General features: G+C 43.6%; 1 protein-coding gene across 1 annotated transcript; it reads left to right on the forward strand.

Annotated features, from left to right (window-relative positions):
- Positions 1-15,593: 15,593 nt before the first annotated feature.
- On the forward strand, positions 15,594-53,925 carry LOC123485609 (C-type lectin domain family 4 member M-like; the record flags this gene model as incomplete). The annotated part of the gene is made up of 9 exons (XM_045216640.1): positions 15,594-15,651; positions 28,724-28,912; positions 29,313-29,455; positions 29,701-29,776; positions 52,396-52,512; positions 52,889-53,284; positions 53,338-53,406; positions 53,519-53,661; positions 53,866-53,925. Coding segments are annotated over exons 1-9 (1,251 nt in total), but the record flags the coding sequence as incomplete, so codon positions are not given.
- Between the last annotated feature and the right edge of the window lie 18,164 nt (positions 53,926-72,089).

Genomic DNA, 72,089 nt, shown 5'->3' on the forward strand with positions numbered 1-72,089 from the left:
AGTATTGCTTTGCAACGCTTTGCAGTTAGCCACTGATTCCTTCCAAACCACTCATTGTTGAATTTCCAACTTGTTGTGTAATGTTTATGTCCAATGGCCGATGAGCACCGATACGTTTTATCTGTAATTTCTCTTCATATGACAAGGTTTGAAAAGGATTTGCCAGTAGATTGTCGACTTGATTGATGATGACTGCTTGTCTAGCTTGCTAGCTAAGATTTTGAAAGTATGATGTTGACATGATCAGTCCAATCAATGCTATGGTAGATTTAACGTGATTTGACTTTATTTTATCTGTGGCCAATGACCTTGAGCCTTCTTGGATGGGCACTTCTAATGTAAATCTATGGCAGCACCCAAGGGGCTTTAATTTTTTAGCTCCCCTTGTAGATTTTGCAGGGACGTAGTGTCCCCATGAGTGACAGAACACTGAGCCAATCACAGCGCAACTAGAGAACATTACCAACCCCTATGCGCTGTGTGTTTTCCTCTGGCTGCCCCACCACCACACAAAGCACTAAGCTAGGCTGAAACACCTGCATGTTGGAGCTGCCTTAGTCAATAAAGCAAAAAAGAGACCATGTTTGTATGCGGCTTTATTAAGTCAAAGAGTATTTTTTTTTACATTGTTTGCAAACTGATATGTGACACATATTAATGCCAAAATAACATACTAAACATGTGGGGCTTTAAACAGGTGGGGCTTTACCCAACCTGCCCTGAATGATGGGTCGCCACTGAACACAGGTAGTCTAGACTCTAGCTAACCACCATATAGCCTACTAAAATATCCACACAAGCCACTAGCCAGCCAGCCATATATCAAGAGTTAGAAGATTATAAATATGGTCCTGCTTTAAATGACGTGCAGCTTATAAAGCCTTTATAAAGCCTTCATAAACACTACATAAATGTGTGACAAATCATCTAGAACCATACATCCTGCTCTATAAAGGGTTCATAAATGTGGCATTACCATGTGACATAACCACCAATGTCAAAAGTGACCTGACCCTAAAATATGACACAAACCTGTGCTTTATAAAGTGTGTTATAAGCATTGTTTAATAAAGGCTTTATAAATCATATTAAATTGAGGCTTCACAAAGCATGTACATTTTATATATTGTTTTACTCTAAAACATTTATTGGATGGCCCAACTTCTTTCCCTCTTGGGTGCATAGTCAATATTGGACCTGACCTCAACTTCCCCAAAAATGCTCTGCTGCAGGATGGCACACGCTCTAAAGTGCAGTCATGCACCCAAAATTCAGTTTCCTCTGTTTTGTTTTTCCAGGTTTCAGATTTCCCCCATTTTTTTTCTGGTTTTCCTCCAGTTTTCACACTTATTTAATAGAAAAACAACAACATTTGATTTTCTGTGTTAACAATTATGCTTAAACAACATCAGGGGACGACTTTAGAGTTCTGGGAAAAATCTAAGAAACTTCGATTTTTGTCTGTTGTTTTCCATTAATTCAGTGCACATGCCCTGCACTGTTGTTTGATTAGCAGTGATTCTGTAGTGCTGTAAGCGCACATGTGATGAGTTTGCAAATCAAACGCCCACTTGTGGTGCCACTGGAGAGCGAGAAAAGTAGTAAGTTAACCTTAAATTAATTTGTAGTAGTTTAGTGTGAAGTTAGATTACATAGCTACCTCAATCGTTATTTCAAATAATTTTGGTGACTTCACAGCAATTGCTAGCAAGCAGACTCAGCTATATAAAAATCCCCCTAGATACAGCCTCGTCTTATAGTCACGTCATGAGATTTGTAATTGAAAGAGGAATATAATAATACGGATCTAATGGAGTTCCCCATCTCCCCATTTAGAGTATTTCTGGCGCAGCACTTAATGTATTGATAATGTTAAAAAAAATTACAAATAAAAGAAAATGTATGGTTTAATCATGTCTTTAATGTTTATTTGTTTTAGCTGGTAGTGATAATTCTTTAAGTATGAATACATTTGTGTTCACATCATTATGCCTTTATGTATGTGTTATGAATGACCAAAGGGGTCTGACTTTAATTAAGTACAGCATCATGTGATATAGAGTTTTATGGATGTGTTATGAATGACCGAAGGTGTCTCACTTCAAACTAAGTGTTACAGGACACTACATGAAGTGTCAATAAATAGGTTATTAATGTTCTGCTGATTTATGAAGGTTCTCTCAGGTTTCTGTAGGGCAGGACTGCCCAACCCTGTTCCTGGAGAGCTATTCTCCTGTAGGTTTTCGCTCCAACCCCAGGTGTTACTAACCTGATTCATCTTATCAACCTGCTAATTATTAGAATCAGGTGTGCTAGATTAGGGTTGGAGTAAAAACCTACAGGACGGTAGCTTTCCAGGAACAGGGTTGGGCAGTCCTGCCCTGCAGAAACCTGAGAGAACCTTCATAAATCAGCAGAACGTTAATAACCTATTTATTGACACTTCATGTAGTGTCCTGTAACACTTAGTTTGAAGTGAGACACCTTCGGTCATTCATAACACATCCATAAAACTCTATATCACATGATGCTGTACTTAATTAAAGTCAGACCCCTTTGGTCATTCATAACACATACATAAAGGCATAATGATGTGAACACAAATGTATTCATACTTAAAGAATTATCACTACCAGCTAAAACAAATAAACATTAAAGACATTATTAAAGAGGTATTTAAATGGCTTGATGGACCTGCAAAGCTTGCATTTGTGTGTGTGTGTGTGTGTGTGTGTGTGTGTGTGTGTGTGTGTGTGTGTGTGTGTGTGTGTGTGTGTGTGAGAACCAAAATGATTTGGAGTAGGGCTTGATTACAACCTGTTACAATAGTAACATTTTGTGGCTGATCTTTCAGCAGGGGAGTGGGTGAATGTGTCAAAGACCTGAATGGGCCCAGCACTGCGTGGTATGGCTTGTTGTATTGCTGTGTGTGTGTTTGTGTACTGAGGAACATGTAACTTGGTTCCAGAAGAAAGCCACTTTCAATTTCCTTATGTTGGGGGGCTTTCATCAAGTTAAGTGTTGCCTTGTGTATCGAGCGTCCCCAGGCTATTGCACAGACAGCACATATAATCCTGGGACATCAACCTGTCACGCCCTGACTCAGGGGACGCTTATAAGTTGAGTCAGGGTGAGTATATTCTTTGTTGTGCGTTTTCTATGTTGTATTCTAGTATGTGTGGATCTATGTTGGCCGGTGTGGTTCCCAATCAGAGGCAGCTGTCGCTCGTTGTCTCTGATTGGGGACCATACTTTGGCAGCCTATTGGCACTGTCTAGTTGTGGGATCTTGTTCCATGTAAGGTATGTTGTGTGTTCTACCTTGGACTTCACGTTTCCTTTCGTTTATTGTTTTGTCGTGTGTTTATTTCATTTAATAAACATGTACGTATATCACGCTGCGCCTTGGTCTGACCCGTCATTAAACGAACGTATCACAACCATTCAAAGTTGGCCTTAGTGGGAGTGACCATAGATTTATATGGGTGTGACCTGAAATAGCTTTTTGTTGACACACTGAGTAAAATATTCCTTTGCTAGCAAAAACATTTCCCCTGGTTGTCACTAGTTAACACAGCCACAAAGTCAGAATTATGGCTAATCCTTGCCCATTTCCACAATTGCTCTTCTTAAAATGTGATTTTAAAACAAACACTAACTAATGAAGCCAAGTTTCATGCGTTGGTCCACCAAAACTTTCAAGCATTTGGGCAGAAGTGTCTGGGAATGAGATTAGATGTCATGTGAAAACATATCACCCTTTATAAAGCACATATTTATATCATATTTGACATAGTGGGTTATGTCACATTTGACTTGGGTGATTATGTCACACAGTTATGCCACATTTATGAACCCTTTATAAAGCACGACATATGCTTATAGATGCTTTATAACACTTATGTAGTGCTTATGAAGGCATTATGAAGGCTTTATGAAGCCTTTATAAGCTGAACGTCATTGAAAGCAAGGTCAGGCTATATTATGAAGTTATTATTTAAGAGCGTTGAAGATTAATCACAATCAGTGAAAACAATATTGATTTAGCTGACTAGCATATTTACTTCATCAACACTAATGATCAGCTGATATTCCATCCTCTTTTGCCGACGTCAATCATGTATTTTGGAGGCACTGTAACCAGTGGTGTAGTGATATTTGTTTAGGCAAGGGAGCACAACATTTTTCTTTAATGGACGTCATCATTTCTCAATCAAAGTTTGTACCGGCAGATGTCGCCTATTGAATATCATTATAGAATATGCACAAAATGCATCCTCCGATTGCAACGTCTGCCTCTATCCATATTGTCTCAAGAAAATGTTCCATTTTTAATACCTTCCTACACCAAGTTAGGCATACCTAATTTAAAAATAGGCAAACATCAATCTCAATCTTGAATGATAATTCTTCACGCTTTACTGTTGAAATGTCCAAACATCATGCCAATCATCTCAATCATTTTCATGGGAATATGCATTTAGATCTTGAATTACTGTTTCGTGAGCGAATTAACCAGTAGCTATATGTATCAATCCTTTCCAGATAACAGAGGCATGGAATATAAAACCAATCTGACTGCAGAGAAAGACCAGCTACAGACCAGTTACAACACCCTGACTAAAGAGAAAGACCAGCTACAGACCAGTTACAACACCCTGACTAAAGAGAAAGACCAGCTACAGACCAGTTACAACAACCTGACTAAAGAGAGAGACCAAGTACAGACCAGTTACAACACCCTGACTGAAGAGAGAGACCAGCTACAGACCATTTACAACACCCTGACTAAAGAGAAAGACCAGCTACAGACCAGTTACAACACCCTGACTAAAGAGAGAGACCAGCTACAGAAAAGTTACAACACCCTGACTAAAGAGAGAGACCAAGTACAGACCAGTAACAACACCCTGACTGAAGAGAGAGACCAGATACAGACCAGTTACAACACCCTGACTGAAGAGAGAGACCAGCTACAGACCAGTTACAAAACCCTGACTAAAGAGAGAGACCAGCTAGAGACCAGTTACAACACCCTGACTAAAGAGAAAGAGCAGCTACAGACCAGTTACAACACCCTGACTAAAGAGAAAGACCAGCTACAGAAAAGTTACAACACCCTGACTAAAGAGAGAGACCAGCTACAGACCAGATATAACACCCTGACTACAGAGAGAGGCCAGCTACAGAAGGAGAGAGATGATCTCAAGAGAAAGGTCTCTAATCTGAGTGAGTTCACCTAATAAATGATCATAACATCACATGCCTCACTTGTGTTTGTATTCTTCAATAATAGGTGCAGAATAATAAGATGGAAATGCATGTGTTTGTCTTGTAGAACAAACCTATCCTGAAGGCTGGCAGAAGTTTGGATCCAGTTGGTACTTCATCTCTACTGAGACTAAAACCTGGAGGGAGAGCAGACAGGACTGTCTGAAGAGAGGAGCAGACCTGGTGATCATAAACAACAGAGAGGAATGGGTGAGAGAGAGAGAGAGAGAGAGAAGAGAGAGAGAGAGAGAGAGAGAGAGAGAGAGAGAGAGAGAGAGAGAGAGAGAGAGAGAGAGAGAGAGAGACTAATAATAATGTTGTTTTCTGTCACAACAACAGACATTCATCAATAGGCTTCAAACAGTCAGTCATACCTGGATTGGTCTGACTGACTCTGTTACTGAGGGGACCTGGAGATGGGTTGACGGCACACCACTGACCACCCCAAGGTAATATACTACTGCTCTAATAACACTGACCACCCCAAGGTAAGAGACTACTGCTCTAATAACACTGACCACCCCAAGGTAAGAGACTACTGCTCTATAATAACACTGACCACCCCAAGGTAAGAGACTACTGCTCTATAATAACACTGACCACCCCAAGGTAAGAGACTACTGCTCTAATAACACTGACCACCCCAAGGTAAGAGACTACTGCTCTAATTACACTGACCACAGTGTAAGGAGTAGGACTGATTCTCTGTGTTGTTCATACTCTAGGTTCTGAGAGAGTGGCCAGTCTAACTCTGTTGTTTCTACTGCAGCTATTGGGGGGAGTGGAAATCCTAGTGGTGGTGGAGTGGAGAACTGTGTGGTGGTACCTCACAGGTCATCAGGCCAAGGAGAATGGTGGGACTATGGGTGTTCATCTAACAGTTACTGGATCTGTGAGAAATAGTTCTCTCTCGCTCTCTCGTAGTTATCATGTTGATGGTCGTGCTGAACGTCATGATGTCACCTACAGTGCCTTCAGAAAGTATTCATACCCCTTGACTTTTTCCACATTTTGTTGTTTTACAGCATGAATTTAAAATGGATTAAATTGAGATTTTATTGTCACTGGCCTACACACAATAACCCATAATGTCAAAGTGGAAATATGTTTAAAAAAATTTTTTAAACAAATTAATAAAAGATTTCAAGCTGAAATGTCTTGAGTCAGTAAGTATTCAACCCCGTTGTTATGGCAAGACTAAATAATGTCACGATCGTTCAAGGAAGTGACGGACCAAGGCGCAGCGTTGCAGACGAACATACTTTTATTAGAGTGAAACACGATCAAAACAACAAAACGATAACGTGACAGTTCACGGTCTAACACAACCAACTAGAAACAAGATCCCACAAAACACAAAGGGAAAACAGACAAATATGGCTCCCAATCAGAGACAACCAACGACACCTGACACTCGTTGCCTCTGATTGGGAGTCACTCATGCCAACATAGAAATAAACAAACCAGAACTCCCAACATAGAAATACACCACAAAGAATGACCACACCCTGGCTCAACATATAGAGTCCCAGAGCCCGGGTGTGACAGTACCCCCTAAAGGCGCGGACTGCGACCGCGCCTCAACTATAACCAAACAGGGGAGGGCTGGGTGGGCATTCCTCCTCGGCGGCGGTTCTGGTTCCGGGCTTGCCCACCACCCTCCAATAATCCCCCCATAGCGACCCTGGTCCGATCTGGCCCCGCTGGCTGGAACTGAACTGGACATAGTAGGAATGGATAGCTTCAGCTCCGGTGTGCAGCAGCCGACCGGTACCCGATCAGGCACCGGTGACCTAGGCACGGGTTGTGCCGGACTGACGACACGCACCCCTGGCTTGGTGCGTGGAGCAGGAACGGACCGGACCGGCTGATGATGCGCACCCCTGGCTTGGTGCATGGAGTAGCAACTGGCCGGACCGGGCTGACGATACGCACCCCTGGCTTGGTGCGTGGGAGCAGGAATGGACCGGACCGGGCTGACGATGCGCACCCCTGGCTTGGTGTGTGGAGCAGCAACGGGCCTTACCAGGCTGACGATACGCACCCCTGGCTTGGTGCGTGGAGGAGGAACGGGCCTTACCAGGCTGACGACTCGCACCCCTGGCTTGGTGCGTGGAGGAGGAACGGGCCTTACCAGGCTGACGTCTCGCACCCCTGTCTTGGTGCGAGTAGCAGGAACAGGCCGGACCGGGCTGGCGACGCGCACCGTAGGCTTGGTGCGAGTGGCAGGAACAGGCCGGGCCGGGCTGGCGATGCGCACCGTAGGCTTGGTGCGAGGGGCAGGAACAGGCCGGGCCGGGCTGGCGATGCGCACCGTAGGCTTGGTGCGAGGGGCAGAACAGGCCGGGCCGGGCTGGCGTGCGCACCGTAGGCTTGGTGCGAGGGGCAGGAACAGGCCGGGCCGGGCTGGCGACGCGCACCGTAGGCTTGGTGCGAGTGGCAGGAACAAGCCGGGCCGGGCTGGCGACGCGCACCGTAGGCTTGGTGCGAGGGGCAGGAACAGGCCGGACCGGGCTGTGGAGACGGATAGGAGACCTGGAGTGAAGAGCGGCCACAACCCATCCCGGCTGAATGCCTACCTTCACACACTCTGTGTGAGGCATCCGCACAGGACGTACCGGACTATGCCGGACCACTCGTGGCACCGTAAGCCGCTCCGCATACCGCGGCACCTGCCCAGTCCCATGCTGCCATGCCTGAGTACGGGAAGTTGGTTCCGCTCTCCATCCAGGCTCCGCCAACCTGCCTTCTGGCCCCCCAAACCCGGTGGCCTCCTCTCCTACTCTCCCATTACGCCCTGTGGCAGCCTCTGCTGCCCAGTCGCCCATGGCGTGTGCCCCCCTAAAAAATTTCTGGGGTTGCCTCTTGCCTGTCCGACCACGGCCCGGTTGACGCCGCTTCTCCTCTCCTGTCGGGGTCTCCCCCTTCATAGCCTTCCGGTACCGGACGGCCTCCTCCTCTGTAATCTGCCCCCAACCGAGGAGGACATCCACAAGAGTTACTTCCTGCGTGTGTTCCTGGGCACGCTGCTTGGTCCTGGTATGGTGGGATCTTCTGTCACGATCGTTCAAGGAAGTGACGGACCAAGGCGCAGCGTTGCAGACGAACATACTTTTATTAGAGTGAAACACGATCAAAACAACAAAACGATAACGTGACAGTTCACGGTCTAACACAACCAACTAGAAACAAGATCCCACAAAACACAAAGGGAAAACAGACAGTTTAAATATGGCTCCCAATCAGAGACAACCAACGACACCTGACACTCGTTGCCTCTGATTGGGAGTCACTCATGCCAACATAGAAATAAACAAACCAGAACTCCCAACATAGAAATACACCACATAGAATGACCACACCCTGGCTCAACATATAGAGTCCCAGAGCCCGGGTGTGACAAATAAGTTCAGGAGTAAAAATGTGCTTAACCTTGACACATAATAAGTTGCATAGACTCACTCTGTGTGAAATACTAGTGTTTAATTATCATGAACATTTTTGAATGACTACCTCACCTCTGTATCCCACACATACAATTATCTGTAAAGTCCCTCTGTCGAGCAGTGAATTTCAAACACAGATTCAACCACAAAGACCAGGGAGGTTTTCCAATGCCTCACAAAGAAGGAGAGAGTGGTGAGCAGAGTGGAAACAACTTAAGGTGGTAACCCAGTGGAGTGAGAGGGCTCATGACAGAACCCCCCAAGGGACGGCCCCAGAAGTCCCAAGAGCAACACCACGCCGGGCGGGAGGAGGGGGAGCCGGAGGAGGGCTAGAACTCCTCCGAACGGTCCGAGCGAACGTCCTCATCCTCGGAGGAAGCCGGAGGGCCGTGGTCGGGAGATGGGACAGGTCCCGAGAGACAGGATCAGGCACAGGACAGGAAGCCGAGCCGGGCAGGACGGTTAGAGACCCCTCTGGGGCGGCCCCTACGGATTGCAGGTTGATCAGGATGCCGTTGGTGGGAAAGCGGTGATGAGAGTCCTATCCACAATCCGACTAGCTGGCACCCAGGTCCTTTCCTCAGGTCCATAGCCCTCCCAGTCAATGAGGTACTGGAGACCCCTACCCCCTCCGTCTGGACCGAAGCAGGCGGCGGACGGTGTAAACCAGACCACCATCGACGAGCCGGGAGGAGGAGGACAAGGCGCAGCAGGGACCAGCGGACTCCTGGGCACAGGCAGGGGCTGCAGCAATCCGGCTGGGGGGCTGGCAGGACGACTTGTGTTGGTTGCAGATGGGGCAGGCTTGGACGAATTCCCGTACATCCTTCCTCAGAGAGGGCCACCAGAACCTCTGGGCGAGCAGGTTGTAAGTGCGGGTGGAGCCAGGGTGACAAGCTAGGCGGGAGTCATGTCCCCACTGAACGACCTGGGACCTCAGGTCTTCGGGGGACAAAAGGCGGTCAGCTGGGCAAGTGCTGGGACCTGGCTGGTTACGGAGAGCCTCCAGCACCTGTTCCTCAACAGCCCAGGTCAGAGCTGCAACGATGCAGGGACTTGGCAGAATCGACACAGGGTCCTTGGAGGGGTCAGGAGCGGAGTTAGTAGGTACTGGCCGAGGGGGTAGTGTGCGGCGGGAAGGGATGTAGGGAGTGAGTGAAGGCTCCAGGGGTTATCCCGTCCGATGTGCTGGGTCTGTGCCTCCCCCAGTGGCAGCGATGCGTCCGATGACGCCGGTGGTTGGTGGTCCAGAAGTCCTGGGGGGGAGGAAACACAGACACAACGGGGCGGATGAAAACAGGCAGAAGTACAGTTCAAGGGAAATCCAAATACGTTGTAGCAAGGCAGAAGGCTGGTCAGAGTTACCGGGGTCGAAGAGTAGTCAGGAGTCGTAATGGCAGAAAGCAGGTCTGGATCTCCTGAGGCAGAAGAGTATCCAAAAACCAGGCAGGTCCGGGGTCACAAAACCAGGGTGAGCCAGAAGCGCGAGCAAACAGGTTCCGGGTGTGAGCTTTGCAGACGATCTGACACAGGAGAGCTGAAAGACAGGGCTATAAATACTGGGAGAGGTTAGTGGGTAATGCAGCGCAGCTGGCAGAGTAATTAGAGCCGAGCAGAGCAGGGACAGGTGGAGCTAGTTAGGCTGAGTAGAGAGAGAGTGGTGAGCAGAGTGGAAACAACTTAAGGTGGTAACCCAGTGGAGTGAGAGGGCTCATGACAGACAATGATTGGTAGATGCGTAAAAATAAAACTAAAAGCAGGTATTACATATTCCTTTGAGCATGTTGAAGTTATTAATTACACTGTGGATGGTGTATCAATACACACTGTCACTACAAAGATACAGGCGTCCTTCCTAACTCAGTTGCCGGAGAGGAAGAAAACCATGAGGCCAATGGTGACTTTAAAACAGTTACAGAGTTGAATGGCTGTGAAAGGAGAAAACTGAGGATGGATCAACAACATTGTAGTTACTAAACTGATTGACAGAGTGAAAAGAAGGAAGCCTGTACATAATAACAAATATTTCAAAACATGCATCCTGTTTGTAACAAGGCACTAAAGTAATACTGCAAAAACTGTGGCAAAGCAATTAACTTTTGGTCCTGAATACAAAGTGTTATGTTTGTTATGTTTGGGGCAAATCCAATACAACACATCACAAAGTACCAAACTCCATATTTTCAAGCATAGTGGTGGCTGCATCATGTTATGGGTATGCTTGTAATCTTTAAGGAGTGGGGAGTTTTTCAGGATAGAAAAGAAACGGAATAGAGCTAAGCACAGGAGAAATCCTAGAGGAAAATCTGGTTCAGTCTGCGTTGCACCAGACACTGGGAGATGAATTCACCTATCAGCAAGACAATAACCTAAAACACAAAGCCAAATCTACACTGGAGTTGCTTACCAAGAAGACAGTAATTGTCCCTGAGTGGCCGAGTTACAGTTTTGACTTAAATCTACTTGAACATCTATGGCAAGACCTGAAAATGGTTGTCTAGCAATGATCAACCACTGATTTGACAGAGCTTGAAGAATTTGGAAAAGAATAATGGACAAATGTTGCACAATCCAGGTGTGGAAAGACTAACAGCTGTAATCACTGCCAAAAGTCCTTCTACAAAGTATTAACTCAGGGGTGTGAATACTTATGTAAATTAGATATTGTCGTAGAAATATTTGACTCAAAAATAGTCAACTCAAAAATATCTCTCAAGACATCGGAGCTTGTGAATCTAAGAATTAGACTTTATTATTTGCATAACAAAGCCAATGCAAAACTGATATCCATCTCTAAGTTAAACTGATGGATTTTGATGGGGATTTTTGTATTACGTTACTTAGATTGACGCACGGGTGCATCAGACTCTCAGGCTTTCTTTCTGTCACCCAGCATAATTGGAGGTACATGGAATATCTATGGGCCAGACAGCTCTCCCTCAGACACTTGCCTGGAAGCCACCAGCTCCTTCACACTTCAATAGCTTCTCTGTATGTTTGACATGGAGTTTGGAGGAAACATTCAAGAGTGTACTAAGCCAACATTAGAACTGAATATAGCAGGTCTGTTAGTGACCTCTACTGGTCCGGTCCTAACTTCCCAATAATGCTGGGATCAACAGGCTTTCTGTCGGTCACCCACAGTGGTATAAAGTACTTAAGTAAAAAATACTTTAAAATGCTACTTAAGTAGTTTTGGGGGGTATCTGTACTTTACTATTTATATTTTTGACAACTTTTACTTCACTACATTCCTAAAGAAAATCATGTAATTTTTACTCCATACATTTTCCCTGCCACCCAAAAGTACTCGTTTGGTTTAGTTCCATACTTCAACATAATGCTTCCATTAACAGGCTTTCTGTCTGTCACCCAGCATAAGTTGGAGGTAGCTGGCGTTGGATACATGGCATTTCTACAGCAGAATCACATCATTATGCAAATACACCGAAACTCTGGATAGATTGGCTAGACCAATGAGGCCACACCTCTGAACTCACCTTAACACAGCTCACCTTAGCTACCATGTCAACTGTGCAGACGGACATGTCCTAAAAGAATGATAAAATCATCATGAAAATTAATATTTATTTTCCATGATGTGATTGATCACATCCATTCCAGCAATAACTTGAACCGGATTGTTCTGGATTCACTAGTAATGACTTCAGTTGAAGAGATATCTGACACCAAACATGTCGCTCATGGTACATTTGTAGAAAAACACAATCTACAAAATATGATTACATTATTTTTATCAAAATCATTTATACAAGGAAAGTAAAACAAATGTACCATTGCAAAACATTTTGATACGGTGTGCACTAATGAATCCACCCCAGATTTACTAAGCGTTAGTTAAACATTGATGACAGAATGAAAATGTAAACGTAGGTTAAGAGAAAGAAAACATTAAGTTCATATTTAAATGAGTGAACAGTTTCATGTTTTAGCTTTGCTTTAGGACTTTTATCCCCTATACTAAAAAACGTGCAAACCCTACACTTGGTGCAAACGCTTATTAACTTTTACTAACAATATTTCTGGAATGATTATCATTCACACTGACCACATTAATTAAGTACAGCCTTATGGGCCCTGGTCAAAAGTAGTGCACTGAATAGGGTGCTATTTGTGACAGAAAAATAGGGAATAGGTTGCTATTTGTGACAGACTTTGGCCTCTCCCCAATCCTGACATAAAAAAAGAAACAAAAAGAATCCTCAATTCCTCACCCATTCAATACAAAACATTGTTACCTGTTGAGGTAACTTGGTTGTGTGAATAATTCCTTAACCATATACTGGTCTAAAGACACAGTTCATGAAGCAGGAGGACGATGCAGCTGATCTGGATACAGAACAAGTTGGTAGAGGCACAGCCAAAAATATTACAGACCAAAGGCATTACATGTTTCCAGATTGATGGTGATTACCACAGATATGCAGATTGATGGTGATTTTCAGAGATATGCAGATTGATGGTGATTAGCAGAGATATGCAGATTGATAGTGATTACCAGAGATATGCAGATGTATGGCCACAGTCTGGCTCCTGGCCATGCGACTTGTGTCTGAACGGTCAAATCTGATTTGTTTGCCCTCAAGTGGTTTTTAGACTGTTATTTGACATATCTTGTTGCTTGCTAGCTACTCTGTTAACAGTTTGACAATAACATGTGGTAGCCAACTAGCTTGTTAAAGATGCACTGTGCAGAATTCACTTTGCCATTTCCTGGTAGCCTAATATCAGTTTATGTAACAAAACAAGGACGAATAGTGTAGAGAATTATTGTACCATCTAAACCGCCGTGAAATATCTTTTCCATAACCCAAAATATTGTATTTTCAGCTGTTTGAAGCTGGTGTAGAAAACCGATAGTAAAAGACGCAAAAACAAAACTTAACAGGAAGCATAGAAATAGTGCCCATAGACCAGATCTATTGCTTCTTAGACTTGCTTTTAATAAGAATGACAGGTCTATAACTCACATTTCTATGTGAATTTGGTCGGGTCGCCCAACAGCTTACATATTGCAGCTTTAATTGTTTAAAACAAATGAGTGAATGTACTAGAAAGCTAAACAGCTACCTAGCTAGCTACTTGACTGATGTGGCTAGCCAAAATTGACTTGTTTGGAAAGTTGGATCATCTTATACTTTGAGGCTTTAAAAGTATGCTTACACTTTGATTTGGAACATTCAATGCAAATGGAAAACATCCATGGAAGGCATTTTTGTCACCTTAGCTTGCTAAATAACTTCTGAGTGAGAGCAAACCTAAGCACCACCACCAATCAGACTACACCACTGCCCACACACCCGTCATTACTATGACAACTAGCGTAGCCTTGTCAGCAAATGACTACCGTCTGAACACACATAAATCTGATTTGGTCACTTGTGACTTGCTGTTTGGACAGTCAAAATTCCAAAACCGATTTGAAACACAAAACTGATTTGAGCATTAAGGCCTGCAGTGTGAACAAGACTTAACATGAGGGACTTTTCTGACTAGCATCCCATTGACAGCTAAACCTGACCCTTACCTTAACCAAACCCTTAACCCTAACCATCTATTGTTAACAAATTCCGAAATTAAACATGAGAAACCTTGCGTTTGTATGATGAAATAACATTATATTCTTCAAGTTTCAAAATAAGCATTTCTCTTTATAAATGTCCTCTTGTACTTGTGATAACCTTATATCCATGGATGGAAAATGGCCTGTGTTTTTAATACAGGTAGAGTGCATAAGGCCTACATAGAATGAAAATTATTGACATTAAGCGTACGTCTCAAATGGCACCCTATTCCCTACATAGTGTACACTACCTTTGACCGATCACTTTAGGGTGCCATCTGGAACACAGTACGTTTAGGGAAGTTCTTGCTGGAACACCTATTGAATTGTAATTTCAGTTGATTTCCGCATGCGTTGCTGTGCCAACACATATTTAGCCATAACACTGACTTCCTTTAATAACAGCTTTCTGTCCGTCTGTCCGTCTGTCCGTCTGTCCGCCTGTCCGCCTGTCCGCCTGTCCGCCTGTCTCGCCTGTCCGCCCGTCCGTCCGTCCGTCCGTCCGTCCGTCCGTCCGTCCGTCCGTCCGTCTGTCCGTCTGTCTGTCTGTCCGTCCGTCTGTCAGTGGTTGCTGGTTATTAGCAGACCTGGGCCATGTATTCATTAGGGCACCCCATAGCAAAATGTTTTACAACAAAATGAAAACACGTTATTCTTATTGGACAGGTATAGTTAGTCCCTCCCTGTTTCACTTTAGTTTCTTCCGTTTGGTGCCTAATGAATACGACCAAAATACTTTAGCTATGCTTGATTGAGCTTACCTGGCTTAATAAAATTAACAGAATAGTCCCAAATGCTCAAAGCATGACATATTTCAAAAAGTGTTTAAACCACAGTCTGCTAATTAGTAAAAACAATCATCAAATAACAAGGCATTGTTAAGATAACCAGAAGGTAAATAAATTCCCATGTACAGTATACATCCAATATGTTAATCAGTGATATAGAGCAGTAAAAGACCGTATAAGAGGGTGTATGTGGGTGGAACGTACCCCAGTAGACCAGGAAGTTACTTAGGAATCAGATAAAAAGGTGAAAAGAAGAAGAAGAAAGTGTCCCAACTACAACCAGCCAGGACATGTTTCTGTTCCACAAATCCATGTAAATGTTGTTGTTATCTTCCTCTTTTGATATTTGATACGTCCTGTGTGCTGGGGATAACCCCCACCTACAACAGGGTCAAAAGCAGTCAGCTTCGGACAAAGACACAGGGCAGAGATACTCTACTGAACCAGTGGATTTGTCTTGCGTACATTAAAGCACCGTAGCTATAGTCAGAAAACATTGTTGAAGATGTCTGAGGCCATCTATGCTGTGCCAGATATGACCAAGAAGGTCAAGTTTGACAGAGGTGAGATGGAGTTCCATGATCTCGCCATCACGGTTGACAACTCCGTTGTGTCCTCCTCCCAGAGTGCGAAGAGCCTTGGCGTGACCCTGGACAACACCCTGTTGTTCTCCGCTAACATCAAGGCGGTGACCCGATCCTGTAGGTTCATGCTCTACAATAATTTGGCTATTTGACTTTGAATTTTCAGACCCCTAGAAGTATAAAAAAAATATGTAAAAATTTTTTCATAAAAAATGTGTTTTGGCCTTACTGCTATTAGCCTATACATTGAATAACAGATTCACTACATGGAACAACACATAGACCCCAAATGTAAAGTTTGTTCTGAAGTGTCTGAGAGATATCAGAAAGATCAGGAGAAATAGTGTTGATTCATTTTTTGTACAGTCTAAGACCTGTCTAAGCCGGTGGGAGGAGCTATAGGAGGACAGGCTCATTGTAATGGCTGGAATGCCATTAAAGGAACGGAGTCAAACATGTGGTTTCCATATGTTTGATGCATTTGGTACTATTCCATTCATTCCATTGCAGCCATTACAATGAGCCCAACCTCCTATCACTCTTCCCACCAGCCTCCACTGGTGATGTTGTACTAAAAGACAGGGTGGAAATATGAACTTGTTGTCATAAAACATGTGAAGGGTTTTAATTCTTCTTTCTATTCTCTTAAATCTGTCAAACTGAAACTATGGAGATATTGTCACAACTTCTGCTTTTGGTGAAATGCCCCTCTAAACCAAGTTGACCACCAGAGTTTCATTCTGAATAACTCTTCAGAGACATCATAAATACAAAAAAAATAACTATGTGGTCATCGGTGGCCGGTCACACTGTGTGGTGACGTTTCCCCTAGGTACAGATCTAGGATCAGCTTTCCCTCCCCCAATCTTAACCTTAACTATTTGTGGTGGAAAATGCAAAACTGACCCAAGACAAAGAAAAATAGTGTCACTACAGTAAGTCACATAGACTCAAGACAGTGCAGGGAGAAGACACAGGTACAGAAGTACATTAGAGCTGAGGTTAGAAGTAGAAGTTACTGTATTTGACCACAAGTGTGTTAAGATGTCAGAAGGAGTGTATGAAAACTCAGATGGATTTGAAGACGACGAACCTAATGCAATGAAGAACACGGACATTGATGGCCAATTATATGGCAACGTAAGAGCCTTCAAGCCCAGTCCAAGAGATGGAGTTGTTGCTCAACATTCAGATAAGATTGCACACTCACACACACACACTGTGTGAGTGCCAACCCAACTTTGCTGTTTTGTGATTCTTTATTTTCACTAAATGTATCCACTTTAGTTTCTTATGATAGACAATAACATTTGAACATCAGATCGGGAGTTAGTACCCTCAATTTCGGCTTCAACTTTGACTCATCTGCCCTGGGCTCTTTATGTAATTCCGACCCAACTTTCAGGGTATCCAAGAGGAAACGCCGGCGAAACAGAGGCAAGAGAGGGGGAGTCCTGGAGGGATTAAGGGGAAGGGAAAACCGGCCAACTCTTCCCTCCATTCAGTCACTTGATAATAAGATGGATGACGGGACTCAGGTAACTGCAATATTCTCTGCTTTTTCTGAAACATGGCTTTCAGACAAGATACCCCTCATAAGGAGTTTTCAGCCGTTATCGTAACTGTTGTATACATTCAAGATAGACAGAGGTGAAGCTGAGGAGAGGATTGTGGATATCTACATAAGTGCAGACACCCTGAGAGACGGTGAGACCATCACCAAGACACACACACACAAGCACATAGACTCACGTAAACGTATATTTATGTGTCCACAGAGCCTGATAGCTCAGGGAAGAGATGTTCTTTAGTGAAGAGATCCTCCAGAGTTGCTGCAGTGTGTCTGGTGCTGCTGTGTGTTCTCCTACTGGCTGGGATCATAGGCCTGTCTGTCTACTGTGAGTTTCTGTCCAGGTTCATGGCTTATCACCTAGTTGTAAGAAGTGCTGGTTACTAGGCCTATTTACCTGGTGTTTTAGCTAGTAACTATGTGTAGAGAATCAGCTATTAAAGACTACCAGAACCCACTGGATTATCAAATTACATTGAATGAACTACAGGACAAAATACAAACCCTCCAACCCAAAAAGGCATGTGGTCTTGATGGTATCCTAAATAAAATGATAAAATATACAGACAACAAATTCCAATTGGCTATACTTAAACTCTTTAACATAATTCTCAGCTCTGGCATCTTTCCCAATATTTGGAGCCAAGAACTGATCACCCCAATCCACAAAAGTGGAGACAAATTTGACCCCAATAACTACCGTGGGATGTGTGACAACAGCAACCTTGGGAAAATCCTCTCCACGTACATTTCCTCAGTGAAAACAATGTACTGAGTAAATGTCAAATTGGCTTTTACCAAATTGCCGTAACGACAGACCACAACACAGAGAATCAGTCCTACTCCTTACACTGTGGTCAGTGTTATTAGAGCAGTAGTATATTACCTTGGGGTGGTCAGTGGGGTGCCGTCCACCCATTTCCTGGTCCCCTCAGTAACAGAGTCAATCAGATCAATCCAGACATAACTGACTGATTCAATCCCATTGATAAATGTCTGTTGTGACAGAAAACAACATTGTTAATATAGTCTCCACTTCTATTCTCTCTCTCTCTAACCACTAGGTGACAACATCACTTAACAACTCAGCAGAGAGAGAGAGAGAGAGAGAGAGAGAGAGAGAGAGAGAGAGAGAGAGAGAGAGAGAGAGATAATATTTATTGTTCATTTCACTTGTGTTTACTATCTGCTTCACTTGCTTTGGCAATGTTAACATACGTTTCCCATGAGAGATGAAATGCTACATGATGAATTATAAATCTTAACATTGAAAAATAAAAAATAACGTTATAAAGAGGAAAAAATAAACCACAGAACAGAATGAACAAGGGGGATGAACAGGGTGTTACAAAAAACTGTCTGGTCTAAAATCTGTGTCCCAAACGGTACCCTATGTAGTGCACTGTATAGAGATTAGGGTGCCATTTGAGACACATCTCAAGAGTCTCTTTCTTATTGGTGGATAGAGCCTTGAAACATCCAGCTGTTGGACACAGACAGAGAACAGAGAAGTACAGGGTTTAGACACATCAGACTAACTACTGCTTGTCACGATCGTCGAAGGAGGAGGACCAAGGCGCAGCGTTGAAAGTGAACATGCTTTTTATTAATTGATATACACGAACAAAACAACAAAATCGATACGTGACGTCCAACGGTGCAAACACAAACCTACACGGAACAAGATCCCACAACCACTGTGGGAAAACAGCCTGTCTAAATATGGTTCCCAATCAGAGACAACCAGCAACAGCTGACACTCGTTGCCTCTGATTGAGAACCACTCTGGCCAACATAGAAATACAACAACTAGAAACAAAGGAAACTCACACCCTGGCTCAACATACAAGTGTCCCCAGAGCCAGGGCGTGACAGTACCCCCCCCTAAAGGCGCGGACTCCGACCGCGCCAACTAAATACCACAGGAGGGACCGGGTGGGCACTCCGCCTTAGCGGCGGATCCGGCTCCGGGCCTGATCCCCACTCCCTCTCCAACCCCCCAAAGTACCCCTGGTCCGGTCTGGCCCCGCTGGCCGGAGCTGGACTGCACACTGGTGGAGCGGATTGCTCTAGCTCCGGCGTGAAGCAGTTGACCGGTGCCGGACCAGGCACCGGTGGAACAGGCACGGGCCGTGCCGGACTGACGCACGCACACCACTGGCTTGGTGTGGGGAGCAGGAACGGACCGGGCTGGCGACGCTCACCATAGGCTTGGTGCGGGGAGCAGGAGCGGGCCGGACCGGGCTGGCGACGCGCACCATTGGCCTGGTGCGGGGAGCAGGAACAGGCCGGGCCGGGCTGGCGACGCGCACCATAGGCTTGGTGCGGGGAGCAGGAACAGGCCGGGCCGGGCCGGCGACGCGCACCATTGGCTTGGTGCGGGGAGCAGGAACAGGCCGGGCCGGGCTGGCGACGCGCACCATAGGCTTGGTGCGGGGAGCAGGAGCGGGCCGGACCGGGCTGACAAAGCGCACCACTGACTTGGTGGGGAGAGCAGGAATGGACCGGACTGGGCTGGCGACGCGCACCACAGGCTTGGTGCAAGGGACAGGAACAGACGGCACCGTACTGGGGACACACACCACTGGCCCTACGCAGGGATCAGGAACGGGCCGGACCGGACTGGTAACACACCCCAGTACCTCTCGCCGTGCCTCTACACCTTCCTTCCACTCTTTGACTAGTGGCCCCGTAACCTGGCGGCCTCCTCTGCCAACCCGCTGGGCCGCTCTATCGCGGTCTCCTGCTGCCACGTCGTGAGCCCCCCCCCTAAAACATTTCTGGGCTTCTCTCCTACCCGTGGACCAGGTCTCCATATCTCTCGCCAGCCTTTCACCCTTCTGCTTCCAAGTCAAGCCCCTCTCTTCCTCACACGGCTTGACCCAGTCAAGGAGGCGAAGGAGATCCGCTAGAGATCTCCCTGGCGATGGCTCCTGGACACGCTGCTTGGTCCAGTCTTGGTGGGATCTTCTGTCACGATCGTCGAAGGAGGAGGACCAAGGCGCAGCGTTGAAAGTGAACATGCTTTTTATTAATTGATATACACGAACAAAATCGATACGTGACGTCCAACGGTGCAAACACAAACCTACACGGAACAAGATCCCACAACCACTGTGGGAAAACAGCCTGTCTAAATATGGTCCCCAATCAGAGACAACCAGCAACAGCTGACACTCGTTGCCTCTGATTGAGAACCACTCTGGCCAACATAGAAATACAACAACTAGAAACAAAGGAAACTCACACCCTGGCTCAACATACAAGTGTCCCCAGAGCCAGGGCGTGACACTGCTCAGTCAGTTAGAAAGGTAATCATACAGTAAGTTAATACTATATGTAAAAGTGAAGTTAGAATCATAGATATTACAATAAGAGGTCAGACATACTGAACTAGTTGATTACTTGATTGATTGGGGTAATCATTGATATATTCGGTACAGTTAGTTAAGATGGCCAACTGTGTCAACAAACAAGTTATTGAATTAAACAAGAGGAATGAAGAAAACCGGAACAGAGCAATGAGGAGCTTGAAGACTGAGACCCTTCGCTCAGGTAAGAACTAAGAATGATCTATCGCGTAAGCACTCAATTCATAGACAGAGCTATGTATGCTCAGTGTAAGTTTGTTTTACTCTGGAATTGTAAATTATGGAATTCTACAAACTTTGTTTTGCCTTAAAGCTATAGTACATTTTTGGGCGACCCGACCAAATTCACATAAATGTTATAGATCTTTCACCCCCATCGAAAGCAAGTCTAAGATGTGGTAGATCTGTTCTATGTGTGCTATTTCTATGCTTCCCTTTCTGAAGTTTCATTTTTGCGTCTTTTACTTTAGGTTTTGTACAGCAACTTCAAACAGCTGAATATACAATATTTATTTTACACAATGACTGCTTGTTTTTTCACATAACATATTTGAATTTTAGCAACCAGGAAATGGCGGAGCAATTTCTGCATAGAGCATCTTTAAATGGTTAAAACAATAATTTTGAGCTCATGGATGGGCAGTCTGTCACACCCTGGCTCTGGGACTCATTATGTTGAGCCAGGGTGTGTTCATTCTATGTGTTTATTTCTATGTTGGTAGTTCTGTTGTGGTTATTTCTAGGTTGGTCTGAATGACTCCCAATCAGAGGCAACGAGTGTCAGCTGTTTGCTGGTTGTCTCTGATTGGGAGCCATATTTAAGCTGTATGTTTTCCCTTGGGTGTTGTGGGTTTTTGTTCCGTGTCGGTATTGTTAACCGTGGACTTCACGAGTCGTGTTCTTGTTTTACATTTAGATACTTTAATTAAATAAAGTCATGTTTGTTTCGCACGCTGCGCCTTGGTCTACTCACTCATTAGACGATCGTGACAGAAAAACCCACCATGCAACGACCAAGCAGCGTGTCCAGGGGCAGCCCTTGGGCTGGACATGGGAGGAAGCGCCGGGAGAAGAGACGGTGGAGGCGCGCCGTAGAGAGGAGCTACGGCGTGATCAGGGTCGTCGTCGGACGGTCGTGAGGCAACCCCAAGAAATTTTTAGGGGGGCACACGGCATGGACGACGGGGCTGACGGAGGCAAAGATGGGGCAGATCCAGGAGGCCTCCAGGCCAGGGGTACACCGCCCTGTACGTCCTGTGCGGATGCCTCACACAGAGTGTGTGAGGGGAAGCATTCAGCCAGGACGGGTGGTGGCCGCTCTTCACTCCAGGCCCCCTATCCGTCTCCACAGCCCGGTTCGGCCTGTCCCTGCTCCACGCACCAAGCCTACGGTGTGCGTCGACAGCCCAGCCCGTCCCTGTTCCTGCTCCACGCACCAAGCCTACGGTGTGCGTCGACAGCCCAGCCCAACCTGTCCCTGCTCCACGCACCAAGCCTACGGTGTGCGTCGCCAGCCCAGCCCGGCCTGTCCCTATTCCACGCACCAAGCCTACGGTGTGCGTCGACAGCCCAGCCCGGCCTGTCCCTGCTCCACGCACCAAGCCTACGGTGTGCGTCGCCAGCCCGGCCCGGCTTGTTCCTGCCACTCGCACCAAGTATACGGTGCGCGTCGCCAGCCCGGCCTGTTCCTGCCACTCGCACCAGGGATACGGTGCGCGTCGCCAGCCCGGCCCGGCCTGTTCCTGCCACTCGCACCAGGGATACGGTGCGCGTCTCCAGCCCGACCCGGCCTGTTCATGCCACTCGCACCAAACCTACGGTGCGCGTCGCCAGCCTGGTAAGGCCCATTCCTCCTCCACGCACCAAGCCAGGGGTGCGAGTCGACAGCCTGGTAGGGACCGCTCCCGTTAAGTCCAGTCCTGCTCCAGCCGGCGGGGCCAGACTGGACCAGGGGCGCATTGGGGGGTGTATGGAAGGGTGGTGGTCAAGGCCGGAGCCAGAACCGCCGCCGAGGAGGTATGCCCGCCCAGCCCTCCCCTGTTTTGTTTAGTTTAGGCGCGGTCGCAGTCCGCGCCTTTAGGGGGGGGTACTGTCACACCCTGGCTCTGGGACTCATTATGTTGAGCCAGGGTGTGTTCATTCTATGTGTTTATTTCTATGTTGGTAGTTCTGTTGTGGTTATTTCTAGGTTGGTCTGAATGACTCCCAATCAGAGGCAACGAGTGTCATCTGTTTGCTGGTTGTCTCTGATTGGGAGCCATATTTAAGCTGTATGTTTTCCCTTGGGTGTTGTGGGTTTTTGTTCCGTGTCGGTATTGTTAACCGTGGACTTCACGAGTCGTGTTCTTGTTTTACATTTAGATACTTTAATTAAATAAAGTCATGTTTGTTTCTGCACGCTGCGCCTTGGTCTACTCACTCATTAGACGATCGTGACACAGTCCTTGCATACATAGCTCTGTCTATGAATTTGAGAGTGATTACTTTTCTCCACTCAGTGTGTATTTTGGGTCCTGATGGGGTTATTTATAAGTTACATTCTTCAAGAATGAATGGTAATATCATACATTTCAAAATCCTGAAAATGTATGCAGCGATCGCAGATAGCCTCTTTAAATCATGAGACAGCTATATTGTGTAATTTTGTTAATTTCTTCATACAGTAGCTTCCTGTTCATCAGATTTTAGATGACCACACTCTTGAGCAAACTGTTGCTCCCAACCAATGACACATTGGTAATGTTAGGTTCTCAGAATTAGTTAAGGTTTTGTAGGATGATGTGTGTTCTGTTTTAATCTAAATCATTATTGATGATGGTGTGTGTGTGTGTGTGTGTGTTCCTCTGCAGATGGAAGAACAAGACTCTACAGCCTGGCTGCCGTGTGTTTTGGAGTGCTGTGTGTTTTACAAGTCACTCTCAACATCTCCCTGAGGCTGGCTTTCTGTGAGTCAGTCTGAGTCCCAAATGAGACCCTATTAGCGCAGTACTTTTGACAGTGCACTATGCAGGGAATAGGGTGCCATTTGGGACCCTATTCCATTTGGGTCCTTATTACATTTGGGACCCTCTTACGTGTGACGTATTTTTCTTTCTCCCCATTTTTCCTTTGTAGTGTGTTTGTGTGTTCTGGGCATTACAGGTGTGCTGAGTTGCGGCTGACGATGGTGGTGGGCATGGCTTCGGTCCGGAGTCCTGGCAGCTGTAGCTGATTGACGAGAGTATACCTGTTTGCCATGTGAGCTCGAAGATGGGGGGTAGAGGACACTTGTTGTTTGGCTGTTTGGGTTTTGGTTGTGTTAATTTATCTTCGTTTGTGTTCCAGCCTGTCCTCCTGATGTACTCCACCCTACCTGGGTCCTGGAGAAGGGAAAGGTAGATCTGCCCATGGGTGTACATTCCCACGTAGATAACCCATTGTTTTATACATTAGGTTAGCCGGACGGGTGTCACCCTTGTATTTTTTTGGTAAACAGGCAGTTTAGTGGGTTAGGGTTAGAGTGTGATAGGAAGGTTTAGGTGTGTAGAAGAGGAGGGACCTTTTGTTTATTTTCATTACTTGGACCCCGTTCCCAAATATTCCCTTCTCTTACCTTCCCTGGTTTGTTTGTTTGATTGATTTGTTGTTTCCTTACTGTTTCTTTATGGGTGTTGTATATTTTGTTTAAGTACCTTACTAAACGTCCCCCGAGGGCTAACCTTGAGATCTGGTTGTTGTCTGGTTATTTTAGTTCATTACACACCACATTTCTTCCCCATCCATCTAGTTTACCTTGTGTGCACAGGCATTTACGTCTCCTCCTCAGACGAACTACACCTGAGGGGAGAACGTAACAGACCCTATTCCATTTGGGACCCTATTCCATTTGGGACCCTATTCCATTTGGGACCCTATTCCATTTGGGATCCTATTCCATTTGGGACCCTATTCCATTTGGGACCCTATTCCATTTGGGACCCTATTCCATTTGGGACCCTATTCCATTTGGGACCCTATTCCATTTGGGACCCTATACCATTTGGGACCCTATTCCATTTGGGACCCTATTCCATTTGGGACCCTATTCCATTTGGGACCCTATTCCATTTGGGACCGTATTCCATTTGGGACCCTATTCCATTTGGGATCCTATTCCATTTGGGACCGTATTCCATTTGGGACCGTATTCCATTTGGGACCCTATTCCATTTGGGACCCTATTCCATTTGGAACCCTATTCCATGTTTAGTGCACTACTTTTGACCAGGGCCCATAGGGCAGATATGTATTATATTATCACACTATAGTTCTGTTCTCACAAAGCAAGGATCACAATTTCTCTAGTTTGTCAATATTGTTGACACACAAAAAAATAAACAGTTTTAATTATGCAGTACAAAGAAATGTGCGCTCTGTTTACAATGGTCTATTCCTAGACTGTGCATGAGTTTCAGTAAAAATACTTTACAGTACTACTTAAGTAGTTTTTTTGGGTATCTGTACTTTACTGTTTATATTTTTGACAAATAACTTTTTCTTCACTACATTCCTAAACATAATGTCCAATTCACGCACTTATCAAGAGAACTTCCATTCCCGGTCATCCCTACTGCCTCTGATCTGGCAGACTCACTAAACACAAATGTGTTGTTTGTAAATTATGTCTGAGTGTTGGAGTGTGCCCCTGGCTATCCATAAATACGTTTTAAAAACAAGAAAATGGTGCCGTCTTGTTTGCTTAATATAAGATATTTGAAATGATTTATAATTTTGATACTTATATACTGTACCAGTCAAAAGTTTGGACACACCTACTCATTCCAGGGTCTTTCTCTATTTTTACTATTTTCTACATTGTAGAATAATAGTGAAGACATCAAAACTTTGAAATAACACATATAGAATCATGTAGTAACCAAAAAAGTGTTAAACAAATCAAAATATATTTAATATTTGAGATTCTTCAAAGTAGCCACCCTTTGCAATGATGACAGCTTTGCACACTGTGCACCAAGTCAGAACTGTAGGATAAATAAAGGGGGCAATAAAGGGGGCTCTTACAATATTTGATGATGACATTTCTCTAAAACAGGCTATAGGCTACATGTGCACCACCAAGTCAGAACATTTGCCTAAGTTCTGAGAGGGAAAGGGACCAAATTATTAGGGTGAAGCACATGGGCTACAAACAGCATATACTTAGTATTACTTTCTTAGCTACGGTATACATATCTCCCTGGCATATTACATCATTTATGCAGCAGCATAGAATACATTTTTGGACTCACCTTGTTGTGCTGTGCTCACTTGAACAGGAAGGTGGCGTGGAGGTCCTTCTTGTGGGCAAATTTTGTCATCAAACTTTGTCGTCAAAGTCTTGCATTCTCTGGAGTTATGGTGGTTTCCAGACAACTGGGAACTTAGAAAAAAACAAGGTCGAATCATGACGTCAGTGATCTTCAGGTCGGAGCTCTAGAAAGAGGCCAGACTTCCCGACTTGGAATTCTGAGATGGATGACCATTCAAAATGTATTTTTCCAGTCGGAACTAGTTTATTTCAGTTCCCAGTTCTCTTGAACTCACTGAAGTCTGAGATTTCCCAGTTCCGAGTTTCCAGTTGTTTTGAACGCGGAAGAAGTCATGCTGGATTTACAGCATGGCCAATGGTGTTGCATGGCAATGTTTATCCTTTTAAGCTTGGAAAAAAGAGACCCTTAACCCCAGACTTGGACCACATACCCTCTCCACTGAATAGCAGGCTAGTATTGCTTTGCAACGCTTGCAGTTAGCCACTGATTCCTTCCAAACCACTCATTGTTGAATTTGCGATTTCCAACTTGTTGTGTAATGTTTATGTCCAATGGCCGATGAGCACCGATACGTTTTATCTGTAATTTCTCTTCATATGACAAGGATTGAAAAGGATTTGCCAGTAGATTGTCGACTTGATTGATGATGACTGCTTGTCTAGCTTGCTAGCTAAGATTTTGAAAGTATGATGTTGACATGATCAGTCCAGTCAATGCTATGGTAGATTTAACGTGATTTGACTTTATTTTATCTGTGGCCAATGACCTTGAGCCTTCTTGGATGGGCACTTCTAATGTAAATCTATGGCAGCACCCAAGGGGCTTTAATTTTTTTGCTCCCCTTGTAGATTTTGCAGGGACGTAGTGTCCCCATGAGTGACAGAACACTGAGCCAATCACGGCGCAACTAGAGAACATTAACAACCCCTACGCGCTGTGTGTTTTCCTCTGGCTGCCCCACCACCACAGAAAGCACTAAGCTAGGCTGAAACACCTGCATGTTGGAGCTGCCTTAGTCAATAAAGCAAAAAAGAGACCATGTTTGTATGCGGCTTTATTAAGTCAAAGAGTATTTATTTTTACATTGTTTGCAAACTGATATGTGACACGTATCAATGCCAAAATAACATACTAAACAGGTGGGGCTTTAAACAAGTGGGGCTTTACCCAACCTGCCCTGAATGATGGGTCGCCACTGAACACAGGTAGTTTAGACTCTAGCTAACCACCATATATCCTACTAAAATATCCACACAAGCCACTAGCCAGCCAGCCATATATCATGAGATAGAAGATTATGAATATGGTCCTGCTTTAAATGACGTGCAGCTTATAAAGCCTTTATAAAGCCTTCATAAACACTACATAAATGTGTGACAAATCATCTAGAACCATACATCCTGCTCTATAAAGGGTTCATAAATGTGGCATTACCATGTGACATAACCACCAATGTCAAAAGTGACCTAACCCTAAAATATGACACAAACCTGTGCTTTATAAAGTGTGTTATAAGCATTGTTTAATAAAGGCTTTCTAAATCATATTAAATTGAGGCTTCACAAAGCATGTACATTTTATATATTGTTTTACTCTAAAACATATATTGGATGGCCCAACTTCTTTCCCTCTTGGGTGCATAGTCAATATTGGACCTGACCTCAACTTCCCCCAAAATGCTCTGCTGCAGGATGGCACACTCTCTAAAGTGCAGTCATGCACCCAAAATTCAGTTTCCTCTGTTTTGTTTTTCCAGGTTTCAGATTTCTCCAAAATTGTTTCTGATTTTCCCCCAGTTTTCACACTTATTTAATAGAAAAACAACAACATTTGATTTTCTGTGTTAACAATTATGCTTAAACAACGTCAGGGGACGACTTTTGAGTTCTGGGGAAAATCTAAGAAACTTAGATCTTTGACTGTTGTTTTCCATTAATTCAGTGCACATGCCCTGCACTGTTGTTTGGTTAGCAGTGATTCTGTAGTGCTGTAAGCGCACATGTGATGAGTTTGCAAATCAAACGCCCACTTGTGGTGCCACTGGTAATGTGAAAACATATCACCCTTTATAAAGCACATATTTATATCATATTTGACAGTGGGTTATGTCACATTTGACTTGGGTGATTATGTCACACAGTTATGCCATGTTTATGAACCCTTTGTAAAGCATGACATATGCTTATAGATGCTTATAACACATTTATGTAGTGCTTATGAAGGCACTATGAAGGCTTTGTGAAGCCTTTATAAGCTGAACGTCATTGAAAGCAAGGTCAGGCTATATTATGAAGTTATTATTTAAGAGCGTTGAAGATTAATCACAATCAGTGAAAACAATATTGATTTAGCTGACTAGCATATTTACTTCATCAACATTAATGATCAGCTGATATTCCATCCTCTTTTGCCGATGTCAATCATGTATTATGGAGGCACTGTAACCAGTGGTGTAGTGATATTTGTTTAGGCAAGGGAGCACAACATTTTTCTTTAATGGACGTCATCATTTCTCAATCAAAGTTTGTACCGGCAGATGTTGCCTATTGAATATCATTATAGAATATGCACAAAATGCATCCTCCGATTGCAAAATCTGCTTCTATCCATATTGTCTCAAGAAAGTGTTCTATTTTTAATACCTTCCTACACCAAGTTAGGCATACCTAACTTAAATATAGGCAAACATCAATGGCAATCTTGAATGATAATTCTTGAGAAATGTCCAAATGTCATGCCAATTATCTCAATCATTTTCATGGGAATAGGCATTTAGATCTTGTCAAATAGTTTTTCTGTTTATAAGACTAACATAACTGCAGAGCAAGACCAGCTACAGACCAGTTACAACACCCTGGCTAAAGAGAGAGACCAGCTACAGACCAGTTACAACACCCTGACTAAAGAGAGAGGCCAGCTACAGACCAGTTACAACACCCTGACTAAAGAGAGAGACCAGCTACAGACCAGTTACAACACCCTGACTAAAGAGAGAGGCCAGCTACAAACCAGTTACAACACCCTGACTAAAGAGAGAGGCCAGCTACAGACCAGTTATAAAACCCTGACTAAAGAGAAAGACCAGCTACAGACCAGTTACAACACCCTGACTAAAGAGAGAGACCAGCTACAGACCAGTTACAACACCCTGACTAAAGAGAGAAACCAGCCACAGACCAGATAGAACACCCTGACTAAAAAGAGAGACCAGCTACATACCAGATATAACACCCTGACTGAAGAGAGAGACCAGCTACAGAATGAGAGAGATGATCTCAAGAGAAAGTTCTCTAATCTGAGTGAGTTCACCTAATAAATGATCCTAACATCACATGCCTAATATGAAGTCAACTTGTGTTTGTATTCTTCAATAATAGGTGCAGTATAATAATTCATGTTTTTGTCTTGTAGAACAAACCTGTCCTAAAGGCTGGCAGAAGTTTGAATCCAGTTGGTACTTCCTGTCTACTGAGACTAAAACCTGGAGGGAGAGCAGACAGGACTGTTTGGAGAGAGGAGCAGACCTGGTCATCGTAAACAGTGATAAGGAACAGGTGAGAGAGAGAGAGAGAGAGGTGGAGACTGTATTAATAACGTTGTTTTCTGTCACAACAACAGACATTTATCAATGGGCTTAAAACAGTCAGTCCTGTCTGGATTGGTCTGACTGTTACTGAGGGGACCTGGAAATGGGTGGACGGCACCACACTGACCACCACAAGGTAATATACTACTGCTTTAATAACACTGACCACAGTGTAAGGAGTAGGACTGATTCTCTGCGTTGTTCATACTCTAGAGTGGCCAGTCTAACTGTCGTTTCTACTGCAGGTATTGGAGGAGTGGAGAGTCTAATGGTGGTGGAGTGGAGAACTGTGTGGTGGTACATTATGTGAGTTCATCAGGCGATAGATATTGGTGGGACAATGGGAGATCATCAGGATATTCGTGGGTCTGTGGGTGTTCCACTCCACAGTACTGGATCTGTGAAAAATACTCTTTGTAGTCACTGCTGTTTAAGGAACTTTGAAGACTGATGATATATTTTGGTAGAATGGCACTCTGAACTAGACGTAGGAGAGAAAGGCTCACACACACACACACGGAAGAATGCACTCACACATGCACGCACACAAATCAAATTAGGTATATTTGCATTTTAGTCATTTAGCAGACGCTCTTATCCAGAGCGACTTACAGTTAGTGAGTGCATACATTATTAATTTTTTATTTTTCATACTGGCCCCCCGTGGGAATCGAACCCACAACCCTGGCGTTGCAAACGCCATGCTCTACCCTCGAACCCTTCCCCTGGCTCTCTCTTCCACTGGCTCTCTTCCCTGGCTCTCTCTTCCACTGGCTCTCTACCCCTGGCTCTCTCTTCCACTGGCTCTCTTCCACTGGCTCTCTTCCACTGGCTCTCTTCCACTGGCCTCTCTCTTCCACTGGCTCTCTTCCACTGGCTCTCTCTTCCACTGGCTCCCTACCCCTGGCTCTCTCTTCCACTGGCTCTCTTTTCCTGGCTCTCTCTTCCACTGGCTCTCTTCCCTGGCTCTCTCTTCCACTGGCTCTCTTCCACTGGCTCTCTTCCACTGGCTCTCTTCCACTGGCTCTCTCTTCCACTGGCTCTCTTCCCCTGGCTCTCTCTTCCACTGGCTCTCTCTGCCACTGGCTCTCTCTTCCACTGGCTCTCTTCCACTGGCTCTCTTTTCCACTGGCTCTCTCTTCCACTGGCTCTCTTCCACTGGCTCTCTTCCACTGGCTCTCTTCCACTGGCTCTCTTCCACTGGCTCTCTTCCACTGGCTCTCTCTTCCACTGGCTCCTACCCCTGGCTCTCTCTTCCACTGGCTCTCTTTTCCTGGCTCTCTCTTCCACTGGCTCTCTTCCCCTGGCTCTCTCTTCCACTGGCTCTCTTCCACTGGCTCTCTTCCACTGGCTCTCTTCCACTGGTCTCTCTTCCACTGGCTCTCTTCCACTGGCTCTCTCTTCCACTGGCTCCCTACCCTGGCTCTCTCTTCCACTGGCTCTCTTTTCTGGCTCTCTTCCACTGGCTCTCTTCCCCTGGCTCTCTCTTCCACTGGCTCTCTTCCACTGGCTCTCTTCCACTGGCTCTCTTCCACTGGCTCTCTCTTCCACTGGCTCTCTTCCCTGGCTCTCTCTGCCACTGGCTCTCTCTTCCACTGGCTCTCTCTTCCACTGGCTCTCTTCCACTGGCTCTCTTTTTTTCCACTGGCTCTCTCTTCCACTAGCTCTCTTCCACTGGCTCTATAAACCCTCACTAGACTCTACCCATACACTCACACATACTACACTGACACTCCAACACACACACACACTACATACGCTCACACACACAAAACACACACACACACTCACACATAAACACACCTCCACACTTTTCTCATGCGCTGCTGCTGCTCTGTTTATTATTTAACCTGATTGCCTAGACCATTTTACTCCTACCTACATGTACATATTACCTAAATTACCTCAACTACTCGTACCTTCGCACAATGACTCGGAACCGGTATTCCTTGAATATAGCCTCGTTATTGTAATTTTATTGTGTTACTATTTTCCTTTTCTTATTTAGCACTTTTTTTTTTTTTCTAAGGACCCGTAAGTAAGCATTTCATGGTAAAATCTACACCTGTTGTATTCGGCGCATGTGACAAATACAATGTTTATTATTTAATTTTCTCTGTCTTGTTTACCCTGTAGTTACTGGTACCCACAGCAGCCTGATAATGGTGTTGACAACCCAGCAAATGGGGAGGAGGACTGTGTGGAGCTGAACACAGAAACATGGCTTCCTGTAAAGGCATGGAATGACCAACCATGTTTAGTCAATCGTCACTGGATTTGTGAGAAAGTGACTTAACAACACCATGACAACAGAGGAGGCTGGTGGTGGGAGGACAGCCACACATAAAGCACCCTACAGTGCTCTCTCTCTCTCTCTCTCTCTCTCCTCTCTCTCTCTCTCTCTCTTTCTCTCTCTCTCTCTCTCTCTCTCTCTCTCTCTCTCTCTAGCATTGCTAATGCATGTAGGCTGAACATCTCTCTGTAATCTGTAAAGTAATTTTTTTAAGTAGAAACATGTTATGTAATTTGCCATATGCTTTTTTCATGATCAATTATTAGCATACATCTCTCTTAAGAAGATGATCTAAGGCTCAGATTAAGTAAGAAAGGAACAATGTCCTAGCAGGGTTACCAGCTTCCTGATTTAATGTGATTGGATCGTTAAAATAATGAGGACTTGCAGTTGGACACAGACGGACGGCAAAAACAGTACTGAGAGGATACACGCTGGACGCAGGCAGACACACACACAGGCAGACGTGGGAAGTCCCCCTTTTCTGATTAAGATGCAGACGTAGATTTCCCACACACACCTCTGAATAACTCCTCACACTGATGTCACACACAGACAGCATAGATAAAAGTAAAGTGCCCTATATGGCCATCGGTGACTGGCATAGAGAGAGTAAGAGCCATAATGTGAACTCCATTTGAAGGCTGGGTATGCCACAAACAGGCCTGGCAAAGTGATAGGATGAAAGGCTGCATTCGTCACTACTTCTTGTTATGCAGCTATCATGTTATATCACTGTGTTTAGAATATCCTGTCATGTTTAACTTCCTGATTGAAGGTGATTGGATACTTACAACATTATATCAACTGTAGTGGACCACAGACAGAGATCAGAGGTACCAGGTAGAGATGCAGATCAGACCAACTACTCAACTACTTGTCAGTGAAGTTACAATCATACAGTAGATATTACCATTAGGAGTCAGTTAGAAAGGTAATCATACAGTAGATATTACCATTAGGAGTCAGTTAGAAAGGTAATCATACAGTAGATATTACCATTAGGAGACAGTTAGAAAGGTAATCCTACAGTAGATATTACCATCAGGAGTCAGTTAGAAAGGTAATCATACAGTAGATATTACCATTAGGAGACAGTTAGAAAGGTAATCATACAGTAGATATTACCATTAGGAGACAGTTAGAAAGGTAATCATACAGTTAGTTAAGAAATGGATGACTACGTCAATGAAGAGGTTGTTGAAGAAAATGAGAACAGAGCAAAGTGAATGAAGACTGAGACGCATCGCTCAGGTAAGAACTAAGAAAACTCTCTATCACACACATACATGTGCACACCAGGCCTTGAATTTCGTGATTTTAAGAGCAAGGCCATTTGGCCTTCAAGAAGTGCCCAATCTGCCAGGGCACCATCCATCTGCTAGTGCACCATGGCCATGAACCAAAATAGCCAGTTAAATTTATTTGAAAACGGAAAAACACTAGCCATTCTGTTAAGAAAAAACATAAGTCTTTGTAAATGTACATACATAATTAGCATGTTGAAACAATCACGCTTTTAGCCTGCTGCTGTGTGTATTGGCAAGACGGAGCTGCTCTTCCTCCCGGGAAGGGACTGCCCGTTCCATGATCTCGCCATCACGGTTGACAACTCCGTTGTGTCCTCCTCCCAGAGTGCGAAGAGCCTTGGCGTGACCCTGGACAACACCCTGTCGTTATCCGCTAACATCAAGGCGGTGACCCGATCCTGCAGGTTCATGCTCTACAACATTCGGAGAGTACGACCCTGCCTTACACAGGAAGCGGCACAGGTCCTAATCCAGGCACTTGTCATCTCCCGTCTGGGATTACTGCAACTCGCTGTTGGCTGGGCTCCCTGCCTGTGCCATTAAAACCCCTACAACTCATCCAGAATGCCGCAGCCCGTCTGGTGTTCAACCTTCCCAAGTTCTCTCATGTCACCCCGCTCCTCTGCACACTCCACTGGCTTCCAGTTGAAGCTCGCATCTGTTACAAGACCATGGTGCTTGCCTATGGAGCTGTGAGGGAACGGCACCTCTGTACCTTCAGGCTCTGATCAGTCCCTACACCCAAACGAGGGCATTGCGTTCACCCACCTCTGGCCTGCTGGCTCCTTCCTCTGCGGAAGCATAGTTCCCGCTCAGCCCAGTCAAAACTGTTCGCTGCTCTGGCACCCCAATGGTGGAACAAGCTCCCCTCACGACGCCAGGACAGCGGAGTCACTCACCACCTTCCGGAGACATTTGAAACCCCACCTCTTTAAGGAATACCTGGGATAGGATAAAGTAATCCTTCTACCCCCCAAAAAAATTAAATAATAATAATAATAATAAAAATAAAAAAAATAATTGTAAAGTGGTTATCCCACTGGCTATAGGGTGAATGCACCAACTTGTAAGTCGCTCTGGATAAGAGCGTCTGCTAAATGACGTAAATGTAAATGTAAATGTAATGTATTGCTGCACTTATAATGTGAGGAAATAGCATAATAATTTATGAATATTTTAAGCTAAAATGTCAGATCTGTTGCATCAGCTTCAATACCTGTAAAAGTGTTTTGATGTACGGTGGTTGTATGAATTTGGGATCTATTGTCCCATAACTGTCTCAGAATCTATAATATTTATTTCTCGCACAGAACGACAAGCTGACCAATAGGATAAGTCAACTTTTGTACTATGGGGCATTGTGGATTGAAATAGGCTAGTGCTTTTGCTGTTCGTTACTCATCTTGATAGCCTCCCTGACCAAGGTCCTTCTCCCCGATTGATCAGTTTGGCCAGGCGGCCAGCTCTAGGAAGAGACTATGTGGTTCCAAACATCTTCCATTTAAGAATGATGGAGGCCACTGTGTTCTTGGGGACCTTTAATACTGCAGAAATATTTTGGTACCCTTCCCCAGATCTGTGCCTCGACACAATCCTGTCTCTGAGCTTTAATAATTCCTTCAAGCTCATGGCTTGGTTTTTGCTCTCATGTCCAATCAATTTACCACAAGTGGACTCCAATCAAGTTGTAGAAACATCTCAAGGATGAACAATGGAAACAAGATGCACCTGAGCTCAATTTCGAGTCTAATAGCAAAGGTTCTGTATACTTATGTGAATAAGGTATATGTTTTCTATATTTAAGAAATTTACAAACATTTCTAAAAACCTGTTTTCGCTTTGTCATTATGGGTTATTGTGTGTAGATTAATGAGGAAACATTTTTATTTAATCAATTTTAGAATGAGGCTGTAACGTAACAAAATGTGGAAAAAGGAAAGGGGTCTGAATACTTTCTGAATGCACTGTAATGCATTACTTTTGACCAGGGCCCATAGGACTGATATGTATTTCATTTTCACACTGTAGTTATGTACTCACAAAGCAAGGATCACAATTCAGACTCTACTTTACATGGCTTGTGGGACCAGTAGTTTGTCAATATTGTTGACACACAAAAATAATGACGACATTGTCAACGGAAAATGTAGTAACTATGGTAACTGGTGCCCTTGGCCTTGTGCAAGTCACTGAACACGGTGTACAATGTATACACCACTACCAGGTCTGTGTCACAAATGGCACCCTATCCCTTTAAAGTGCACTACATTTGACAAGGGCACATAGGGCTTTGGTAGAAAGTAGTGCACTATTGAAGGAATAGGGTGTCATTTGGGATGCATCGCATGCAGGAACTTCATATTTTTTCAGCCCGCTCTAACGAAGAGAGAAACCAGTTAGAGCAAGGGTGTTAACGTCCGGCCCGCGGGCCGATCAGGCCGCAAACGGGTTTAATCCGGCCCGCGAGATGATTTAGAATTTTTTTTTTTTTTTGTTTGTTTGTAAAGTATAAAAATGCGCAGCAATTTTTCAATAAAATAAACTGCTGTTCCAATTGCGTCCACTGGATGGTGCAATAGCAATTGTGTTAAGCAAGCAAACTGTTTATACCGGGGCAGAGCAAGTAGGTCAAGCACGTGCAGCCAATGAGCTACTTTGTTTTGCCCGCAATATTTATTACGGCTTCTACTTTTAACATTATGTGCTTTGGCACCCTCATTGCCCCAATATGTCTCTGTCAAAAAGAGAAAAGTGGACGCAGAGTGCAGAGTGTTCCAAGAAAAATGGTCATCCTATTTATTCACGGAATTGAATGGGAAAGCTGTATGTTTGGTGTGTTCAGAGCATGTTGCAGTGCTGAAAGAATATAACCTTCTGCCGCCACTATGTGAGTCTTCATGCCGACAAATATGACAACTTTCAAGGACAGCGGAGATGAGGAGAAGGTGAATGAACTGTTGGCGGGTCTGAAGAAACAGCAGTCTGTGTTTACTCACAGCCGAGACATCAGTGACGCTGCAGTGAAAGCTAGCTACCTCATTGCTAATGAAATCGCAGTGGCTTCAAAACCATTTAGTGAGGGTGAATTTGTAAAAACATGCATGATGAAGGCAGCGGAGATTGTGTGCCCTGAAAAGCGGCAGGTTTTGCAAATATCAGCCTGACAAGAAACACAGTTTCAGACAGGATTTCGATCTTTCAGTGGATTTGGACAGCCAGTTGAAGCAAAAAGTAAAGTCATTTATTGCGTTTTCGGTTGCAATTGATGAAAGCACGGACATTACAGATGTTGCACAACTGGCCATTTTCATCCGGCGGAGTTGATGACACATTGACCGTCACCGAGGAGTTCGTGGAGTTGGTGCTGATGACAGATACAACGACAGCAGCTGATATTTTTACCGCACTCGCCGGGCGCGCTGGACAGGGTCGGAGTGGACTGGTCCTTGCGCTGTCAGCCTGGCTACAGATGGTGCGCCCTCAATGATCGGGGAAAAAAGCAGGCGTTATGACAAAGTTCAGAGAGAAAGTGCAATCTGCAAATGGAGGACGTGATTTTTTGACTTTTCACTGTATTTTGCACCAGGAGGCTTTGTGTTGCAAGTCATTAAAGATGGATAACGTCATGAAGGTGGTCATCCAAACTGTTAATTTCATCCGATCCAGAAGCCTGAATCCCCGTCAGTTTGACAGCCTTCTCAGAGAGAAAGACCACATCTATGGCCTGCCATACCACACTAAGGTAAGATGGTTAAGCCGAGGTGCTGTGCTGAGGCGTTTCTTTGATTTACTGAGAAGAAATTGAACAGTTCATGGAAGAAAAGGGCAAACCAGTGTTAGAATTTCATTCCGCGAGAATGGATGCAGGACCTTGCATTTATGGTGGATGTTACAGAGCACCTGAATAACTTGAACAAACAGCTGCAAGGGCGCAACAAAGTTGTCACGCAGTATTATGACAGCATACGTTCTTTCAAGTTGAAGCTGTCATTGTGGGAGACGCAACTTGCCGGTGGTGATGCAGCTCACTTCCCCTGTCTGAAAAATGTGCGCGACCCAACATGTGGCAGACATGAAGCGGTTCAAAGATAAAATAACGGGACTGTTACGGGAGTTTGAGCAACGCTTTCAGATTCATGTTTATATGTTTTTATGTTGATGTGCTATTGTTTTTAATTGATTTTATTTTATTTGTATATTTAACCTATTCTTGACTCTGTGGTTCTTGCACTTGTTTGGGGAACAGGATTTCATTATTTTTATCTACATTTCTGCCTGAGAAATGACACCCTGATATAGTTCTGTGATCTGTGATATACTTCTGTGAATCACTGAGGAATTCTGTGTTTGTGTGTTCTTTGTCCTCAGAACTTTCAAATAACTTGAGGTGTTTTATGATTAATAGTGATGTTGTGCTTTTGGACACTGTCCTCAGGCTCCAGCTTTATGTTTTTATGTTGATGTGTTATTGTTTTTAATTGATTTTATTTTATTTGTATATTTAACCTATTCTTGACTCTGTGGTTCTTGCACTTGTTTGGGGAACAGTATTTCATTATTTGTATCTACATTTCTGCCTGAGAAATGACACCCTGGTATAGTTCTGTGATCTGTGAAACAGTTCTGTTAATCACTGAGGCATTGTGTGTTTGTGTGTTCTTTTTCTTTAGAATTTTTAAATAAACTTGACGTGTTTTATGATTAATAGTGATGTTGTGTTGTACTATTTTGGACACACTGTCCTCAGGCTTCAGCTTTATGTTGTATGTTGATCGTATTAAAACAAAGAAAACAATCTGAAGTTGTTGTTTTTAAGTTATATATACCATGATTTTTTCCAGTCCGGCCCACTTGGGAATAGATTTTCCTCCATGTGGCCCCTGAGCTAAAATGAGTTTGACACCCCTGAGTTAGAGGCCTGTTACAACACCACTGGACTGGCACAAGACAGAGACCAGCCAGATACCAGTAGTGGTATCACTGACTTGTGTACATAGAGAGACCAGTTGCAGAAGGAGATAGACCAGCGTCGGAAGGACATGATCCAGCTAGAGAGGGGAAAAGGCCAGTTACTGAGGGACAGAGACCAGTCAGAGAAAACAGAAGACAAAAACCAGTTACAGGAGCGTTACAAATAAAGACAGGGACATGTTGAGAGACAGGGTCAGTTTTCTGACCAATGAGAAGGTGGCGCTGGGGAAGTGGCTCTCTGAGCTTGGTAAGTAGTCAAGTCAGTCACTAAGACTAGACGTAACATAGTAAATGTAAATCTGTGACACTCAGATTACTATGATATGTTACGTTTGGTGGTGTTACATAATACAGAAGGTTATTTAAGCTAAAAATAAAAGGAGGGAGATGGGTGGCCGTATGATGTGAATGTCTAGCAACCCAAAGGTTGTGTGTTCGAATCACATCATGGGCAAATTTAGTATTTTATCTTCTTTATTTTTTGTTATTTTTTATTTTTTTGGGGGGGATGGATCAGCTTAATATTGCAGATAGATTGTATCTTCTATCAATGTAATTGTCTGCATCACTTCCAATCCCCCATGTTTTTGATATATATATACTCCCCTTTATTACTTTTCAACCCCGCCATCCTTTCCCTACTTGGAGTAAATTAGTGAACAACAATGCCCAGGCCTCTACTTCCGGTCTATACTTAACTATCTACACCTTATGGACACAGTTAATTTTACAATAATTCTATTATATATATATATATATATATATATCTATATATATATATATATATATATCATTTTATATATTTATTTTTTACTCCTGAACTTCTTCTACTCTCAACCTCTCCGATCATTTCCATGATGTCCATCCGGTTTGCTTCTATATGCCATATCTTTCTAACTGTGCTCTTTCCCAAAAGCTCCCAACATACAACCTATATACTTATTATGGACACAGTATGCTTACGTTATTAGCTATCTTTGTTATTATTTGTTGCTATTTGTTATTTGTCCCATCCTTCAACTCTATTCAATACCTCCCATCTATCTCTTAACACCATCCATATAGGATTTCTATTTGCCATATATATTTCAACCGTACTGTGATGTTTTACAAAAGTTCTGAACCTTTCTATTCTCATCGTTTCTACAGATTGTGAATCACATCATGGGCAACGTTAGTATTTTAACTTCTTAGCAACTTTCCAAATACTTACTACTTTTTAGCTACTTTGTAACTATATACTTAGCATGTTATCTAACTATTTCCCCAACCTTAACCCTAACCCCAAACCCTAACCTTAATCCCTAACCCCTAGCCTAGATTATGTTAGCAACCTAGCCACCTAGCTAATGTTATCCACAACAAAGTGAAATTCATAACATATCATACGAAATGGATAATGGACATCCACAAATTAACACATACCATGTGGAACGTAACATATCATACTAAATGGAGGGAGCCAGATTTACGTTTAACATGTTAAGTCTGTTCCTGAGTCCAGGGTGGACACTGTGTGCACTTGGACACTGTGTGCAGAGCACATCAATCTTGGATTCACCAATAGTTAAATGACAATGTAAAAAAATATATTTTGTACAATACACACCTTTTACATATTTCACATATTAGGTATATTTCTTTAATTGTCGGAAAATCTGGAAAACTTGTCCAGAAGGTTGGAGGCTGTTGGGATGCAGTTGTTACTTCCTGTCTACTGAGATGAAAACGTGGGAGGAGAGCAGACTGGATTGTCTGAAGAGAGGAGCAGACCTGGTGATCATAAACAGCAAGGAGGAACAGGTGTGAGTGTGAGTGAGTGAGTGAGTGAATGTGTGAGTGAGAGAGTGAGAGAGTGAGTGAGTGAGTGAGTGAGTGAGTGAGTGAGTGAGTGAGTGAGTGAGTGAGTGAGTGAGTGAGTGAGTGAGTGAGTGAGTGAGTGAGTATCAAACATCCCTTGGTCAGTAATGTATCATCCAGTATGTAACTTATGTAGCCTATTGCAATTGACAATATCAGTATCTTTCTCACCAACAGGAGTTGACCTCGATAAGAGAGCCTGGATTGGTCTGACTGACTCTGTTACTGAGGGGACCTGGAAAAGGGTGGACGGAACACCACTGACCACCCCAAGGTAAGAGATTACTGCTCTAATAACACTGGCCACCCAAGGTAAGAGACTACTGCTCTATAATAACACTGACCACCAAGGTAAGAGACTACTGCTCTATAATAACACTGACCACCCCAAGGTAAGAGACTACTGCTCTAATAACACTGACCACCCCAAGGCAAGAGACTACTGCTCTATAATAACACTGACCACCCCAAGGTAAGAGACTACTGCTCTATAATAACACTGACCACCCCAAGGTAAGAGACTACTGCTCTAATAACACTGACCACCCCAAGGTAAGAGACTACTGCTCTATAATAACACTGACCACCCCAAGGTAAGAGACTACTGCTCTATAATAACACTGACCACCCCAAGGTAAGAGACTACTGCTCTATAATAACACTGACCACCCCAAGGTAGGAGACTACTGCTCTATAATAACACTGACCACCCCAAGGTAAGAGACTACTGCTCTATAATAACACTGACCACCCCAAGGTAAGAGACTACTGCTCTATAATAACACTGACCACCCCAAGGTAGGAGACTACTGCTCTATAATAACACTGACCACCCCAAGGTAAGAGACTACTGCTCTATAATAACACTGACCACCCCAAGGTAAGAGACGGCTGCTCTATAATAACACTGACCACCCCAAGGTAAGAGACTACTGCTCTAATAACACTGACCACCCCAAGGTAAGAGACTACTGCTCTATAATAACACTGACCACCCCAAGGTAAGAGACTACTGCTCTATAATAACACTAACCACCCCAAGGTAAGAGACTACTGCTCTAATAACACTGACCACCCCAAGGTAAGATATTACTGCTCTAATAACACTGACCACCCCAAGGAAAGAGACTACTGCTCTATAATAACACTGACCACCCCAAGGTAAGAGACTACTGCTCTATTATAACACTGACCACCTCAAGGTAAGAGACTACTGCTCTAATAACACTGACCACCCCAAGGTAAGAGACTACTGCTCTATAATAACACTGACCACCCCAAGGTAAGATACTACTGCTCTAATAACACTGACCACCCCATGGTAAGAGACTACTGCTCTATAATAACACTGACCACAGTGTAAGGAGTAGGACTGATTCCCTGTGTTGTTCATACTCTAGGTTCTGAGAGAGAGGCAAGTCTAACTCTGTTGTTTCTACTGCAGCTTTTGGAGGAGTGGAGAGTCTAATGGTGGTGGAGTGGAGAACTGTTTGGTGCTACATTACAGGTTATCAGGCCAAGGAGAATGGTGGGTCTATCGGTGATCCATTCCAGAGTACTCGATCTGTGAAAAAGGCTCTTTGTAGTCACTGCTGTTTAAGGAACTCTGAAGACTGATTATATATTTTGGTAGAATGGCACTCTGAACTAGACGTAGGAGAGAAAGGCTGACACACACACACACACACACACACGGAAGCATGCACTCACGCATGCACGCACACAAAACTAAGTAGGTATATATCACTCAATAGCTGTTGTCAATGTTAAGATGTACAGTTCATTATGTAACATTGCATGTAGGCTCTACAAAAATCTCTCTCTCTACCTCACTCTCTCCCTCTACCTCTTTTAATTAGCAACATGTCATGTGATTTGCCATGTGGGTTTCTGATAAGTTTATTCATTATTTTCATAAATTACTTTTATAACAAGAAAAACAAAAGCAGAGATTAATAAATAAAGGAACAATGTCCTCTGAGGTCTGCCAGCTTCCTGATTGAATGTGATTGGATCTTAAAAGTGTGACCTGCAGTTGGACACAGGCAGAGGCAGAACAGAACTTAGAGGACACACACTGTTCACCGGCAGACCCGCACGCACCCACCAACGCACGCACGTCTGTGAAGTTCCCCCTTTAAAACCTCTGACAAAGATGCAGACAGATTTCTTAAACACACTTCTGAATATTTCCTAACACTGATGTCACACACAGACAGCATAGATGGAAGGAAAGGACCCTATTTGGACATCGATGGCCAGTCACGGAGTGCAAGACATAACGTGACTTCCTTATGAACAATGCCACAGACAGGTCTTGCGAAATATTACATCCTGCTTGAAAGTGATTGGATACTTAAAACATTCTACCAACTGCAGTGCACCACAGACAGACATCAGAGAGGAACCAATAGAGACACATATCAGAGCAGCTACTCAACTACTGGTCATTGAAGTTAGAATCATTCAGTAGATATTACCATTACGAGTCAGTTAGAAAGGTAATCATAAGTAAGTTAACACTATAAGAGGTCAGACAGACTGAATTAGTTGATTAATTGATTGATTGGGGTAATCATTGATATTCGGTACAGTTCGTTAAGATGGCCAGCTACATCAACAAACAGGTGATTGAATTAAACAAAGTTACTGAAGAAAACCGAACAGAGCAACAAGGAGCGTGAAGACTGAGAACCATCTCTCAGGTACAAAGAATGATCTCTATCTTTCTCTCTCTCACACGCGAGGCAGGCAGTTATGAACGCACTAACTGAACGCATGCATGCACGCACACACACACACACACACACACACACACACACACACACACACACACACACTCACTCACTCACTAACACCACGTCATAGAAAAAACTTTTTTTTTTGGTTCTGTCTTCTGTGTGGTTCAGTTGGTACAGAGCGTGTGATTCAAAACCAGCTGGGGTCACGTACACTAAAATGTATCAATTCAATGTATTTTTTACTTCACTATTTGGAACTATTTAAAGACGATCAATTGAAAATAACCTTTTTAAACAACAACACAGGGGACACCCGCCACTGTATTTGGTAAACAGCTGAGGGACGGGGCTGGAAAAAATGTAACCACTCTCAAATTCATAGAGAGATATATGTATGCAAGGACTGACCATCGACGAGATCAAAATGATAGTTTTAACCATCTGAAGCTATATGGTGTTTTTTACAATTTCATTGTGAAACAAGCATATATTTTGGGTCGTGATGGGGTTAGACGTTTCAACTAAGCTCATGAGGCATTTACAGTAAAAGTTACATTTTCAAGTATTAATGGGGAAATATCATTAATTTAGAAATCACAGATTGCACATTTTAAGTCATGCTGCAGCTATATTGTGTAGTTTTGGCAATTTAATCATACAGTAGCTTCCTGTTTACCTTATTTGAGATGACTGCAAGCTTGAGCAAACATTTGCTGCCAACCCTCAATCTCAATATAGTCCCAAATGCTTCCCTATTAGCACAGTTAGCTTTGACCAGGGCCCATAGGGTCTGTTCAAACGTACTGCACCATATATGGAATAGGGTGCCATTTGGGACTTCCCCTTTTTAATGCACTATTTTTGACCAGGGCCCATGGAGCAGATATACAGTATAGATTTTATTATCACAATGTAGTTAAGTAATGACAAAGCAAGTATCACAATTCCAGAAATGTTTCAATATTTTTGACACACAAAAACACACCCGTTGTAATGATGTAGTACAAAGAAATGTGCACCCTGTTCACAACGGTCTCATTCTTTTGTGGCGCGTGAGTTTCAAGTTTGAGGAAGTTTACCCTAGCATTTCTACTGATCTGCGTGAGTTCTGATTTTCATGTGTATTTTCGTGGAACAGTTTAATTTCAATAACGTTTTTGTTTCTCAAAATCAACCAGCCTCTGCCATATGGACACATTGATACACCTTGATTGGCTTAATAAATTAGCTAATGGAACTAAGCAATATAGCCTATAGGCCAATGTAGCAGTAGTATAACTTCCATTGTCAACTAAGTAAAAATGTATAAACCCCACAAAGAATCACAGAAAATATCCTGATGAAAATGCAGGTTCTTTCAATCTCATTAATCTCTTTACTCTGCCTGTCTGCCTCCATTTCGGTCTTGACTTGCGATATCACTAGTGAAGTGCAAAGTTGTATCAAATCAATCAGTTAGTGAATGGCAACATTGTATCAAATCAATCAACTGGGTCCGGCCCAATGACTGTTTATATGGAGGTCCGGCCGAACCTGACGCTAGCGAACTTGCAACATTTAATCAACTAGCCTATTCCGGGCCCTCAGAGTTTCTTGTGCCAGTGAGATCGGGAGAGACGCAGCTGTTTTCACTCAAAGGGAGATGTGTTCAGGTATTTTTGACATTTTCACTGGATATATGCTATCTTCAGAACATGACATTTTGCTGTTTCACACCGTGGACTGGTGTTTATCGAAAGGAGAGTGTTGGAAAGATTGTTTAAATACTTTGAGGAACTAACATTCACAACTGAAATTCAATAATACTGACTTCTTTGACTTACTGTGTGTGGTGAAAAACAAAAATACTGAGAAGCTCAGCTTATTAGTGATGGTGAGTTAAAGCAATCAGAAATCAGACATCCCCAAATGGCACTTACCTACACTTGCATGCAGCAGGCCAGTTAGCCTACATCTATGCATGCTCTGGCACAAACTCCTCCGTCAATATGGGTCGGGTCAATTTTTGGTCAATTTACCGAATGAGGAGGTTAAGAGGACAGAGAAACCAGAAACATGCTCATTGCTGACATGGAGTACTCTAAACAAAACACAATGAAAACATTTACAAAACTCGTAACTGATCGTATGAAAGAAAACAAAACTAATCTTGGCACCACACTGCCAGGTCTCTGACCTCGCTGTAGGCCGTCTCATCGTCGTAGGTGATCAGGCCTACCACTGTTGTGTCGTCAGCAAACTTAATGATGGTGTTGGAGTTGGTCGCACCCAGTCATGGGTGAACAAAGAGTACAGAAAGGGACTGAGCATGCACCCCTGAGGGACCCCATGTTGAGGGTCAGTGTGGCGGATATGTTGTTGCCTACCCTCGCCACCTGGGGGCGGCCCGTCAGGAAGTCTAGGATCCAGTTGCAGAGGGAGTTGTTTAATCCCAGGGTCCTTAGTTTAGTGTTGAGCTTGGAGGCCACTATGGTGTTGAACGCTGAGCTGAAGTCAATGACGAGCATAGAGATTGTATCATCGTGTGGATCTGTGGGGAGGTATGCGAATTGGAGTGCGTCCAAGGTGTTTGGGATGATGGTGTTGAACTGAGCCATGACCAGCCTTTCAAAGCATTTCATGGCTACAGGTGTGAGTGCTACAGGGCGATAGTCATTTAGACAGTTTAATTAGGCATTCTTGGGCGCAGGGACTATGGTGGTCTGCTTGAAACATGTAGGTATTACAGACTGGGTCAGGGAGAGGTTGAAAATGTTGTAGAAACACTTTCCAGTTGCTCAGCACATGCTCTAAGTATGTGTCCTGGTAATTTGTCTGTGAATGCTAACCTGTTTAAAGGTCTTAGTCATGGAGAGCGTGATCACACAGTAGTCCGGAACAGCTGGTGCTCTCCTGCATGGTTTAGTGTTGCTAGCCTCAAAGCAAGCATAGAAGGTATACTACATTACCAAAAGTATGTGGACACCTGCTTGTCGAACATCTCATTCTAAATTCATGGGCATTAATATGGAGTTTGTCCCACCTTTGTTGGAACATTGCTGCGGGGACTTGCTTCCATTCAGCCACAAGAGCATTAGTGAGATCAGGCACGGATGTTAGGCGATTAGGCCTGGCTTGCAGTCAGCATTCCAATTCATCCCAAAGGTGTTCATTTGGGTTGAGTTCAGGACTCTGTGCAGGTCAGTCAAATTCTTCCACACCGATCTCGACAAACCATTTCTGTATGGACCTCGCTTTGTGCACAGGGGCATTGTCATGCTAAAACAGCAAATGGCCTTCCCCAAACTTTTGCCCCAAAGTTGGAAGCACAGAATCGTCTAGAATGTCATTGTATGCTGTAGCGTTAAGATATCCCTTCACAGAAACTATGGGGCCTAGCCCGAACCATAAAAAAACGTCCCAGACCATTATTCCTCCTCCACCCAACTTTACAGTTGGCACTATGCATTCGGGCAGGTAGCGTTCTCTTGTTATCCGCCAAACCCAGATTTGTCCGTCGTACTGCCAGATGGTGAAGCGTGATTCACCACTCCAGAGAACACGATTCCACTGCTCCATAGTCCAATGACGGCGAGCTTTACACCACTTTAGCCGACGCTTGGCATTGCACATGGTGATCTTAGGCTTCTGTGCGGCTGCTATTGTACTGATGTTGCTTCCAGAGGCAGTTTGGAACTCGGCAGTGAGTGTTACAACCGAGGATAGACGATTTTTACGCGCTTCAGTACTCGGCGGTCCCGTTCTGTGAGCTTGTGTGGCCTACCACTTCACAGCTGAGACGTTGTTGCTCCTATACATTTCACTTTACAATAATAGCACTTACAGTTGACCGGGCAGCTCTAGCAGGGCAGAAATTTGACTGACTTGTTGGAAAGGTGGATCATCATAGGAATGCCACATTGAAAGTCACTGAGCTCTTCAGTAAGGCCTTTCTACTGCGAGTTTTTTCTATGGAGATTGCATGGCTGTGTGCTCAATTTTATACAGCAACGGGTGTGGCTGAAATAGCCAAATCCACTCATTTGATGGGGTGTCCACATACTTTTGTATATATAGTGTAACTAGCTTGTCTGGTAGGCACGCGTCACTGGACCAATCGCTGCTGGGTTTCCCTTTGTAATAGTTTGCAAGTCCTGCCACATCCAACGAGCGTCAGAACCTGTGTAGTAGGATCCGATTTTGGTCCTGTATTGAAGCTTTGCCTGTTTGATGGTTCATCGTAGGAGGTAGCGGGATTTCTTATAAGGGTCTGGATTAGTGTCCCGCTCCTTGAAAGTGGCAGCTCTAGCCTTTAGCTCAATGCCGATATTGCCTGTAATCCATAGCTTCTGGTTGGGATATGTACGTCTGGTCACTGTGGGGAAGATGTCGTCGATGCACTTATTAATGATGCCGGTTACGGATGTGGTAAATTCTTCAATGCCATAGGATGAATCCCAGAACATATTCCAGTCTGTCATAGAGAAACAGTCCTGTAGCTTAACATTCGCTTCATTGCACCACTTCTGTATTGAGCACGTGATTGGTACTTCCTGTTTTAGTTATTGCTTGTAGTCAACAATCAGGAGGATAGAGTTATGGTCAGATTTGCCAAATGGAGGACAAGGGAGAGCTTTGTGTGTGTCTCTGTGTGTGGAGTAAAGGTAATTTAGAGTTTTTTCAGTTCCAGTTGCACAGGTCACGTGCTGGTAGAAATTAGGTAAAACAGACTAAAGTTTTCCTGCATTAAAGTCAACGGCCACTAGGAGTGCCACCTCTGGGTGAGCTTTTTCTTGTTTGCTAATGGCCATATACAGCTCCTTGAGTGAGGTCTTAGTGCCAGCATCGGTTTGTGGTGGTAAATACACAGCTACAAAAAATATAGATGAAAACTCTCTTGGTAAATATTATGGTCTACAGCTTATCATGAGGTATTCTAACTCAGGCGAGCAGAATCTTGAGACTTCCTTGATAACACCAGATGTTGTTAACAAAGAGACACACACCCCTCCGCTGAACTTCCCTGCCACCACCGTTCTGTCCTGCCGGTGTACAGAAAAACAGCTAGATTCATATTTACCATGTCCTTGTTCAGCCACGACGGGGCATACTTGAAATTTCACTGTACAGCCTTACCTATGGATTGTGGATCAATGAAAGGGGGTATCAGTCTACTCAGTTACACACACGGAACACAACTGTGAAGAGTTTACACAAATATTAGGATTGTGGGTTAGTTAGATCACAAACATGTCTAAACTACAATGGTTGAGTGAAAACAGAAAGAAGACAAAGAGATGTGTCAGAAGATGGGAACAACAACAGGATCATGTGGAAATCACTGTTACGAAATCAAAGCATCTCTGAATCATCCATGCTTTGGGTTTCAGATTAATAGAAGCATAATTTTCTTTTTTTTATATGTTCAGTGTAGGAGGAAATTGAATTGTGGAAGAGCCACAACTAATGTTTCCTCATAGTGACGCAAGAAAACATACCGATTTCCTCTCCTCACCAAGTTAAAGTGTGCAGAGGGGGTCTTCATAAGGTGATGCTGTAAAGGTTGTGATGTTGCAGTTTCTGTGTATGTATGTGTAACTTTATTTCCACTTGAGAGCAAGATACCCCTTGACACTGATCCTAGCTTGAAAATTACAAAGGTTAAGACAACAGCGTCACAATAATGCAGGGTTGCTAAACCCAGAAGCACAACATCGCAAGACTTCCTGGAACACTTGCAAAACAGACCAAACAGACCAGGCCGGCGTTTGGGGAAGTCAATGAGAGATGTGAAAAAATTCTTCCTTAGTTGTTAATTTTCTCAAAATCTAAAGGCACAACCTAGATTCAAGCCAATGTCTTAATTAGTTCTACATGTTATTACTCCAACCTCATGAATGTGACAAAAGCAACTTTATATGTCCTGTACATGGGCAAGTCGGCGCAAGATGACCGTTAGACCCAATGACGTGTTTCTGCGCATGAGCTTCTCTAGCCAACGTCGCCATGACATCGCCTACAAATGTGATCACGGATTTCTATTGGAGTCGCAGTTTAGCATATCTTCATACTGCACTGTCTTAGCTACCGCTCTGAATCAACCATGGGACCAGCTCAAGCATTGTAGCAATGCTGCCTAGGCAGAAGGCAAGCACTCGAGCAATTTTGACAAAAACAATGGATATATATTTTTGTTGTGCAAAATTGGTAGAATCTTAATTCAAATGATTCACAGCTGTAATTGTAGCAAAAGCTGCTTCCACCAAGTATTAAATCAGGGGGGTGGAGACTTATCCAATTATGATATTTCAGTGTTCTTTGTTCTATAACTTTCTTTCACTTTGAAAATGTGGAGTAGGTTGTGTAGATCTGTAGAAAATAATTTGAATTAAACCCTTTTAAGATGTCATTTTAAGGCAGCAAAATGTGATAAAAGATCAAGGGGGTGTAGACTTTCTATAAGCACTGTCCTGTAGCATAGTAGGTCTATAATATGTTACACCAGAAACACCTCCTCAGTCATTTCTTATCTGAAGAACTCAACAGCACTGTAGGCAGGATATATGCTTTGATTGAAATAAAATAGGCCTACAAGAAAGGCTAATAGTTATGTTAACACCTTCTGGGTTGATTACCTCACAAAACAGTAATTCAAGAAGATCTAAATGCATATTCCCATGAAAATGATTGTGAAGATTGGAATGCAGTTTGGACATTTCACCAGTAAAATGTGAATAATTATCATTCCAGATTGACAGTGATGTTTGCCTGTTTTGAAATTAGGTATGCCTAACTTGGTGTTTTGAGGTTATTAAAACATTATATCTTTTTATTGAGACAGTATGTGTGTGTGTAGGTAGACGTTTCAATTGGAGGATGCATTTTATGTATATTCTATAAAGATATTCCAAGACGACATCAGTTGTTACAAATTATGAGAAATTATGACATCATTATTTTTTTCAATGCTCTTAAATGAGTAACTTCATAATATAGCCTAATGTCAACAAACTTCTATCTCATGAGATATGGCTGGCTTGTGGCTTGTGTGGATATTTTAGTGGGCTGTATGGTGGTTAGCTAGTCTAGACTACCTGTGTTCTTTGTTTGTAAAATCAGGATGTGCCGCAACAAAAAAGTGAGCATGAGAGGGGGTGACCTGGGAGAGAGGGGAGCTCCCCCCTCCTGGTCAATACCTTTTAGTTTTAAAGTTAATTTCCTGAAATTGTACACATTTTGCCATAAGGAGTAGAGAAAATGTTGCCGTTTTAAAGCAAGCTTTCTGCTATTCTAATCATTTTGCCATGGACTGGAGAGACATTTTGCATTTTTAAAGCACATTTCCTGCAATTCTACACATTTTGTCAAGACTTATGACATGTTAATGATACATGAGTGAGAGTGACAAAATAAGTAAATGGGGGACCCTCTGGAGGCCAGGGCCCCTGGGAACATATCCTATGTGCCCGGTCGGTATTCGGCCATGATTGCAAAGAGTTTAGATAGCTGGCTGGGACTAACTGACAATCTAAAAATTGTTAGCTGACAAGGCTAGTAGAGTGACTGACGTAACAAGAGAAAAACTGCTGATGCACATCCTAATATCCAAATTGCACATTGTGTATTCACATTGTGTATTCTACTAAGTTGAAAGCCCGACTGAGTGGATGCTTTCTCAGATCTGTATTCAAACAGTTTTAAAGAGTTGTCATTTTTGGGATCTGTATTCAAAAAGTTGTAGTGACCTCTAAATAAACGATTTCTTCCCCGGAAAAATTGTTCCTTCCACAAAGTATAATTACAACTATATATACAGTGGGGAGAACAAGTGATTTGATACACTGCCGATTTTGCAGGTTTTCCTACTTACAAAACATGTAGAGGTCTGTAATTTTTATCATAGGTACACTTCAACTGTTAGAGACGGAATCTAAAACAAAAATCCAGAAAATCACATTGTATGATTTTAAGTAATTCATTTGCATTTTATTGCATGACATAAGTATTTGATCACCTACCAACCAGTAAGAATTCCGGCTCTCACAGACCTGTTAGTTTTTCTTTAAGAAGCCCTCCTGTTCTCCACTCATTACCTGTATTAACTGCACCTGTTTGAACTCGTTACCTGTATAAAAGACACCTGTCCACACACTCAATCAAACAGACTCCAACCTCTCCACAATGGCCAAGACCAGAGAGCTGTGTAAGGACATCAGGGATAAAATTGTAGACTTGCACAAGGCTGAGATGGGCTACAGGACAATAGACAAGCAGCTTGGTGAGAAGGCAACAATTGTTGGTGCAATTATTAGAAAATGGAAGAAGTTCAAGATGACGGTCAATCACCCTTGGTCTGGGGCTCCATGCAAGATCTCACCTCGTGGGGGCATCAATGATCATGAGGAAGGTGAGGGATCAGCCCAGAACTTACACGGCAGGAGCTGGTCAATGACCTGAAGAGAGCTGGGACCACAGTCTCAAAGAAAACCATTAGTAACACACTACGCCGTCATGGATTAAAAATCCTGCAGCGCACGCAAGTTCCCCCTGCTCAAGCCAGCGCATGTCCAGGCCCGTCTGAAGTTTGCCAATGACCATCTGGATGATCCAGAGGAGGAATGGGAGAAGGTAATGGTCCGATGAGACAAAAAAATAGCTTTTGGTCTAAACTCCACTCGCCGGTGTTTGGAGGAAGAAGAAGGATGAGTACAACCCCAAGAACACCATCCCAACCGTGAAGCATGGAGGTGGAAACATCATTCTTTGGGGATGCTTTTCTGCAAAGGGAGACAGGACGACTGCACCATATTGAGGGGAGGATGGATGGGGCCATGTATCGCGAGATCTTGGCCAACAACCTCCTTCCCTCAGTAAGAGCATTGAAGATGGGTCGTGGCTGAGTCTTCCAGCATGACAACGACCCGAAACACACAGCCAGGGCAACTAAGGAGTGGCTCCGTAAGAAACATCTCAAGGTCCTGGAGTGGCCTAGCCAGTCTCCAGACCTGAACCCAATAGAAAATCTTTGGAGGGAGCTGAAAGTCCGTATTGCCCAGCGACAGCCCAAAAACCTGAAGGATCTGGAGAAGGTCTGTATGGAGGAGTGGGCCAAAATCCCTGCTGCAGTGTGCGCAAACCTGGTCAAGACCTACAGGAAATGTATGATCTCTGTAATTGCAAACAAAGGTTTCTGTACCAAATATTAAGTTCTGCTTTTCTGATGTATCAAATACTTGTGTCATGCAATAAAATGCAAATTAATTACTTAAAATCATACAATGTGATTTTCTGGATTTTTGTTTTAGATTCCGTATCGCACAGTTGAAGTGTACCTATGATAAAAATTACAGACCTCTACATGCTTTGTAAGTAGGAAAACCCGTAAAATCGGCAGTGTATCAAATACTTGTTCTCCCCACTGTATCTCAGGTCTGACCCATAACACACACACACACACACAAAGACATGACACAAAAACACTGAAAAATGCTAATTGGTAGCAAGTCCCAGTGGAAGTCTTTTTATAATGATTTTACCTTGAATGTAAATATGCAAATAGCTGTATGTTTTCAGTGTCTTTTAATGTAATTATGTGCTTCTAACATGTCATACTGATATGGTAACCTCCTCTAAAACAACATTGAGATACAGTCCTCTTGTAGCTGGTCAGTACAAACCCCACCCTCTTCAACATGTGTTTGTGTGTGTGGGTATGTGTGAATGGGTACGTTGTGTATGTGTGTTCTCACATCAGTGTGTATCTCCTCAGGACCTGAGGATTCAGGGAGAAGACTCTACAGGATGGTTGCTGTGAGTTTTGGGATGCTGTGTGTTCTACAAGTCACGCTCAACATCTCTCTGAGACTAGTCTGTGAGTGAATTGTTATCTAATCATTACACTATATCAGTTTTTCACAAGGTCCCAAATTCAGATGAATGTTGTTATCTGCATGGCGCTTGCAAGCCTGGGTTATGGGTTCGATTCCCACGGAGGGCCAGAGGGGCCAGTATGCAAAATGTATACACTCACTAACTGTAAGTTGCTCTGGATAAGAGGGTCTGCTAAATGACTAAAATGTCAATGTAAATCTGTGTAAGAGCATTTTTAAGGAACTAGCAAACCTAATCCAAGATATTCTGTCCACTTCTAAAAAACTGTGTAGACCGGTCAGTTTTTAATGCCTGTCAGTACAGTAGCAAATGAAATTGCGTTTTCCCCAGTAGCTATATGTTTCAATCCTTTCCAGATAACAGAGGCATGGGAGATAAAACCAATGTGACTGCAGAGAAAGACCAGCTACAGACCAGTTACAACACCCTGACTAAAGAGAAAGACCAGCTACAGACCAGTTACAACACCCTGACTAAAGAGAAAGGCCAGCTACAGACCAGTTACAACACCCTGGCTAAAGAGAAAGGCCAGCTACAGACCAGTTACAACACCCTGGCTAAAGAGAAAGGCCAGCTACAGACCAGTTACAACACTCTGGTTGAAGAGAAAATCCAGCTACAGACCAGTTACAACACCCTGGCTAAAGAGAAAGGCCAGCTACAGACCAGTTACAACACCCTGGCTAAAGAGAAAGGCCAGCTACAGACCAGTTACAACACCCTGGTTGAAGAGAAAATCCAGCTACAGACCAGTTACAACACCCTGGTTAAAGAGAAAGACCAGCTACAGACCAGTTACAACACCCCCTGACTGAAGAGAGAGACCAACAAAAGAGGGAGAACAATGATCTCATGGCAAAGTTCTCTAATCTGAGTGAGATTACCTAATCAATTATCATAACATCACATTCCTAAAATGCAGTCAACTTGTATTTGTATTGTTCAATAACAGGTGCAGAATAATAATTCATGTTTTTGTGTTGTAGAACAAACCTGTCCTAAAGGCTGGCAGAAGTTTGAATCCAGTTGGTACTTCATCTCTACTGAGACTAAAACCTGGAGGGAGAGTAGCCAGGACTGTCAGGAGAGAGGAGCAGACCTGGTCATCATAAACAGTGATAAGGAACAGGTGTGAGAGAGAGAGAGAGAGAGAGAGAGAGAGAGAGAGAGAGAGAGAGAGAGAGAGAGAGAGAGAGAGAGAGAGAGAGAGAGAGAGAGAGAGAGAGAGAGAGAGAGAGAGAGATCAAACATCCTTGGTCAGTAATGTATCTTCCAGTATTTAACGCATTTAGCCTATTGCAGTTGACAATATCAGTATCTTTATCAACAACAGGAGTTTCTCTTTGGCCTCAATAAGAGAGCCTGGATTGGTCTGATTGACTCTGTTAATGAGGGATCTGGAAATGGGTGGATTGGCACACCACTGACCATAAGGTGAGATTTGTCCATCCAGGTGTGATAGAGACTTTTTTAGCAAATTACATATTGCTTCAAATCATGTTCATAAAAAATATTGCTTCCAGTCATAGATGTCATTCCATGAGCACTAACAATATATCATAGTAACCAAGTAATATTTGCATGTGAAAATATCATTTTAAAAAAATACAAATAATGGTTTGGTTGTTGGTCCACACTTGATAAGGCTATGCTCATTTTAAAGCTGAAAAACATGTTTATAATTTAGAATTATGTTTTCGACCACAGTGTCTGACTATTTACTTTGACCCTTTTTTTAAATTCAAATGTATTATTTGAACTGCCTCTCTTGTACTGCCTCTCTTGCACTGGCTATCTGCACCCTCTACTAGTCTCTCTACCCACATACTAACCATACTACACATACACACACACACAATGCACATGCATATTGACGCCACACACACACACACACACACACACACACACACACACACACACACACACACACACAAACACGCACTGCTGCTACTCTGTTTATTTTCTATCCTGATTGCCTAGTCACTTTTACCCATACCTATATGTACAAACAGTGCTTTCAGAAAGTATTCACACCCCCTTGACTTTTTCCACATTTTGTTGTGTTACAGCCTGAATTTAAAATTAATTAAATGTAGATGTTTTTTCTCACTGGCCTACACACAATACCCCATAATGTCAAAGTGGAATTATGTGTTTCAAAATTTGCAGGGATACATTTATAATGAAAAGCTGGAAATGTCTTGAGTCAATAAGTTTCAAACCCCTTTGTTATGGCAAGCCTAAATAAGTTCAGGAGTAAAAATGTGCTTTTAAAAGTGACATAATAAGTGCAATAATGGTTATAATCATGATTTTGAATGACTACATCATCTCAGTACCCAACACATACAATTATCTGTAAGGTCCCTCATTCGAGCAGTGAATTTCCAACACAGATTCAACCACAAATACCAGGAAGTTTTCCAATGCCTCGCAAAGGACTCCTATTGGTAGATGGGTAAAAAAACAGACATTGAATATCCCTTTGAGCATGGTGAAGTTATTAATTACACTTTGGATGGAGTACCAATTCACCCAGTCACTACAAAGATACAGGCATCCTTCCTAACTCAGTTGCCGGAGAGGAAGAAAACCATGAGGCCAATGGTGACATTTAATACAGTTACAGAGTTGAATGGCTGTGATAGGAGAAAACGGAGGAATCCTGTTTGCAATAAGGCACTAAAGTAATACTGCAAAAAATGCTAAAACGGTTCGGACGCTACAGACAGAAGTTGGCACATCAGTGTTACCGACTTCAGACGAGTCCCGTGACACTTGTGAGGTTGTAGAGCAAAACGGATGAACACCATCATGTTCGTGAGAGTCTCCCCTTTCTATAGAGGGGTTTGCACAGACATTCTCATGGTCTGATAAACACCGCTGTAGCTTGGCCACCTTCCCATGCAAAAAAAACAGATATCTTTAGCTTAAATTGACGGATTGTGATGGAGAGATTTTGTACCCCAGTATCTATATTTGCACATCATCTCTTGCACATCTATCATTCCAGTGTTAATACTAATTGTAATTATTTTGCACTATAGCCTATTTATTGCCTTACCTCCATAACGCTACATTTGCACACACTGTATATATATGTATTTCTGTTGTATTTTTGACTTTGTTTTGTTTTACCCCATATGTAACTCTGTGTTGTTGTTTTTATCGCACTGCTTTGCTTTATCTTGGCCAGGTCGCAGTTGTAAATGAGAACTTGTTCTCAACTGGTTTACCTGGTTAAATAAAGGTGAAATAAAAAAATAAAAGATTATTTTATTACGTTACTTAGATTGAAGCACAGGTAAAATCTCGTAAAGATTTAAGGACAGAATGGAGCTGAGCACAGGCAAAATCCTAGAGGAAAATCTGCTTTCCACCCAGACATTGGGAGATGAATTCACCTTTCAGCAAGACAATAACCTAAAACACAAGGCCAAATCTACACTGGAGTTGCTTACAAAGAAGACAGTGAATGTTCCTGAGTGGCCGAGTTATAGTTTTGACTTAAATCTGCTTGAAAATGTATGGCAAGACCTGAAAATGATTGTCTAGCAATGATCAACAATGAATTTGACAGAGCTTGAAGAATTTTTCAAAGAATAATAGGCAAATATTCCACAATCCAGGTGTGGAAAGCTCTTAATAAATGTACCCCAAAAGACCAAAGGTGATTCTAACATTTATTGACTCAGGGGGTTGAATAATTATCTAATCAATATATATTAGTGTTTTTTTTTAATGTTAGAATACATTTTAGTATTTTGTGTAGATTGTTGTCAAAAAAATACAATTAAATCAATCTTAATCCCACTTTGTAAAACAACAACATTTTTAAAAAAGTCAAGCGGTGTGAATATTTTATGAAGGCACTGTATTACCTCAATTACCTCAACTACATACCTCGTACCCCTGCACATTGACTCGGCACTGGTAGTCCTACATAGACTATTTTTATTTTGTTGTGTTACTATTTTCCTTTCCCCCATTTTTATTTAGCACATTTTATTAATGTTTATTACTTTTAACTCTGCATTGGTGGAAAAGCACTATGTAAGTAAGCTCTGGATAAGAGCGTCTACACCTGTTTTAATTGGCACATGTGACAAATACAATGTTTATTATTTAATTTTCTCTGTCTTGTTTACCCTGTAGTTACTGGTACCAACAGCAGCCTGATAATGGTGGTGACAACCCAGCAAATGGGGAGGAGGACTGTGTTGAGCTGAACACAGAAACATGGCTTCCTGTAAAGGCATGGAATGACCAGTCATGTGAAGACAATCGTCACTGGATTTGTGAGAAAGTGGTTTAACAAAACCATGACAACAGAGGAGGCTGGTGGTGGGAGGACAGCCACACATAAAGCACCCTACAGTGCATATATCTCTCTCTCTATCTCTCTCTCTCTCTCTCTCGCTCTCTCATAGCATTGCTAATGCATGTAGGCTGAACATCTCTCTGTAATCTGTAAAATAATTGTTTTAAGTAGAAACATGTTATGTGATTTGCCAAAGCTTGTGCTTTTTTCATGATCAATTATTAGCATAAATTTCTCTAATAAGAAGATGATCTAAGGCTCAGATTAAGTAAGAAAGGAACAATGTCCTAGCAGGTTTACCAGCTTCCTGATTTAATGTGATTGGATCGTTAAAACAATGAGACTTGCAGTTGGACACAGACGGACGGCAAAACAGTACTGAGAGGACACACGCTGGACGCAGGCAGACACACACACAGGCAGACGTGGGAAGTCCCCCTTTTCTGATTAAGATGCAGACGTAGATTTCCCACACACACCTCTGAATAACTCTGCACACTGATGTCACACACATACAGCATAGATTAAAGAAAAGGCCCATATATAATAATATGCCATTTAGCAGACGCTTTTATCCAAAGCGACTTACAGTCATGCGTGCATACATTTTTGTGTACGGGTGGTCCCAGGGATCGAACCCACTACCCTGGCGTTCCAAGCGCCGTGCTCTACCAGCTGAGCTACAGAGGACCACATATATGGCCCTACATCGGTGGCTGGCATAGAGAGAGTAAGAGCCATAATGTGAACTCCATTTGAAGGCTGGGGATGCCACAAACAGGCCTTATGAAGTGACAGGATGAAAGGCTGCACTCGTCACTACTTGTTGTCATGCAGCTATCATGTTATATCACTGTGTTTAGAATATCCCGTCATGTTTAACTTCCTGATTGAAGGTGATTGGATACTTACAACATTATATCAACTGTAGTGGACCACAAACAGAGATCAGAGGTACCAGGTAGAGACCAACTACATCAGATCTACTACTTGTCAGTGAAGTTACAATCATACAGTAGATATTACAATTAGGAGTCAGTTAGAAAAGTAATCATAAAGTTAGTTAAGATGGATGACTGAGTCAACAAGCAGGTTATTGCATTAAACGAGATTGTTGAAGAAAACAAGGTTTTTGAAGAAAATCAGAACACAGCAATGAGTAGAGTGAAGACTGAGACCCATCGCTCACGTAAGAACTAAGAAAACTATCACACACTGACAAAGACTTACACAAATACATGACACAAAAACACTGCAAAAAAACCGATAAGAAGTCTCAGTTTTTTTTTATTGATTTTACCTTTAAAAGGACAATCAGCAGTTGAAACTAAAAGAAAGGGACTCTCCACACATGTTTTGGTAAAAAGCTGAGGGATGGGGCTGAAGAAATGTAACCACTCTCATAAACACTGCTATGGATGCAAGGAATGACCATCCCTTTTATCAAAATGATAGTTGTAACCGTCTTTTGAGGCTATATAGTGTTTGTTTACATTTACTTTGTTTACAAACATTGTCAAATGTATATTTTGGGTTCTAATGGGTTACAACAGTTAAAGAAGCTCATGAGGCATTTATAGATTATATTGTTCAAGAATCAAATCGGTACATATCATAAATGTATAAGTAAAAAAATGTATGTAGCAACTGCAGATTCCACTTTAAATATGCAAATTGATGTATGTTTTGTATTTGTATTTATTAGGATCGCCATTAGTTCCTGCCAAGGCAGCAGCTACTCTTCCTGGGCTCCAAAAAGGATCAAAAACAATTACATCACAACAAAATGTAACAACAGTCTACATCATAAATAAAACAATACATCATACAAGACATTATTACATAATTACTCTAATACTACAAATGTACAATAGAAAATGTACAATACTACAATATTACAATGTGTGTATGTGTGTAGAGTGCCTGTGTTAGAATGTGTGCGTGTCACTTCACTGTCCGCGTTGTGCCGTGAGGTGTTTAAAAAAAAAAATCGGATATTACTGCTCGCTTGAGTTACTTGATGTGGAAGAGAGTTCCATGTCGCCATGGCTCTATGTAGTAATGTGCGTTTCCCAGAGTGTGTTTTGGACTTGGGGACTGTAAAGAGATCCCTTGTGCCATGTCTTGTGGGGTATGTATGCGTGTCTGAGCTGTGTGTTAGCTGTTTGAACAGACAGTTTGGTGCTTTCAGCACGTCAATACCTCTCACAATAACAGGTAGTAGTGATAAAGTCAATCTCTCCTCTACTTTGAACCAGGAGAGATTAACATGCATGTTATTGATGTTAGCCTTGCTGCTCTGTTCTGGGCCAACTGTAATTTGCCCATGTCCTTCTTTGCAGCACTTGACACTATAACTGGGTAGTAGTGCAGTTGTCATAAAACTAGGGCTTGTATGATTTGTTTGGTTGATTGTGAAGTCAAGAAAACAAAACAGCGCTTTATCACAGACAGACCCTCTCCATCTTAGCTACCATTGCATCAATATGTTTTGACCATGTCAGTTTACAATTTAGGGTTACATCAAGCAGTTTAGTCTCCTTAACTTGCTCAATTTCCACATTATTCATTAAAATATTTAGTTGAGGTTTAGGGTTTAGCGAATGATTGGTCCCAAATATAATGCCTTTAGTTTTTTGATATATTTAGGATTAGCTACATGCCAGCCATTCTTAAACAGGTTGCAGCTCTTTGTTAAGTGTTGCAGTGATTTCCCTTGCTGTGGTAGCTGCCTTGTATAATGTTCAGTCATCAGCATACATAGACACACAGGCTTTACTCAGTGCTAGTGGTAGGTCATTAGTAAAAAAAAAATGTTTTAAGTAAGGGGCCTAGACAGCTGCTCTGGGGTATGCCAGACTCTACCTGATTTACGGTAGAGATAAACAGAAGGTAAATTAAGTACCATCCAATACAGAAAAACATTAAGATAAACAGAAGGAAAAAAAAGTCCCATTAATACGTCCAATATGTTAATCAGTGATATAGAGCAGTAAGAGACCATATAAGAGGGTGTTTGTACCTGGTGTATGTGGGTGGAACTTCCCCCAGTAGACCAGGAAGTTACTCAGGAATCAGATAAAAAGGTGATAGAAGAAGAAAGGTAAATTAAATCAGGGTCGTCGTCGTCGGGTGAGGTTGTGTCTCTCTCTGGCGGGAGGTAAGCTTGGCTTATATGGCTTACATGGTGTAGAGTAAAGCTTAAACTATGTATTTAGATTGTAGTTAGGTATTGTAGGTAGTTATCGTGGGTTATTGTATGTAATTATTGTAGGTAAGTATTGTATTCGGCTGAGCCCGGTGAAGCACGAGGCTAGCTAACCCACTACCTGGACTAGCTAGCGGGTAGCTACTGGTAACTATAAGCAACTGTGGATAGTTGTTCCACGCTTGAGAGTACCTGTAATTACTCCAGCTAGCTGCCTACAATAATTACATACAATAATGCCTACCATTCAGCTGTTTTTCTAACCTCATTGTCTGAAGCGTTAACATTAGGTAGTAAGTAGCTACTGTGCTCGAAATGTAGCTAGCTTGTTGCTACCTGGATAGCTAACTAAACATTAGCTGGAACGACCTAGCGAACAGACGCGAACTGGCTGAGTCAATTCAGTGGCTAGCTTTGCACTTGGCTAGCTAACAGTAGCTGCTAGGGGTAAGTTATAACCCACATTTGTGTTTTGTTTTTACATACTGGTAGCCAGAGTCGTTCAAGGGAATTCGGGACATGGGTGACTAGTTAACGTTAGCTTGGCTCTCTCTGTGTGTTCGTGCCGTGGGAGGAGGGGTTGGTTCGATGACAGAGAGCAATGGCTAGCTAGTATGCTAACTATTCTAGCTAACTAACTGGCTGAATAAGTTGACGACGGACTCGCTCAAGCTGTCGGGACTAACCCACAACGTTAGACACGGACACGTATGATCTGCTTGGCGTGTTGACACACTGGTGGTTTGTTGTGGCCGAGCATTGGTGCTAAACCGTGTTGTTGGAGGCTGGCATGCTAGTTGGCTGTGGCGTCATAGGACTAGGTGCCCTGGACGGTTTTCACAGAAGAATACTGTACCAAGTTAGCTAGCTGAATAAACTAAGTTAGTCTATTTCTAAAAAAAACATTGAACCGCTGTAGTTTACAACAATTATAGTTTCTGAGGTGGAAGTTGGGAGAGTTATATTTGGGTGTTTCAGTGAAACGTAAGTGAGGGAGGCCCCGCTCTCTCGCTTTCCCAGATGTTTAGTTCATTTCATTCCGATCTCCTTTGCATTATTGTAGCCATTTTCTGTAGCCTGTCAACTATGCCTCTGTCTATCCCTGTCCTCTCCTCTCCACACAGGCTATACAAACGCCTCACACCACGTGGCTGCTGCCTCTCTAACCTGGTGGTCCCTGCACGCACGACCCACGTGGAGTTCCAGGTCTCCGGCAGCCTCTGGAACTGCCGTTCTGCAGCCAACAAGGCAGAGTTTATCTCAGCCTATGCTACCCTCCAGTCCCTCGACTTCTTGGCGCTGACGGAAACATGGATTACCACTGAAAACACTGCTACTCCTACTGCTCTCTCCTCGTCTGACCATGTGTTCTCGCATACCCCGAGAAGGGGTGGTGGCACAGGAATCCTCATCTCACCCAAGTGGACATTCTCTCTTTTTCCCCTGACCCATCTGTCTATCTCCTCATTTGAATTCCATGCTGTCACAGTCACTAGCCCATTCAAGCTTAACATCCTTGTCATTTATCGCCCTCCAGGTTCCCTTGGAGAGTTCATCAATGAGTTTGACGCCTTGATAAGTTTATTTCCTGAGGATGGCTCACCCCTCACAGTTCTGAGTGACTTTAACTACCCTACGTCTACCTTTGACTCATTTCTCTCTGCCTCCTTCTTTCCACTCTCTCCTCTCCTCTTTGACCTCACCCTCTCACTGTCCCCTACTCACAAGGCAGGCAATACGCTTGACCTCATCTTTACTAGATGCTGTTATTCTACTAATCTCACTGCAACTCCCTCCATGTCTCCGACCACTACTTTGTATCCTTTTCTCTCTCGCTCTCCTCCAACACTACTCACTCTGCCCCTACTCAGATGGTAATGCGCCGTCGCAACCTTCGCTCTCTCTCTCCCGCTACTCTCTCTCCTCTTCCATCCTATCATCTCTTCCTTCTGCTCAATCCTTCTCCCTCCAATCTCCTGATTCTGCCTCCTCAACCCTCCTCTCCTCCCTTTCTGCATCCTTTGACTCTCTATGTCCCCTATCCTCCCGGCCGGCTCGGGTCCTCCCCTCCTGCTCCGTGGCTTGACGACTCATTGCGAGCTCACAGCCGGCGGAAATGGAGGAAAACTAGACTCCCTGCGGACCTGGCATCTTTTCACTCCCTCCTCTCTACATTTTCTTCTTCTGTTTCTGCTGCTAAAGCCACTTTCTACCACTCTAAATTCCAAGCATCTGCCTCTAAACCTAGGAAGCTCTTTGCCACCTTCTCCTCCCTGCTGAATCCTCCTCCCCCTCCCCCCCTCCTCACTCTCTGTGGATGACTTTGTCAACCATTTTGAAAAGAAGGTTGACAACATCCGATCCTCGTTTGTTAAGTCAAATGACACTGCTGGTCCTGCCCACACTGCCCTACCCTATGCTTTGACTTCTTTCACCCCTCTCTCACCAGATGAAATCTTGCGACTTGTGATAGCCGGCCGCCCAACAACCTGCCCGCTTGACCCTATACCCTCCTCTCTTCTCCAAAACATCTCGGGTGACCTTCTCCCTTACCTCACCTCGCTCATCAACTCATCCTTGACCGCTGGCTATGTCCCTTCCGTCTTCAAGAGAGCGAAAGTTGCACCCCTTCTCAAAAAACCTACACTCAATCCCTCCGATGTCAACAACTACGGACCAGTATCCCTTCTTTCTTTTCTCTCCAAAACTCTTGAGCGTGCCGTCTTTAGTCAACTCTCTTGCTATCTCTCTCAGAATGACCTTCTTGATCCAAACCAGTCAGGTTTCAAGACTGGTCATTCAACTGAGACTGCTCTTCTCTGTGTCACGGAGGCTCTCTGCACTGCTAAAGCTAACTCTCTCTCCTCTGCTCTTGTCCTTCTAGACCTGTCTGCTGCCTTTGATACTGTGAACCATCAGATCCCACTCTCCACCCTCTCCGAGTTGGGCATCTCCGGCGCGGCTCACTCTTGGATTGTGTCCTACCTGACCGGTCGCTCCTACCAAGTAGCGTGGCGAGAATCTGTCTCCGCACCACGTGCTCTCACCATTGGTGTTCCCCAGGGCTCAGTTCTAGGCCCTCTCCTATTCTCGCTATACACCAAGTCACTTGGCTCTGTCATATCCTCACATGGCCTCTCCTATCATTGCTACACAGACGACACACAACTAATCTTCTACTTTCCCCCTTCTGATAACCAGGTGGCGAATCGCATCTCTGCATGTCTGGCAGACATATCAGTGTGGATGACGGATCACCACCTCAAGCTGAACCTCGGCAAGACGGAGCTGCTCTTCCTCCCGGGGAGGGACTGCCCGTTCCATGATCTCGCCATCACGGTTGACAACTCCGTTGTGTCCTCCTCCCAGAGTGCAAAGAGCCTTGGCGTGATCCTGGACAACACCCTGTCGTTCTCCGCTAACATCAAGGCGGTGACACGATCCTGTAGGTTCATGCTCTACAACGTTCGGAGAGTACGACCCTGCCTTACACAGGAAGCGGCACAGGTCCTAATCCAGGCACTTCATCACCAGTCTGGATTACTGCAACTCGCTGTTGGCTGGGCTCCCTGCCTGTGCCATTAAACCCCTACAACTCATCCAGAATGCTGCAGCCCGTCTGGTGTTCAACCTTCCCAAGTTCTCTCACGTCACCCCGCTCCTCTGCACACTCCACTGGCTTCCAGTTGAAGCTCACATCTGCTACAAGACCATGGTGCTTGCCTACGGAGCTGTGAGGGGAACGGCACCTCCGTACCTTCAGGCTCTGATCAGTCCCTACACCCAAACGAGGGCATTGCGTTCATCCACCTCTGGCCTGCTGGCCCCCCTACCTCTGCGGAAGCACACTTCCGGCTCAGCCCAGTCAAAACTGTTCGCTGCTCTGGCACCCCAATGGTGGAACAAGCTCCCTCACGACGCCAGGACAGCGGAGTCACTCACCACATTCCAGAGACATTTGAAACCCCACTTCTTTAAGGAATACCTGGGATAGGATAAAGTAATCCTTCTACCCCCCCTTACCCCACCCCAAAGAAAAAAAGAAAAGAAAAAACATATTGTAAAGTGGTTATCCCACTGGCTATGAGGTGAATGCACCAATTTGTAAGTCGCTCTGGATAAGAGCGTCTGCTAAATGATTTAAATGTAAATGTAGAGAAGAAAGTGTCCCAACTATAACCAGCCAGGACATTTTTCTGTTCCACAAATCCATTTAAATGTTGTTACCATCTTCCTCTTTTGATATTTTATACTTCCTGTGTGCTGGGGATAACCCCCACCTACAACAGGGTCAAAAGCAGTTCGTTTCAGACACTGACACAGGGCAGAGATACCCTCTTGAACCATTGAAATTGTCTTGCGTACTTTAACATGCTGACTACACCAGGCACGCGTGTGTCCGCGTGCGCCATCGCACGCATGTTGATTTTGTCCATCCACACCAAACGCGATCAGGACACACAGGTTGAAATATCAAAATGAACTCTGAACCAATTATATTAATTTGGGGACAGGTCGCTCACACATGAAATATTAATGGACATTAAGCTAGCTAGCTTGCTGTTGCTAGCTAATTTGTCCTTGGATATAAACATTGGGTTGTTATTTTACCTGAAATGCAGAAGGTCCTTTTTTTCCTGGATCTTGGTAGAATTTTGACTCACACAAAATTGTGTGTTCTCTACTCCGACAATTAATCCACTGATAAAAAGGGGAAATGTAGTTAGTTTCTAGTGATCTCTCCTCCTTCAGTCTTTTTCTTCTTCTTCTTCTTCTGTGGACTTTATATGGCGATTGGCAACCAACCTTAAAGGTGCATTACCACCACCAACTGGACTGGAGTGTGGACCTCAGTTCATCTTTCAATCACCCAAATGGGTATATGCTCCTAAAAACCAATGAGGAGTTGGGAGAGGCGGGACTTGCACCGCGTCAAGAGTCAAAAATAGATCCAAGCCTGGCTACACAGACTCTCATCGACGGGCTCAAGCAGTTTGGATGAAATTATTGAATAACATGTACTTGTAAATGTATTTTGCAACGCTCACACACGTAACGCAAGCGGTTTGGTCAGCATGTAAGGCACTGTAGCTATAGTCAAAAAACATTGTTGAGGTTGTCTATACCAAGCCAGATATTACCAAAAGGTCAAATTTGACAGAGATAAGATGGAGGAGAGGATTGTGGATATCTACGTCAGTACTGACACCCTGAGAGACGGTGAGACCAGCACCAAGAGGCAGCAGACTTTGTTACCACGCCAACGAGCCAACCAGGAAATCAGCCCACAGGTAACACACACAAATACCATTTCTCATTCTCTTTTGTTTTGTTCTCTTTAAATTTTTTTACCAATATATTTTGTCTGTCCACAGAGCCTGATAGCACAGGGAAGATATCCTCCAGAGTTGCTGCAGTGTTTCTGGGGCTGCTGTGTGTTCATATTCCATTCACCCAGCTCTATGTATCATCGATAGTTTTAGGCTACTACATGATACACACATTTTCCCTATACCTACAGTATCATGAGGTTGCTACAACCTAGCCTATGAATGAAAGTTTACACCGTAGGTGCACACAGGTCAAGAGACAAAATGGAGTAATCAAAGTTACAGACGGTGACACTTTTCCCACCTTGCACACTCTTGCCTGTATCTAGCTGGTCTAGGGTGTAATCATTAGTCCAACAGTTGCAAACAAGAGTTTCTATTAGACACAATCAGGTATGTTTATCCCCGTTTCGCTTCCAAAAAACGTTTTTCAACAGAATGAATACACCCCTGATCACACGGTTTACTTTCATAGCAGCTACATGCAACAGCAGATGATTCCTTCTCGCATCATCCAACACCACGCCCTCCTCCTCTTACTTTCACTTGTGGACTTCAGTGCAACAACACATCAGCTGTCTGTGACCAGGCGAAAAAATACCTTTCCCAGTAACAAATCAAATCAAATTGTATTGGTCACATACACACATTTAGCAGACGTTATTGCGGGTGTAGCCGAAATGCTTGTGTTCCTAGCTCCAACAGTGCAGTAATATCTAACAATTCACAACAATACACACAAATCTAAAAGTAAAATAATGGAATTAAGAAATATATAAATATTAGGACAAGCAATGTCGGAGTGGCTTTGACTAGAATAGAATACAGTATATACATGTGAGAATAAGTAAAAGCTTGGCCACGCAGTCATGGGTGAACATAGGGGGCTGAGCACTCATCCTTGTGTGGCCCCTGTGTTGAGGATCAGTGAAGTGGAGGTGTTGTTTCCTACCTTCACCATCTGGGGGTCGTGCCCGTCAGGAAGTTCAGGACCAAGTTGCACAGGGCAGTGTTCAGACCCAGGGCCCCAAGCTTGATGATGAGCTTGGAGGATACTATGGTGTTGAAGGCTGAGCTATAGTCAATGAACAGCATTCTTACGTAGGTATTCCCTCTTGTCCAGATGGGATAGGGCATGTGTGCAGTGCAATGGCGATTGCATCATCTGTGGATCTATTGGGGGCGGTAAGCAAATTGAAGTGGGTCAAGGGTGTCAGGTAAGGTAAAGGTGATTGATCCTTAACTAGCCTCTCAATGCACGTCATGATGACAAGTAAGTGCTACGGGGCGATAGTCATTTAGTTCAGTTACCTTTGCTTTCTTGGATACAGGAACAATGGTGGCCATCTTGAAACAAGTGTAGATAGCAGACTCGGGATAGTGAGAGAGATTGAATATGTCCGTAAACACTCCAGCCAGCTGGTCTGCGCATGCTCTGAGGACGCGGCTAGGGATGCTGTCTGGGCCAGCAGCCTTGCAAGGGTTAACATGCTTAAATGTCTTACTCACGTCGGCCGCGGAAAACGAGAGCCCACAGTCCTTGGGAGTGGGCCGCGTCGATGGGACTGTGTTATCCTCAAAGCGGGCGAAGAAAGTGTTTAGCTTGTCCGGGAGCAAGACGTCGGTGTGCGCGACGTGGCTGTTTTTCCCTTTGTAATCCGTGATTGTCTGTAGACCCTGCTACAAACGTCTTGTGTCTGAGCTGTTGAATTGCGACTCCACTTTGTGTCTGTACTGACGTTTTGCCTGTTTGATTGCCTTACGGAGGGAATAACTACACTCTTTGTATTAGACCATATTCCCAGTCACCTTGCCATGGTTAAATCCAGTGGTTCGTGCTTTCATTTTAGCGCGAATGCTGCCATCTATCCACGGTTTCTGGTTTGGGTAGGTTTTAATAGTCACAATGGGAACAACATCCCCTATACACTTCCTGATGAACTCAGTCACCGTGTCCATGTGTACATCAATGTTATTCTCCAAGGCTACCCAGAACATATTCTGATTGGTCAGACCAGCGTTGAATAGACCTTTGCACGGGTACTTCCTGTTTTAGTTTCTGCCTATAGGAATGGAGGAGCAAAATGAAGTCGTGATCTGACTTGCCGAAGAGAGAATACAGTGGTCCAGTGTTTTCCCAGCGGGAGTACTACAGTCAAACGTGTGTAGTACTCAAACCATATCATAACCGCTAACCGCTACACACAGCATACATCATTGTCACCATTTTAGCTAATGTCATAGCTAGTCAACATAGCTACTAGAACTACATGCGTTAGTAAACCCACCACAATCGGGCAGTACAGTGTACAGTCAGCAAGCAGTTTAGCAGTTACCAGCGGCGGTGGCAATACATTTATAAACCTTACCTTGACTTGGAAGAGTTCCAGTGTTGGATAGCCATAGCCAGCTAGCTAACATTTCATCCCTCTCTATTTGAGTCAGGTGTTTGAGTAGGCTAAACTAGAAGGCTGCATTCGCTAGCTAAGTGAAAGTGGAAAAAATACAACAAAATATAGCTAGCTCCTCTCTCTCTCGCTTCTCCTTCCTTTTAAAAAGAAATGAATTTGTTAAAAACTGTTCAAATATTGTCTTTCTCTCTCTTTAAGTCAACTACTCACCATATTTTATTCACTGCAGTGCTAGCCAGCTGTAGCGTATGCTTTAAGTACTAGATTCATTCTCTGATCCTTTGATTGGGTGGACAAAATGATAGGTTGGAGTATGTCCTCCGAATTTGTCATATTTACTGTGTAAGTCTATGGAAGGGGGTGGGAACCATGAGTGTCCTAGATTTTGTATTGAAGTCAATATATGAATATATTTAGTATAGTTTTATCTAAAGAGGATAACCTCCTTCCTCCTCTGAGGAGCCTCCACTGCTGGGATCATAGGCTTGTCTGTCCACCTGTAAGTTTAATGTTTGTGCCATATGTTCATTGCTTATCCCCTGAGATGTAATAGATGGTTACTATTTACCTGATGTTTTATGGCTAGGCTTAACTATGTATTTATACTTTGCAGATAAGAGAGCCACTTCAACGATTGAGGATAAAAGTTACAACTTCTCAAGAAGGAGAGAGAGACCAGCTACACCAGCCTGACTGAAGAGAGAGACCAGCTACAGACAAGCTACACCAGCTGACTAAAGAGAGAGACCAGCTAAGAGCTACACCACCCTGACTGAAGAGAGAGACCAGCTACAGACAAGTTACAGAAACCTTACTGAAGAGAGACACCCGTATGCACACACACACTACTCAGGAATCAGATAGAATATAAAAGGAGAAGATGCCGCAGCCACAACTATCCATGAAATTTTCTTGGTCAGTGTTCTTCTTTTGAAACTTCCCTATGGTTAACACACCTACGAGGCAGTAAGTCACTCTGACAGAGACACACAGATGACACAAGAGAGAGACGAAGGGAGACATAGAGACAGACAACATGCAGAGAAATAGGAGGCAGTGATATCACTAGAAACCTAGAATGAATACATATAGAGACACTCTACATAGAAAGGAAAAGCGTCAAACATTGTTGAAGATGTCTGAGTGCCATATGCTGAGCCAGATAGGACTAAGAAGAAAACAGTGTTGGAGATGTCTGATGCCATCTTATGCTGAGCCAGATATGACCGAGAAGAGAAGGAGGGGGAGGCAAGAAGAGGGGGGGTTTGACAGAGGGGAGGTGAGGATTATTGATATCTACGTCAGTGCAAACACTTGGAGAGAAGGTAGAACAGCACCAAGAGAGAAGAGACAGCAGACACTCTGCTCCTAATAATGGACCACAGAGACCAGCACTCAGGTAACACACAAACATGAATGTGTAAAGGACATCAAGCTTGCATGCTTAGCGAGTGCCACTTACTCCCTGGTGTGAACTCAGGACACTCTGCCTTGCTAGCACAGTGACTGCCTTCACGGAAGCGTCTTATCAGTCGGTGCGCCATGCAAAAAGCTAGAAGGCTTGGCTGGTGCAAGGGGGGACATACTTCAGGCTGAGGAGTAAGTTTCACCACATCTCCATCCGCCTGAAATGCCACGCACACACACACACGTACTGCAAAATATAATGTTATGTGTCCAAAGAGGATAGAGGTTAGTGACCCTTCCTTCTTTGTTGTGTGTCTGGGGCTGATATGTGTTCTCCTAACTGGCACGGGATCATAGGCCTGTCCGTCTACGAGTTTGTTTCATATGTTCATTGATTATCACCTAGTTGTAAGAGTGCTGGTTACTAGGGGCCTTATTTACGCATGGTGTTTCAGATAGTAACTATGTGTTTATACTTTGTAGATTTGACAGAGAGCCATCAAACATTCTGAAGATAAGAGGTTGCGGAAAACTTGTCAAAGAGTTTTCTGTTTATACTCAACACAACTGCAGAGCGAGACCAGCTACAGACGAAGCGTACATAAACAACCTGACTAAAGAGAGAGACCAGTTACAGACCAGTTAAGTGAACAACCTGACTAAAGAGAGAGACCAGCTACAAAACCAGTTACAAACACCCGACTAAAGAGAGAGACCAGTTACAGACCAGAACAACAACTGACTAAGAGAGAGACCAGCTACAAGACCAGTTACAACAACCTCACTGCAGAGAGAGACCAGCTACAGACCAGTTACAACAACCTGACTGAATGAGAGAGACCAGTTACAGACCAGTTACAACAACCTGACTGCAGAGCGAGACCAGCCAGACCAGCTATAACAACCTGACTAAAGAGAGAGACCGTAGCTACAGACCAGTTACAACAACCTGACTAAAGAGAGAGACCAGTTACAGACCAGTTACAACAACCTGACTAAAGAGAGAGACCCTGAGTTACAGACCAGTTACAACCAACCTGATTAAGAAGAGAGAGACCAGCTACAGATCAGTTTACAACACCCTGACTAAAGAGAGAGACCAGCTACAGACCAGCTACAACAACCTGACTGAAGAGAGAGACCAGCTGGCAGACCAGTTACAAAAACCTGACAAAGAGAGAGACCAGTTACAGACCAGTTACAACAACGACTAAAGAGCGAGACCAGCAAGAAAAAAAAGAGTAGAAGTTACAGACCAGTTACACGAGTAAACAACCTGACTGAAAGAGAGACCAGTTACAGACCAGTAAACAACAACCACTAAAGAGAGAGACCACTTACGAAACACCAGCTACAACAACCTGACTAAAGAACGAGAACAGTTACAGACCAGTTACAACAACCTGACTAAAGAACGAGACCAGCTACAGACCAGTTACAACAACCTGACAAAGAGAGAAACCAGCTAAAGATCCTGTTTACAACAACTTCTGACTAAAGAGAGGAGACCAGCTAAAGATCAGTTGCAACAACCTGAGTAAGAGAGGAGATCGGAGGAGGAGATGGCAAAGGAGATAAGATGAGAGGAGAGATAGGAGGAATAAGTGAGGAGATAGGAGGAGAGGAATCTAGGAAAAGACTAATTGAGATAGGAGCCTTAGTGTCAAGAGAGACATAGAGGAGTAGAGAAGAACATTAAGAGAATGAGGAAGAGTAGAAAAAATAAGATAAATAATAGTTCTGTTTAGATTATAGAGGATAGGATGTAGACATATTGTACTCTGGAAAATGATTTTATTAATTATGTTTATTAGCTTAACATTGCCATGGGCTTATGCTGTTTAAATATTTTCTTGCTTTTTTCATAAAAACAGTGCTGAGACCCTGCAGTTGGAACACACAGAAGGCAGAACAGTGCTGAGAGCACACACACACACACTTATCCTTTTTAAACTTCTGAGAAAGGTGCAGACATAGATTTCCCCACACACTTCTGCATAATTCTTCACTGAAGGATAAGCGGTTTGGTGATGTGATGAAATCGGGTGGCTGGCCACACGAGTGCAACAAGCCATAACGTGACCTCCGCTTGAAGGCCAAGGCTGGCTTGTCAAAGCCTCAGTAGTCCTATATGATCTATATGTGAATTCAGAGGTATACTTCAATTATAACTTTAATCATATGTTTGAAACATGTGCATGGTGCTAAACAAAAATTTATGTTAGAAACTAAAGTGGGTCAGCCTCCGAGAGTGGCCTGAAGGAAACTAAAGCAATCAATGAGTGCAAGCTGAGGCTACAGATCCTGGTTGGAGCCCGGCTGTGTCACAGCTGGCCGCACCGGGAGATCATGCAATTGGCCCAGCGTGTCGGGTTAGGGGAGGGTTTGGCCGTGGATGTCTTGTCCCATTGTGCTTCAGCAACCCTGTGGCGGGAGGCGCATGCACGCGGACACGGCCGCCAGGGTCTGTGTTTCCTCTGACACACCACGGCTGGCTCCGGGTTGTGCATAGTGTCAAGAAGCAGTGTGTTTGGCGAAGTTAGGGCTGGGAGGAGCACCCACCTTCGCCTCCAGAGTCCGTATTATGAGTTGCAGCGACTGGGTAACTACCAATTGGATATGACGAAATTGATGAGCAAAGGATAAATATATTTATATATAATTATATAAAGTGGGGGAAGTAGGTAAGTGAGGTTGATTTGAAGTTCATAAGTTAAAACAGTGTACTTTACAGTAAGGGGAGGGAACAGACACAGGGCAGAGGTAAAAATATCTAAAGAACCTGGGTAGACTTAACATAGACCTGTTAGACAGAAAACACAGTAAGGGAGATGATGTTTGAGGCATCTAAGCTGAGTTTCCCTAACAGGTTTAACAGTT

Source organism: Coregonus clupeaformis, unplaced genomic scaffold, assembly GCF_020615455.1.
Source record: "Coregonus clupeaformis isolate EN_2021a unplaced genomic scaffold, ASM2061545v1 scaf0761, whole genome shotgun sequence".
NCBI classification, from domain to species: Eukaryota; Metazoa; Chordata; class Actinopteri; order Salmoniformes; family Salmonidae; genus Coregonus; species Coregonus clupeaformis.